Genomic DNA, 72,089 nt, shown 5'->3' with positions numbered 1-72,089 from the left:
TCTACGAGGCCGGGTCCAACACGCGTCCCCCCCAGCTGAAAGCCGGAGAGAACTGCCCATCAGCTTGGGGGGTTCTCTTCGCTGAGGCGGAAGAACCGGGAGAGGCCGTCAGCATTGGCGTGGTCCGTACCAGGGCGGTGTTCCACGGTGAAATCCATCCCCTGGAGGGAGATTGACCACCGCAGTAGCTTGGGGTTTTCTCCTCGCATCTGCATGAGCCATCGCAAGGGCCGATGGTCAGTTTGGACTCTGAAATGGGTGCCGAACAGGTAGGGTCGTAGCTTTTTGAGTGCCCAGACCACGGCAAAGGCTTCGCGCTCTATGGTGCTCCATCTCTGTTCTCGGGGCAACAGCCGCCGACTGAGGAAGGCGACGGGCTGGTCTAGGCCTTGGTCATTTACTTGGGACAGGACGGCCCCAATGCCATGCTCGGAGGCATCGGCCTGGACTATGAACTCCTTGGCGTAGTCGGGAGCCTGGAGGACGGGGGCAGTACACATGGCCTTTTTTAGGGCATCGAAAGCTTCCTGGCAGGCAGCCGTCCACTGCACTTTCTTTGGCTGTCTTTTAGACGTGAGTTCTGTGAGAGGGCCGACAAGGCTGCCATACCCCCGAATGAATCTTCGGTAGTAGCCCGTGAGTCCCAGAAAGGCTCGGACCTCCGTTTGGGTGATGGGTGGTTCCCAGGCCAGGATGGCGTCGATCTTTGGCTGTAGAGGGGCGACCTGGCCGCTCCCGACCTGGTGCCCCAGGTAGACCACGGATCCTTGCCCGATCTGGCACTTGCTGGCTTTTACTGTGAGGCCTGCCTGGCGCAGGGCGGTTAGCACCCTCCGGAGGTGCTGGAGGTGCTCACTCCACTCTGAACTGAAGACAGCGATGTCGTCCAGATATGCCACGCTGAACTGTTCTAGCCCGGCCAGGACCCTATTCACCAGTCGCTGGAAAGTGGCCGGGGCATTTTTCATCCCGAAGGGCATTACGCGGAAGCGGTAGTGCCCATCGGGGGTGGAGAAAGCGGACCGCTCCTTGGCCCCTTCGGTGAGCGCAATCTGCCAGTATCCGCAGGTGAGGTCGAATGTGCTGAGGAACCGGGCTGCCCCTAGTCGGTCAATGAGTTCGTCGGCTCGTGGAATGGGGTGGGCATCGGCTCGGGTAACGTCATTGAGCCCCCGGTAGTCCACGCAGAATCGGAGCTCGGGGGCGACACCGGGGGCCGCTGCCTTCGGGACCAGGACCACGGGGCTGGCCCAGGGACTGTCAGAGGGCTCGATCACCCCCAGGGTCAACATCTTCGAGACTTCCGCTTGAATGCAGGACCGGACCCGGTCAGGAACCCGGTAGGCTCGGTGTCTCACCGGCGGGCTGTCCCCGGTGTCCACGTCATGAACACACCAGTTGGTGACCCGGGGGGTCAGGGAGAAGAGGTCGGAAAATTGTCTTAGGAGCTGGCGGCAGTCCGCTTGTTGCTGGGCAGTGAGGGCTGGGGAGAGGTTCACTCCTTCCACGGAGCCATCCTGCTCCTTGACACACAGGAGGTCCGGGAGGGGATCCGACTCATCTTCGGCCCCGTCATCGGTGGCCAGCAGGAGGCTCAGTTCTGTCCGCTGGAAGTGAGGCTTGAGGCGGTTCACGTGCAGGACCCGGAGGGGATCCCGAGGCGACTGGACGTCCACCAAGTATGTGACTTCACTCTTCCGCTCAACCACTTTGTAGGGCCCAGTCCATCGGTCCTGGAGGGCGCCAGGCTTCACGGGGGCCATGACCCACACCTGCTGGCCCGGCTGGAACTCGACCAGAGTGGCATTCTGGTCGTACCAGCGCTTCATCTCCTCTTGACTTGCCTCCAGGTTGGCCTCGGCCAGTTCTCGGAACTTCCTGGTCTGGTTCCGGAGGGCCAGGACGTATTGGAACACATCTCGGGGGGTGGTCTGGGGTGCTGCCTCCCACCCTTCCTTAACCAAACTGAGGGGACCTCGGACGGGGTGTCCATAGAGTAATTCAAACGGGCTGAACCCTAAGGACTTCTGGGGGACCTCCCGGTAAGCGAACAAGAGGCAGGGGAGCAGGACGTCCCACTTACGCCGGAGGGGCTCTTCTAGGCCAGCGATCATCCCTTTCAAAGTCCTATTAAACCTTTCTACTAGGCCGTTCCCTTGGGGATGGTACGGGGTGGTGAACTTATAGGACACCCCACATTGTTGCCACAGGGACGTCATATACTTCGAGATAAAATTAGTGCCGCGATCGCTCACGACCTCGCGGGGAAAACCCACCCTGGAAAAGATCCCCATCAGGGCCCGGCCCACCACGGGGGCCGTAATGGTGCGTAGGGGAATAGCCTCAGGATAGCGGGTGGCGTGGTCCACTAGGACCAAGATGAAACGGTGGCCTTGGGAGGTGGGGGGGTCCAGTGGTCCCACGATGTCGATTCCGACTCGTTCAAAAGGGGTACTGACGACCGGGAAGGGTTGGAGGGGAGCCTTGCACTTCCCCCCACTCTTCCCACTAGCCTGGCACGTGGGGCAGGACTTGCAGTGGGCTTCTACCGCTGCTCTCATTCTAGGCCAGTAAAAATGGGTCACGAGACGGCTGTAGGTCTTGTCCTGACCCAGGTGGCCGGCGAGGGGGACGTCGTGGGCTAAGCCCAGGAGGAAATCTCGGAAGCGGAGGGGTACCACCAGTACCCGTCCGGATCCCAGCTCCACCGACTTCTGCTCACTGTACAAAATGTTATTTTCCCAATAGATTCGGTGTGTCCCGGTCTGGTCACCTGCGGCTTGGCCCTCGGCCTGGCGCCGCAGCCCGACCAGGGAAGGACAAGTGGCTTGCTCCCGGCAAAATTCTTCCCGAGTGGGCCCGCCCTCGTGGCGCCAATGGGCCAACTTGGGTAGATCTCCCAACTCGGGGACCGGGGCGGGGTCGGATGGTGCGGGTTCGCCGCGGGCGACGGACCCTTCTGATGGGAGGACGGGAGGACCCTCGGCGGGGACTGTACTGGTCTCTTCGATCGGGGTGCTTTCGACTTCTCTCCGGGGAGTGAGTCGGGCTGACATAGATCGGGTGGTGGCGCACACCCACTCGGGGAGTCCCATCATTCCTAGGTGGGCCTTGCGCTCGACGTGCTTCCAGGGAGAACTCTCCAGGTCGTTCCCTAAGAGGCAGTCGACTGGCTGGGAGGTTCTTACGGCCACCTTGAGTTTACCTATCACCCCTCCCCACTCAAACGGCACCAGGGCTACCTGACACATACTTTCTCTATTGTCTGCGGATATTACGGGGCAAAAGACGTTGGGGAGGATCTGCTCCTCGGGGACTAGGTGCCTGAGGACACCGGTGATACTGGCCCCGGTGTCCCGCAGGGCCTCTACCTGGTGGCCATTGATCTTGACGAGCTGCCGGTATTTCTGTGTGTTGGAGGGTAGGAGGCTACCAGGGATCATCTCCCTATCTCCCAGGGATACTAGGGCCATCGCTGCGGGTTCCCACTCCTCGGCTTCCTCAACCTCCTCCCCCAGGGCTACGTTGGCTATCTGTCTCGCAGGGGTGGTAGGGGAGACTTGGGTGGCCATGGGGCACTCTGGGTCATTGGCGTAGTGCCCGGGTTTCTGGCAACGGAAACATGTGACGGTCACCCGGTGTCCCCGTCTCCCAGGGGGCCCTGTCACCAGTGGGGGGGGGCGCCGGGAAAGGTGGAGGTTGTGTCTTTGGGTGGCTCGGCTGGGACTCTCTCGGCCCTCCCTGGTTCCCTCCCCCCTCTGGCGGGGTGGTCCCTGACTGGCTCGGGGGTACTCTCCTACCATGCCCCGGGAGACCCGGGTGTTGGTCCAGCGGTCGGCCTCCACAGCCAGCTTCCGGGGATCTGTGAGCTTGCTGTCAAGCAGATGCTGACGTAGTTCTATGAAGCAGTTCGCAGCCAGATGTTCCCACAACATGAGGTCAGTGAGTTCGGCAAGGGTGGTGACTTTGCTGCCCTTGATCCACCCATCGAAGGCCCGACTGAAAAAGTTTACATACTCCACCCAGGTGGTGCCCGGGATCTTCCTGCAGTCCCGGAATCGCTGACGGTACATTTCTGGGGTGAGGCCGTATCTTGTGAGTAGAGCCTCTTTCATGTGGCTGTAGGAGGTCTGCAGGGAGAGGGGTAGGTCGAGCAGGGTGTCCCTTCCTTCGCTCAGAAACCGCCCCCACAACCCCGCCCCCCAGTCCTTCTGCGGGATCCGATGGGAGGTCATGGCGACCTCGTAGGCCCTGAACCATTGCTGAATGTCATCGTTTTTATAATATTCCTTGACCACATCCTTGGGGATGTGGACCTTCTGTTCCGCTGGGGAGGCCGTCTCTCGGTTTCCCGGGGGCCTTCCTTCCTCGCTTCTGGCCTTGAGCTCGATTTCTTTCAAGCTGCGTTCGTGCTCTAGTTGGAGCTTCCTTCCTTCGTGCTCCCGTTGGAGCTTCTTTTCTTCTAGTTCGCCTTGTACACGCATTTGCTCTACTGCTAGCTTTTTTTCCGCTAACTTCAATTCGCCCTCGATTTTGAGTTTGGCTAACTCGAGTTCATGATTGCGGCTTCTCTCTCTGTCCGCGAGCTCTTCCGGGGATAGGCCCCCGTCTGGTACGATGCCTCGCACCTGATTGCTACTGCTTTCACTTTGGGGGGGTTCTGCTTCGTCGGGGCGCTCCCCCGTGCCTTCCGGGCGGGAGGCCCCGGTCTCCACCCAAGTTTTCAGTGCTTTCTGCAAATCCTCTTTAGTGTTGAGACCAGTGGTAGCGATTTTAAGTTCTTTGCAAAATTGCTTTAGCTCTTTGTGTGTGTATTCTTCTAGCTGCTCCACCTGGAACACCCTGTTGGCGTTGGTTTCTGCGGGGCTCACGGCGCTTCCTTCTGCCATCTTTGTCGGTAGTGCTTCCGTTGTTCACGGTACGATCTCTAGGTGATGGGCCCGAATCCCGTCGCTTGCCACCAATGTTAGACGGCGACCTCAGAGGAGCCTGGAAGGGGTCCTGACTACCCTGAGACCCACCCTCAAAGTATCGTAGCCGGGCACTGGCGGGAGACTCCCCAGGGGGAGGAATCTCGTATCTAGGATCGCACTTCTGGCACCACACGAGTGACCACACCGGGTATTCTGAGAAAACAATCTTTATCAGGTAGGTTATCACTGCAAATATGTACAAGGTGAGCACGGGCTCAAGAGTCTCGGAAGGGGTAGGGGGTAGCGGGACAGTCTCTGGTAAAGGTTCAAAGCAGGGACGTATCCGGCGCACAGCTCACAATCCTCGAGCTGGGGGATACGATGTTGTAGTCGGGGTCCGGCGGGACCGTGAGAGTCTGTTGGAGCCGCGAGTCACTCAGCGGGCTCAGGTACAGGTTCGGAGGTCTTACGAGTTTCAAGGAGCCGCGAGTCACTCAGCAGGCTCAGGTACAAGTTCGGAGGTCTTACGAGTTTCAAGGAGCCGCGAGTCACTCAGCAGGGCTCAGGTACAAGTTCGGAGGTCTTACGATCTTCAGGGAGCCGCGAGTCACTCAGCAGGGCTCAGGTACAAGTTCGGAGGTCTTACGATCTTCAGGGAGCCGCGAGTCACTCAGCAGGGCTCAGGAGGGTCCAAGTTCCAGGAGCCGCGACCACGTCGGCAGGCTCTCGTTGTTCCAGCGTCGAATCTGCCGGACAGACCCAGAGCACCTCTTGTTATAGGTCGACCCCTCTTTGATGTCCGGAGTCTGTGCAGGCAGGGGTCTTGTCACCTGGGGGTCGCTTGTCGGGATTTCCTGCTATTGTCTTTTGATCCTTTCAGGGCCGGGTCGGGAGGAGTCCCAGACACCCAGCAGGCACGGAGCCAGCCCTCAGGGAGGCCGGAGGGCCGATCGAAACCCATCGTCCCGGGGGAGTTCAGAGGTGCGATAGAAACTGCTCCTCCCTCTCTCATCCCCTGGAAGCGTGATGTCCTCCAGCCGGAGTGGCGCCTCTAGGCCCGGGTCGCGCTGGGGCCGGGCGGCCATCTTGGTGCATGAAGTGGGCACGCGGGCCCGGGGTGGCCGAAAGGAGAGAGGCCAGGGACGGGGATGTCCGGGTCGGTGCGTGTGTCCTGGTGGGGAGGTTCGGCTGGGCCGTGTGCTTGGGTTGCAGGTACCAGGTTTCGGTGGTGCGGGGGCACGGAGGGCCATTCTACGAGGCCGGGTCCAACAGCTATCGAATGCTTTTTCGATGTCAACCGATAGGATGCACGCCTCTAAGTTGTCTTGGATGGGGGTGTCCAGCAGGCGAAGTAGTCGTCTGATATTCATGGCCGTATTCAGGGATGGAATGAACCCCACCTGGTCAGTGTGTACAAGCTCCGTCATGTGCGTCATCAAGCGGATAGCTAAAATTCGACTCCAGATCTTGTAGTCAAGATTGAGCATGGCGAGGGGGCGGTACGCAGTGCGATCCCAGGCTGGTTCACCTAGTTTTAAGAGCGGAATAATCACTGCTTCTCTCGTCGACACGGGCAAGCACCCATCTCGCCTCGACCTATTATACAGGTCCACCAAACGAGGAGTCAAGGCATCCACATATGTGGCGTAAAACTCGACCGGGAGCCCGTCCGTGCCAGGGGTTTTATTCCTGGCTATGCGTTTAATGGCCCCCCTGATCTCACCCAACTCTATGTCACGTCCGAGAGCCTCCGCTGCATCCGCCTCGATTTGAGGAAGTGCAATATCTTCCAAAAATCCCTCCCCAACACCATAGGGTCCAATTGGCTCTGATATAAAGTAGTATAATATTCCAAGAACTGTGCGTTGATATCCTGTTGTCCGTAATGAGTCACGCCATCCCACCCCCCTTAATTCTAGGATCGGCGTCCCCCTCTGCGCTGGATTGGCCAGCCAAGCCAGCAATGCCCCAGATTTATCCCTCTCAGCATGGGCCCGGACTGCATAGGCCCTGTGGTCAAAGCATCTCAGCCGTGCCACCTGAAATGCTAGTGTTTCCCTGGTCTCTAGTAGATCTGCTTGTTTGTCTACCCTTTCCGGTCTATGTTTTTCAGCTTCTCGGAGTCGTTTTTCGGCTTTCTGAACATCGCCTAAAAGAACCCTCCGTACTCCCACCGCTTCACCAATGCAGGGACCACGTATGACAACTTTAAAGGCATCCCACTCAATTTGGGGATTGGCAGATGTTCCAACGTTAGTCTGAAAATACTCCTCTATGGCAGTGTCTATCGTGGTTCGGAATACCTGGTATTCTAGCACCTCTGGTCTGAGACGCCAGTTCGGAATTGTAGGCCTAGTTCGCACCCAGTTTAAGGATACCAGGAGGGGGTTATGGTCAGATATCATCCTATATAAATACTCGCTCGAGGTGATCCCTGCATGTACGTCTGGGGAGCAGAGTATGGATTCCAACCGAACATGCAGCTCATATAGAGCCGAGAAATAAGAGTAGACTCTCTCCATCGGATGATGGGCCCTCCAAGTATCCATCAGTCCCCAATGTCGTTGCCAGTTCGGCCGAGCCCCAATAGTGCAAGTGTGTCCATCTTCAGTTCTCAAGCGATTCCCTTTCCGGAACCCCTACGATGCGCAGGTTGTTTCTTCGTGAGCGCCCCTCACTGTCCTCGGCCCACACCTCCAGCACTTTGATCCCGGTTTCCACCGCTTTCAGGGCCTGCTTCAGTGTGTCCACCGTGCCCGGGATATCCCTCATGGTGGTCTCATTGGCAGCCACTCTCTCCTTAAGCTTGCGGTGATCGTCTTTCAACAGAGTGAGATCCGTCCCTATGGCGTCCATCTTCATCTCCAGTGCTTCCCTCAAGGAGGTGATGGCCTGCATAATGTCGACCAGGGTAGGGCCTCCAGGTGCTCTCTCCACTCGCTTAGCCGGTGCCTCCTCATCCTCCTCTGTGTGATGTTCCTGCTCGTCCGTCCGCAGGACCTCAAATCCTCTTCTCCTGGACGATCTGCCCATCTCGTGCTCTGTCGGAAGAGGTATCAGGGTGGGGGACTAATCCTGTAGATCCCACTCCCTCGAGGTAGGATAAGGTGGGGTGTTCGTTGTCAGCGACAATGACGTGGATGCGCTGGGTCCCGTATTCTCCTTATAATGAACGCGGTCGCTCTCGCATTCAGTAGGCGGTGGGGGAGCCCTCCATATACGGGCCAAACGGGTGCCTCCGTTCAGTAAGGGTGTCAGACGGTCACCCCGAACTACCGAAGGACAAGCAGCAGTCACTCAGCGAGTCCGCAGTGCCACCCTAGGTAGCAGCACAGTTCCAGCTCCCTCTCAGGGCTCAGCAGCTAGGCAGCAGCGCAGCCCACGCTCCTCGCCGCACCTTATATCAGCGCCCAGCTCTGGGGACACCCATCTGCCTCAGGGATCCAGAACAGTAGCCTCCAGCCCTCGAGGCGCCACACAGTTTGCGCTCCCGGTAGTACGTCTTGCTTCCCAGCCCCCTTGAACGGCAGTGGCGAACGCTGGGCTCCACGTGGTGGTATTGCCCCCGGGATTCACCGCGGGTCTGCGTCCTCCCCGGACTGCTACTCCCGCCACCTTGAAGAGTCCTCACCTGCTCAATCTCCGCCTCCAAACAGTTATCCCCAAGTCCAGGAGCAGGGTGCCATTGACTGTTCAGGAAGGGCTAGGCTGCCACAATCTCTGCTCGCAATCGGCGGCCGCAATCACCACCGCGAGCCGGCTGGAGCATCCCGCGCCGCCATTTTAAGGTCAGGCGTCTTCTGCTGAGCTCGTCACAAGCCTCACCGTGTCTCTGTGTCCAGTCCGGTTGTCCTCTCACAGATGGGCGCTCGCTGTCCACACGAACCCGCACTCCACTCCGCCGCCCAGCAGAGTCATTCAGCGCGTGGAGCCCCTCTATCAGCAGAGAGCTCCGTGATGTGGTGCGGTCGCCATTTTGTCCGCGACCCAGCCGGAGCAGGAATGGGGAGAGAAATTGCCATCTTCTTCACACCACAACTCTTCAGCACTTCGAAACTGCGCCCAGATAGGCACCAGGGCTTCCGCCGCCAATTGTGATGCCAGGGGCCACCACAGCGTCTCAGGAGAATTTGCTGTGGAGGGAAGCCACGGAGGAGCTCTGAGGTCTGCTGCTCCCTACATCGGCGTCAAGCCACGCCCCCCTTAGGACGGTTTTAGACCATAAGCATGGGCTCATGGAGCTGGAGTTAACGAGTAAATCCAGCACAGATGGTGGTAGTAATTCCACTCAGACAGGATTGTGCATATTCCCAAGAATGTAGGCAAGGAATTCAAGAAGGGGGATGACATACAAAGCTGGTTTCAGGGTTATGAGGCATCGATTGTGGCCTCTTTTCCCAGAAGAGGGGAGGGAGACTCTAGTGGCTTTTGGTCACGTACGCTGACATGAAGGCGGCCCTTCTCACCAGGTATGGTCTCACTCCTGACAAGTACAGTGATCAGTTTAGGTCCAATAGGAAAACTGATGCACACAGTTGGTTGGAATGTGTTGATTCTTTTTGCAGGTCACTAGATGGTTGGGTGAAGGGCAGTAATGTGACTGATTTTCAGGGGCTTTACAATTTGATTGCATGGGAGCACTTGTCTAGTCTATGTTTTGCAGAGCTGTGCCAGCACCTGACTGATAGTAAGATAGTGTCTCTGTCCGCTTTCCCACTGCTGTCCAGTGTTAAAGTGCAAGTGCTCCTATTGTAAATTGTATTATGGATTGGTGTTTCCATGATTAGCAAATTTGATTTACTGGTAAGTCCCTAGTAAAGTGCACTGAGAGTGCCAGGGCCTGTAAATCAAATGCTGCTAGTGGGCCTGCAGCACTGTTTGAGCCACCCACATGAGCATCCTTTCAAAGGGGTTCTCAGACCTGCCACTGCAGTGTCTGTGTGCAGTTTTGACTGCCATGTCGACTTGACAAGTGCACCCACTTGCCAGGCCTTAACCTTCCCTTTAATGGCATGTAAGTCACCCCTAAGGTTGGCCCAAAGTACCCCTATTGGCAGGGTGCAGTGTATGTGAAAGGTAGGACATGTACTGGTGTGTTACGTGTCCTGACAGTGAAATACACTGTAATTCGTTTTTCACTATTGAAAGGCTATCTGTCCCATAGGATAGAATGGGAGTTTACTTATATCATCTTCAAAGTATATCTTACCATTGGGACAAGATAGAGAAAAAGAGTTTAGTATGCGTGAACTCCGAATGTAAAGATGCATCTTTTAGTAAAGATGATTTTTACATTCTGTGTTTGAAAATGCACTTTTAGATAGTAGTTATTTTCTTGCTTAGCCATCCTGTGTGCCTCTGCTGGGTTGCGTATTGACTGCCTGGCTCTGGAGTGACAAGGGCTGGTGATGTTCATTCTCTTCAGACAGCCACTGGGGGGGTTGAGTTGTGTCCTGCCTTTCCTGGATGAGTCAGGGCTGGGCTAAATAGACCTGGGCTGCATTTAGAGTAGTGGGAGGAGATTTCCTTTCACCTGAATGGGCCTAGTCTGCCATGGACAATGCTGTCTCCATCTCCTGCTGAAAAGCTGGGCCAGAGCACAGACATTCCCTGCCCAAGAGAAAAAAGAGAAACTGAGTATAAATATTGGGGCCCAGACCCCAGAACTTCAGTACTCACTGGAATCAAAGAACCTGCCAAGAAGAAGAGTTGGAAGAACTTCCGGGAGGTGTACTGCCCCTTTGCTGAGTTGTTGCTTTGTTGCGGTGGCCTGCAGTTGCTGCTTCTGCCTTGGGCAGTGAAAAGACTGGACCAAACTTTCTCAACTTGTTGCTTAGTATAACCAAGGGCTTGAAGTAGAGCTCGCCTCCTGTTCACGAAGTCTCAGGGACCGCAAAGACTTCACTGACCTCTGGGTACCACCTCTGGAACTGTGGTTTCAGTTGCCACAGAGGGGGAAGTAGCTGACTCATTCATCAACTCCATTGCTAGCTTCGTGTCCTGAAGGCACCTCAGAGGGCAGTGTGTTAGTTTTTTGGGGGTGGGAGGGGTTTGTGGGGGTGGGGTGGGTTTGTGTTAGTTTTTAGGGGGTGGGAGGGGTTTGTGTTAGTTTTTAGGGAGTGGGTGGGTTCAGGTTCGTTTTTTGGAGGTGGGAGGGTTCGTTTAAGTTTTTAGGGGGCGGGGGATACAGGGTAGTTTTTAGGGAGTGGGAGGGGTTTGGTTTAGTTGTTGGGGTGTGGGTTTACCATGCATTCCTTTACCACAAAAAGCTGTGGTAAAGGAATGCGTGGTAAAAGAAATTGTGGTTGGGACACGGTTGTACTAGAGACTGCGTTGTTTATGGAGTCGTTGTTGAGGAACTCGTTGTTCCAACATACAACCCTGTTGGTTATGTGCAAATGCTTTAAACACTGCCTCTGAGATAAGCCTGACTACTCGTGCTAAGCTACCAAGAGGGTGAGCAGGTTATTTCAGTAGTGTGTCCCCCTTATCCTGACAAGAAGGAAGAGTCCCTACTTGGACAAAGGTGCAAACCATTGTCAACTAGAGTCCCCCATTTCTAACAGTCTACATCAGAGCAGCTTCTCACTCAGTTCAAAAAGTAAGCTCCATTGCATTGGGTAGCTTTTATGGGTGAAAACTAACATTCCTAGGAAGAAAAGCAATAAGTGACCAAGGTCACACCAGTGTATGGACCATCACTAAAGATCAAAAGGTAAGGAAAGATTGAGGAACGTTCTCCCAGAGAAAGGGCACCCCCAGGATATTTTTCCCAGTACTTACAAATCTAGAAAATAAACAAAAAGACGTCAGAAATAAATTCCTCTGCTCTGAATTGTTAGACGCGTTCCTAATGGCTATGTATACGGTTTTGGACTCTAACTGGAGTGATTGTTCACCCTAGTCACCAGGTTCTTTTTCTACGCATCTCCCCTGTTGATGACTTCAAAGATTTTCCTAACCGGAGTAGGGGTGGAAGGAGTAGAAAATTGAATATGAAAACCAAAACTCTGGCTATTCTGTCGTGGGAGCAGATTTACAATAAACTAACGCAGCACGGTGCAGCAAGTCATTTTGCTGCGCCGTGCTGCATTAGTTTGGAAAGCACAGTGATGCAACATATTTACAACAATATGTTGCATCTCTGTGCTTCCCCCTGCGCTGGCGCACAAACTGCTGCCATATGCCGACGCAGGCATCCTTGCACCATGGTGCAAGGAGGCCTGCGTCGTGGGGAGATTGTTTTTGTTCAGGAAGGGTTCCCTTCCTGCACAAAAACAATCTGAAATGCCGTTTTTCAACTTATATGTGTGCTGCATTAGCACACATAGAAGTTGAAAAACAGCATTGTTTCAATGATTATTTATGTGCAGGAAGGGAATCCTCCTGAACAAAAACAATCATTAGAGGTGATTACCTCTTTCTATGTGTGCTGCAGAATGCAGCACCCGTAGAAACAGGAAACAAAAATGAGGAGAAATGAATACATTTCTCCTCGTTGCGCCTCCATATGCCTCCCCTGGGGAGGCGTAGCATTCACACTCATTTCCAGATTTACGTTTCCTCGTAAATCTGGAAATGTGTCAAGTTCCATGGGTGTTGCGTGGGAACACCCACATCAACACCCATGGAACGCCCCTTTCACACAAAGTGCTGCGTGTAAAGGGGCCATATTTACAAGGACAGGAAACGCCATGCAGGGTGGCTTTTCCTGTCCTTGTAAATATGGGGCTGAGAAATGCGCTGCCAGTGCGACACAAAAAGTGACGTACTGGCAGCGCAAAGGGCTTGTAAATCTGCCTCATGGTATTTTGTGACTCCAGTCAAAATAATATCCATGGTCAATTGTGCTTTTCTTTCAGGGCATCCTGCACTCCTGATGGCAGCCCTGCCAAGTTTCTCAGGTCCATGTGTGATGTGCTGCTCCAAGCCAGGTTTTTTTCTTTGAATTCTGGGACTTGTAGTCTTGTTTATTGCATTTTAAAACAGGACTACAAGTCTGAGAATTAATAGGAAAACCCTGGCTTGGAGAAGCACATCACACATGGACCTGGGAAACTTGGAAACTATGTGATACCTTCGTAACAGCCTTTTAGGTTAATGAGACGTCACAAAAAGATGTTTCGGCTTTTGGATTCTGATCCAAAATTCTTAAGGGAAAATCCTACAGTAGATTCTTAAAGAGTGCCAGCTGCGAGTAAAATGTCATACGGTATGACATTTTATTCGCAGCTGGCACTAGAGAGCAAATAAAGAAAAGTCACATTACAAATGAATACATACTTTTTTATTTACAACCCTATTTAGTGTCAAGACCAGGCCTTTGTAGGCTCTTTAAACAACACATGGCTGGCGTTTTTCTTTCGTCAACCCTACTTTATATTCCTTTTCATGAAATGCATTCTCACACTATGGCCATCAATGTAAAATATAAATGTAAAGGAATAGGCAGAGTGGGGCCTCAGGGGGTACTGGAACCAGAGGGAAAAAACAAAGCCTCGATAACCTACAAAGGTATGTAAATATGCACGTGGTCTTTAAAGACCTGTGAAAAACTCGGTCGTGCTGGAGATAAGACTCCAGACACTGCCCAGCCGAGCCCACAGCAATTCGAGCTACAGCAGAAGCCCTTTTAGCCCCATGGGCGTTGCGCGCCTGGTCATACCTGGCCACTTCTAGACCTCTGCCTGAGAAGGAGAGAATAGACGAGTGGTTGCCAGCGAAGCTGTGGTTGTAACCATCTACAGAATGGGCCTTCCCGAAGCAGCAAGCGGGTGAGTTTTAATTATTTGTTTTATCCGTCCATTTCCATGTTCTTGTCTATTTATTCAACTCCAGAGTTCAGTGCATTATAAAATCCAGAATAGTACATGGTAAAGTGTGTCCTGACGGTAGTAAGGAAAATATTTCTCTTTCATTTAAAACAAAATCTAGTATTCAGAGGTAATTACAAATCTTGTAGTCTTTTTGTTTTTCAAGTGATGTGAAAGTACATGTTTAAAATACCTTCTGTTCGCCGTCCGACGTTGTCTTTCTTAAAAACATCGCACCACAGTGAGCAGTAGTATAGTTTCGGGCTTTGCGTTGAACATAAGACAGTCTTTCTTTCAGAGCACACTTTCAACAGTACACATCAATAAATAAATTGGGAACTCGGTCTAAACTACACCGTTTTCTCCATTAGAAGTCCATCATAGACTGTTCTTAAAGACCACTGTTGAGCTTCTCTTTTTCCAGCTTGTGTGACAGGCTAGCTGTGCTAAAGCTCTTGGTGAATCCCATCTAGTAATCTACTGAGCAAAGTTTGGAATGTATTGGTTATTTCGGTGATCTAAAACAGCAGAGGCTGTTCTGGATTGAGTTTTGAGGTGTGTGTAGGTTGTCCATACGTCATCAATGGACGGCACCAGCAGGAGAAGTCTACTTTAGGCCATCGAAGGAAGGCACCAGCAGGTGAAGACTACTTCAGGCCATCGATGGAAGCACCAGGATGTGAATCCTACTATTGTGTCGCTTCTTTAAGAACAAGCAGCAAGCAGATTGTAGGTATGCATTGGTTCTTTATTTGGAAATGAACCATGCAACCTCAGTATCCTTTCATCATCTTTCCTGGACTGCCCTCTTTCTCCTCTGTGGCCCTTTTTTCACCCGTTATCCCCACTTGTTGCTCACAAGATTAGTATCTTTCTGCACTCTGCATCACACCTACCTGAGTTTTAATGTGGAACAAGCCCAGCGACGTATCTCCTGCTTTCCTGTCACATGGACTTGTCGCAGAAGACTTCTCACATGGACTGCCAGTTTGGATTTTGTGTGGTTAACATTCACTTTACTTAATACGTTTCGGAAATGTTTACTCTTTATTATAATCCTCCACGAAATGTACCCGATGCTTAGTCTGATAGTCATAGCTTCAAAAATGGGAGACATGGGTTCATAGCTTCTCTGACATTTTCTCTCATTGTATATATATGGGACAGCATGGTTGGCTGGAAAAATACTTTTTTGATGATAGTACACATGCATTGCTTTGAATCTGCTATATTGATGCTCTCCTGTTGAAATTGTAATGAGATACCGTTGTAATTCTTTGTGAAAGTAAAAAAACAAAAACAAATAAATGCAAATTAAAACTGAAAATGAAATGTAACAAACAGAGACCCTAAAATATGCATATTAATATAAAGTGGCAAAAATAATCTGATTAAAGGTAACGACAGACTATCAAGTATATGTACTTGAATTGTACAGACTAAGAGTCCATGCCTAAAAAAGAATTTGCACAGAATGCCATTTTGTGGGTCTGGCATAAGGCAAGACTTTTGTAAATAAACATTTAGGGGTGCATGGTAAACTCTGCTCCTCCAGTGGACTTTTGCCTGCTCTGCCAGGAGCGTGGAGTTCCAGAAAAACTTGTGTACAGTATGCTAATGTTAAATTGGCGAGCGCGAAAATCGAGCATTAGACTGCCTCCGGGTGAGATTTTTCAACACAGGCAGTAACGACAGGTCGCTACAGCTCAAGTTGAGAAAGCTGCCACTCACATAAAAAATCTATTAGAGTGGCAGAAAGAAGCAGCACTCTCTGGCGTGCCAGGTGGTGCCATTCATGCTGATTGTACAGCGTGGAACATGCTCTTGGCACTAAAAATCAGCGCGAGCAGTGCAACGTACAAAATTCCGCCGCTCGCAGAACTCCATGGAATCATGTAGAGTTTTTAGGTAGGTCCACGGAGTGAAAATCCGCGAGTACCGCCCACCCCTACTTGTTTCCATAAATGTTAATATACACATATAATGTGCTTTAGGTCCGTCTCCTTCAGCCATTGGCTCGTTTGGCACAGGATCCTACAGCCGTTGGTTTGAGACATTGTCAGTCACATTTTGGATCAACCCACAAGAGTTTTTAATTAGCACCTTATTTATTTATGCTTCTACCTCCATTGGAATGCACAGGGACTTTTTTACATCTTAAAACACACATTTAATATTTTTCTTAAATTTATAGTCTTGTTACCTTTTCAATACTTTAGCGCTCCTCTCCCTTGCTGTCCGGCCACTGTTTCATTAATGCACTAATTATTACACCTTGCAGACCCCCTTTGACATGATACATTTAGTACACATTTTTAATGAAGTGTGCCTTTCATAACTTTGTTGTGCCAATGTCTAAATTGTATATTTAATGTACAGTTGGAGCTTTCAAGGTAAGGGTGCTGGAACACATTGAAGAAATTAAAGATAAGCACAATTTGTATGTCTTTTTGTGCCCTTCTAGGAGAAATATTACTATGATTATACTTTGTTGTCATATTTCGAAAATAACAGAAGAGATAGATGTTTGTGTGGATTAAAATCGAATAGTTAGTGTAGAGACTGAAAGCACTTAAATGGATAGTGAGTCTTTCAACAGGACATCCCTGGAAAGGGGAGCTAAGTTGACGGGGGAAATAGTTGTATTTGGGGGTGTTAGTTTCAAAATATTTTAATATTGTTTGTTGCAGCTTTTAGTTTAAGATGAAATACTTGGAGAAAGTGAAACCTATATTTTGCCCTGAATATTTCTAAAAAAAATGGATACACCAACTCCAATATGTTGTTAATCAGATTAAATCAAAATCTGTTAATTTGTGTGCTGTCTTAGCTTAAGTGCAGTCCATCTAAATTGTAAGGTCACAACAATTTAATGCAGGTCTCCATAACTTTTCACTGTGTTAGAGATATATATTTAACTTCTTTCAGTGGCCTTCAGTGTGCTGGCGCTGAAAATGTTTGCAGGAGTTCCAGTTACAGGCTCAGGTCAGCTGTGGCATTGTGAACTGGGCTGTTCTTCCAGTCATTGATGGTGTTTGGTTGTCTTCCTTTTAACAATAAAATTCCGATGTTATCGCAACAGTCAAGGATAACCCCGACTCCAACAATGTATTGCAATTTTGTACTACAGTACCTTTTTTATATAGTTATCATCTACACATTTTACGTACAGTAAATCCACTGTTCAGCAGGGCCTGCTGTTGCAGTATAGGCACACATGCATATCTCTAGAGATGCACCTTCGCCCATCTTTGATTCCAGATAACCTGTCCAAATATTGTCCAGCAAACCTGATTCCCCTTTAGAGAAACCTGTTGAAATATATTCGGCAGACCAGGTTGCTTACGCCCTGTCCTAACATAAACTTATGAATGATGTCATCTAGACTTCTCTCTGTGATTTGTGCATAATAACTTTCTTTGCATACTGGATGATGGGGGTGATTGTCAATTAGTGTGCTTTAAAATCTCAGCGAGTTTTGCTACAATTACGATTTTTATATAATCGGTTGTTTTTTGTGGTTTGGTGTGATTAGTTTTTAGTTGTGCCTTGCAGCAAGCGAGGATTGAGCCAACCCAGGCAGAATTCCCTCCCCTCATGACACCGAGTTTCTGTGTATTCTGTTTGTGTGTGGAGCACTTCCTAAAATAAATCCATCAAAGAAAGAATTTGTGGTGTTTTTTGGGGACGACGAAATAGTTTTCCCATTCAGGAAATAATGTGGGATGTAACTGCAGGCACAGGTCCAGAACCAACTAAGACTGTTTCATTCGCTTTTGAACTCTGATGGTCCAAAAATATATATACCTTCGCTTCTTGCCAACTCCATCTTTTTCACTGGAACAAACCCCTTTTAGCTCAAACTGATTGTTGAATTACTTTATGCCCTGGTGCTTTTGAAAGTTCACTCAAGAAATGCTATAAAAGTGGCTCCTAAAAATTCATATTCTATATCCCCTTGGTATGACCTGGTCAGATCCGATCACCTATGTTCGGCTAGAGATTCATTGACTTCCTCTGGAGAGCTGAATTCAATTTGCTGCCTTGCAGCCCATCTATTCACTATACCATATTTCAATTGATAGTAATTGAAGAGATAAATGTTGATACATTTTAATCTTTTAGGAATGTTTCCATAGATAGATCCTCAGGGGGAAGGAGCCAGTACCAGTAGGTGGCTGACAAAGAGCGATCCTTGGTGTACGTGTGACTACAGGGTTTCCTGAGCCCTTCCTCATGGGGCCTAGATGACCATTTATGAACCTTAATTAGGGTTTCTAGGGACCTAGGAACGTAGGGTGGCAACAAGGATTAGACCACTGACATTGTGGCAGACACATTGTATATATGCTACCAGAGGTTCCGATGTCTGTTCTGACGAATGCCATGGACTCTCTTGAGCCACTAGGCAGAAAGACATATTGACGGTTTAGTGGGGCTGGCGTACTAGTTCCCCCTATTCCACATACTAAGGGGCATATTATCAAGGTCGGCGTTAAAATTATCGCCGCATTAGCGGCAGAAAACTGCCGCTAAAGCGGCGATAATGGGGTTGATAATATGCCGTAGAGAATTCCCATAGAAGCCCATGTTCTGGTGTGAACATGGGCTCCTATTGGAATTCTCCAGGGCATATTATCAAGCCCATTATCACTGCTTTAGCGGCAGTTTTCTGCCGATAAAGCGGCAATCATTTTAACACCGGACCTTGATAATATGCCCCTTAGTTTTTAATACCAAGTGGCATCGGATCTAGTGTAAATGTCAGGCTGGATTACCACATTGAGTTTTAAGTATATATTTCTCCTGGATCCTTATTTAGTAGTAAGTGCTTCCCTGATTTCAGGGTGTAAGCCCGCTATTTATCTAACTAGGTTTTTGAAGAGCGTCGGGAGTCCTATGATGAAGCATGACACCTGGTGGTGTGTGGAACATTCTGTCACATTTTTGTGTATGGCTAGGAGCAGGCTGGTATAACATAAATATATTACATAATGTGACAGATTAGGAAACGGTTTAAGAAAATTACTTTTTTTTTGTGTATAACAGGTTTTGGCTGCAGGCCCGCTCACCTTTGAGGTCCTATAGCCTCTGGTTCCCTACCGTGGATATTTTCCATTGCTGTCATTTCCTTCATTTTTCTTTTTAGATTTTGCTTGAACAGTTCCGCATGAAATTGTGACAGCTGATTAGAAGTTTAGGGGTAGAAGCCATTTTTTTGCTTGCAACCTTCGCAGGGTGACTTCAAAGCGCCCTCTTGTTAAAATTCTGCATAGTCCTTCATGCCAGTCACCCCTTATTCCCTCCAAATGTACTATGAATGTGAGGTTACATGTATGTTTTGCGAATGAGAAGACCTGTACATGTTTCTGGTTTAGATTCTATCCTTGCCCTCCGCATGTCACTACTGCTATCCATTGCCATTCACCCATATTAGCTCCAGCGTAGGATAGCATTGTGAGTATCTAGGCTGCATCTACAATTGAGCAGACATGAATGTTGCAAAATACAGTTTTGAGCAAGCTCTAGCCGGACAGCTGTGTCCTCCAGTGCGATTACATTTTACAAAGGAGGGGTATGGCCACTGTCTCACACTTGAGACAAAGAACATGTACCCTTCTACCCTGTCAGATCTCCCATATCCCGTGTCCAGTTCAGGTAGAAAAACTGCTGCCCCATCACCAGCCTCTCATTTGTGGTCCATCTGTAGGACATTCTCAAACACAATGCATATTATTGCATGCCTTTTATCATCATAGTTTCTGAAACTCTGCCACTACTATGGGATATGTGGTGTGTGTCTATAACCCTCTGATCAGCACACCATTGACCTCTTGGAATCACCATGTCCCAGGACAGAGGACAAATTGGCCAAGGGTCAGGACTCAACATAGCTGCCCTCTTTTGGAGTAGAGTCTCTAGGGCAAAGGAATTACCTGATGTTGCTGTGCATTGAAGCAAACGAGGTAGGCAGCCATTCATGCAGAGTACTGGCACAAGCTTAACCCTAAGGAACAGCTACTTTTAACCTTCTGTGGTTGCCTGCTATCTGTGAGTAGACCCTGTATCAAAATTGGATTGCTGCAGTCTAGGTCAACAAAGAGACCCTTCAACTTATGATTTTTTTGCTGTACTTTTCTTTGTACCCCTTGGAACAGAACCCTGGTACCTTTACCCCTGCGGAGGCTTTGCCTGCAAATTGAAGACTTCAAAAAATGACTTGGACCGGATCCTCCTGTGTGCATCTCCCATCACTGGTCCTCCTCTGCACTCTTCACTTGTGAAGTTTACAACATGAACATCAACTCTTGTAATTTGGATTGCCAGCCACCTCTGAAGGGCAAGCTTGTACCTCCTGTATATAAACCCCTTAGACAAGGTGCTCTGGACTTAGGCCCATTTTTGCTAGGGTGGTATGTTGTTTTTTGTGTGGCACGCTCATTTTATGTGTCAATCAGCATCTTCGAGACTGGGACCTTTCTCACCAGCATCAGAAAGAGTTGATGCTACTACACCCAATCGCATCAGTCCCCAAATTGCATCTAAAATGACCACCTTCTAGTGTGCTCTGTCAGTTAAATCCCAAACCTCTTTTCGTACTGGGATACACATTCACCAACAGACGTATATGTAGCACTGAGCTACGAACGCTTCCATATGCACTCTAGTTGCCCACCAACTTGATACATTAAGATGAATAAGAAAGGTGAAGACAGATGTTCTTCCCTGCTCTAGAGCATAAGCACAGACATCACTGATCTGTTCTAAATAATCTGAATAGTCATATACATTGATCATCATGTTAGCAAAATAATACGTTTTACTGAAGCATAGAACATTTTACAAATAAAAGTCCTACCACTGCCAGAGCAATCTAATGCTCCTAGATTATAGAAAATGTTAGCTGTCTCTGGGTTTCGAAACCTGCGTCTTTCTTCAAAAGCAAGTCTTGGCTCCTAAGAAGCAAGGGCCAAGAAAAAGTTATTGACATTGTAGTGAGCTTTCATAGTGCTCCCAGCATCTTGGCCCACCGATTAAAAAGCTTTACTTGTTTGAAAGGGTCCCCAGTACCTCTGTGTGCGTCACAGTCTGAAGAACTGGAGGAACACTGTGTAATATAATTGTTATAGTGGATGGTCACCATGGCCCTGAAACTAATAGGCTGTGAGTGACTCTATATGTGAGCTGCGAGTTATCTGAATGGAAACAATCAGGTCTTCGCCTTTGAATACTGTGTCATTTCAGTTACTTGTTCACTGAGCTATTGCTAATTCCAAATGTTTGCTGCCAACAAGAGAGTGTATACTTTTGATGTGCTAGCCTCCCAATCAAAGTTAACAGTTACATGGATATTCAACCAGCTTCAGTCTCTGTCTCTTCCGTGTCACAGGAGGATGTGCAAGTAATGCACAATTTACATGAGACATCCTTGGTTCTAGTATCTCTTATGCCACAATTCTTTATAGTGCATCCTTCTACACCAAGGTTACTTCAGTAGTTTGAGTTTTCTCACATACTTTATTGAAGCATCAAACTTCTCTGGTCCCAACTGTGAACTGGAGAAGTCTCCAGGTACACCTGTTAGCCTTCTTTTTGGTTATAAAAAAGTGAAGTCAAACACAGATCTCTCACTAGACATGCCCTCTAGTTTGATCTTGCAGGACTTGAAAGCTGTTCAATTGTACCCAAGAGTCCCTGTCAAATGAGTACTTCTGGACTCATTTGCAGTAGTACGCAATTGAAAAAATACTTCTGTTGCAATCATTATACAAGAACTAATGATCTCAAACCTGAAAAATAACTTTGCATGATATTAGCACGCTATTAGCTCGCCGGGCAAAACTGTATTCCACAGAAACTGAGTCCAGTACAGTAGACAAAAGTTCCTGGGGCCTCATTCAAACTACATATTACAAATTCAGGTGGCTTTAGAAAATGTGTTGCCCACTTCATATTTATCCACAAATCAAGGTAGCAGTCAGATTTGTATGGACAGTAATCTTGTATTTAATTTATAATGATTGAATTTTTACATAGAAGGTGCTCTAGTAGAAAAAAGTGAAAATGGTGCAGTGCATCTGCGGAGTGATGCATAACAAGTCGCTTATATATAAATAAATGCATCAAAGAAACTTGGTTGCCAATGGCTACAACGTTTTATGGGAAAATCTTTGCATTCCGTATAACAACCCACTCAGAACGACATCTAGTGTCAGATGGCAATTCAAGATGTGGTAGATCATCGATGTTATTATCGGTGATATATAGGAAATGTTCTCATTACTGGCCAGCAGCTCTCCATGAGGTTAGGACACTTAGGATTTCAGCTCCTGCCTTCAATTCCCAGTTATTTCAATGTTGGCATATAAACTAAACTAAGGTGCCCTGGCGCCAGGTAATGCAGAAGGACAAACTGAAAAACCAGACCAATTGTGTATAGAGCCGGGTTTGTCAGTCTTTTCTAAAAGAGAGCAGATCTTGTCTTTTACGTAAAGAGAGCAAAAGAGAATTCAAAAGGCGTGCAGCTTGCACAAAAGATGATCTGCCTCCAGCATGGGAAGAGCCCAGCCTATGAACAGGAGGGTACTGTAGGAACTTCTGCTGAAGAAAGTATGGTCTTTTACCATAAAGGGACCTATGTGCGTAAACACAGTGATTTAAAGCTAATCCTCATCTGTACTGGTAACCAGTGAAGTGAGTAAAGATCCACTGAAGCAGAAATATGATGAGGCCAGCATAATGCATTGCATTGTTGTGAATCCCCTGAAGCCTTTTTGGAAGGCCTGCAGATGTGCCCAGAAAGAGAGGATTGCAGTAGTCCAGACGACTTAAAATAATCAACTCGAACACCAGTGAGAAAGCCGAAGCTGGAAGCTATTGTAACATTTTTCCTACCAAGAGCATCAAACAGGAAGACGATGAGCATTTAACCTGCCTGGTAAGGGAGAGCTTATTATTCAGATGGAATACTAAATTGAGAACCTGCTCAGCAGGTCCCAATGCAGCAGGCCAGAATGTATTGTAGATAGAAAGAGGGAAGTAGTTGTTAAAACAGAACGTCTGTTTTGTCCTCTCAAAATTTCAAGTAATTATGAGACAGCCAAGATACCACTGGTACCAAACACTCATGAAAAACAGCAACCGCATTATGCACTGTATTGTCAACAGAAGTAAGTAGTTGGATGTCATCTGCACAGTTCATGAATTTATCCCAATAGGATCCTAAAAGCTGAGCTAACAGGCGGATGTATAAGTTAGAGGGGAACTTGTTGCAAAAGTCTGGGGCACTCCCAAGAGCCAATGCTTTGAATTCAGAGCGGAAAGGCAGGAGTCAAATAACTTGACTCCTGCCCTACAAATATGACTTGTAACATGGAAGAGGTAGGCCCTGAAGATCTGACTCAGCCAACCTTGACAACAGAAAGTCATGAGATATCATGTTGAGTGCTGAAGACAAATTGAGTAAAACCAGGGCACCCAACTGTCTGTTCATAAGGGATGGAGATTAGGGTGGTTGATGTCCCATGGGCAGGACAGAAGCCTGATTGAGCTGAGTCTAGAATCTTGTGCTGTTCCACGATGTGTGTCTGTTGACATGCTTCTTTAAACTTGTTACTGGGCAAGGCAGCAAAGATATGTCGGGGAATTGATTAAGATAGATGGGATGGCATTGGCCTTTTTCAATAAAAGCAGGCTTGGACTTTTTTCCAGTCAACTGGTACAGATGCTTTGCAAGGGATTTATTGCAGATTTTCAAGAGAGTGTTGACTAAACAAGAGGCTCTGAAATCCCAAAATGAAGGTGGCTATGGTTCGAACAGAGATCTCGATGCAGCTAGCCAGCTCATTAAACACATCTGTAGTTGTAGGATCAAACTACAAAAGTGTGAAACTCATTTGTGGAAAGTGGGCCATACTGGATCCCTGAATCAAGCGAACTGCCTATATCAGCATATGTATTCATAAGAGGCAGTAATTTATCAAAGATTTTAGAACTTTTTGCCTCAAAGAAATTGGAGAGTTTATCAAATTCAAGAAGGACTACCTTGGACATGGAGGAGAGGCTAGAGAAAGAACCACTGAGATCTCTATGGATGGGTTGCAAGCACCTAAAAATGCTATATGTGAAGAAAATACCTACTTGCTATAAGGTTTTAGAGTTGTCTTGTGTTCCAGTTTAGCTTTTGGTGCATTATTTGTTCTCCACAGCTTATAAAGTTTTTTTGCACACAATTTTAGCTTCTTTCAGAGAAAGTTTGTGCCATGGGCATGATGGGAAACCATGCCTCTGAGCTCTCTTAAATGGGAGCACAGTATCTAAAGCAGGATTAAAGCACTTGAGATGGCTCTTGTTGTGTGACACTCACTAAGTTATCTTCCCAATCCACCTTCCTGTTCTATCGCAGAGGCTGTTAAAGTGGCTGTTAAAGTGTCCATGAGGTTAATGGCTGATAATTTTGCCCAAGCTCGGGTCGCCAGGGGCATTCTGTTACCACCGTTCAGGTTACTCACATTTCTCAACCACTCCATTCTGTAATGAATCAAGAAATGATTATCCATCTATCCACCCTTCCTTCTTTTTCTTCATCTGTTCTTTTTTATCCATTCGTATGCCATCCATCCCTGTTTTCTCCCTCCTACTTTCCTTTCCTGTGTACATCTATGCTTTTTCATCCATCCACTTCTTCCATTTGTCCACCCTTCTTTCCATCCCTCCATCCACCCTCTCCATATATCTTATCTCCATCTATTCACTCTTCTCTCCATCCCCCTCTCTTAAGCCTTCTTTCCACGCTTCTACCCACCCCTCAAACTTCCTTTCTTTCCCTTCATCCTGCTGTGTTTCATTTGTTCCACCAACCATTACCTCTCTCTGTCTTATTGTCTTGCATTGGTATTTATGGAAGGTTGGGGAGGGGTGCTGCGTAGCAGGGGCTTACGTTATGTCGCTGAACACCAAAGGGTAAGCTCTCCTCTTTTGTTAGTGTCATTAACAGAAATGTGGGATCAAATAAGAAGTTTTCGCTGGGCTCGCCACTGTTTCTGCTTGGCTCTGAGATGCAGTGAGACTGAAGGCGGGGAGTAGACGTCTACTGTATGGACGACAGAGCTGTCACTCATGCTCGCAGCCCGCGGAAGATCCTGAAAAGGCCAGAACGAGAAACGGGTTTTAGAGGAAAGTTTACCATAAAGCATAAAGAACCTTCATTCCTAACTTGGGTGTGTGCCGGAGTCCTGTGAGAGGGCCGGACAGCGCCATGGCTATCTAGGGTAAAGGTTAGTAGCAGTCAGAAGCCAAGTTTTCTTTGCAGAGCCCAGCAGCAGAAATGCACAGGATTTAAAGCGCTCCAGCACCGTGTCATAAAATATGCTGCTTTTAACGCATGGGGACCGAGATTTGGCAACACCGGTTGTGCGTCTCAGAAGCTACGCAAACCTGTCGTGTGCTGAGGAACTTCGAATTCTGATCGCGATCGAATCGACCCGCCATTTTGTGCTCCGCCGCCATTTTGTGTTGCCATCACTCAGGCAGCACGGCGAACAAAGTCTAATCAGCTTTTTCTGCAGCCTGGTGTCGAAATACGCTTTCTGCCTCTATTTGCAAAGCTGGTGTTAGAACTAGCCGAGGACACTGCTACTGATCAAAGAGCCAGGTCTTGAGAAGTCTTCTGAAGGCCAGCAGGTCCTGGGTCTGTCGTAGGTTGGCAGGGAGATCGTTCCAGGTCTTGGCGGCGAGGTAGGAGAAGGATCTGCCTCCAGCGGTGGTTTTCCGGATGCGAGGAACTGTGGCGAGGGCGAGGGTGGCAGAGCGGAGGTTGCGGGTGGGGGTGTGGAAGCTGAGTCGGTTGTTGAGGTATGTTGGTCTGGTGTTGTGTAGCGCCTTGTGTGCGGGAACGAGGAGCTTGAAGGTGATCCTCTTGTTGACTGGGAGCCAGTGCAGGCCTCTCAGGCGGGGTGCGATGTGGCTCCGTCGGGGGACGTCGAGGATCAGTCGTGCCGAGGCGTTCTGGATTCGTTGTAGTCGTCTCTGGAGCTTTCCTGTTGTTCCCGAGTAGAGGGCGTTTCCGTAGTCGAGTCTGTTGGTGATGAGGGCCTGGGTGACAGTTTTTCTCGTGTCGGGAGGGATCCACTTGAAAATCCTGCGGAGCATTCGGAGGGTGTTGAAGCAGGACGCGGAGACGGCATTGACTTGCTTCGTCATGGAGAGGGAGGAGTCAAGGATGATACTCAGGTTGCGTGCATAGTCGGTGGGTTCCGGGGGTGTGCCTAACGCTGTGGACAACCAGGAGTCGTCCCAGGCTGATGGGGTGGGTTCGAGGATGAGAACCTCCGTCTTGTCTGAATTCAGCTTCAGTCTGCTGTCCTTCATCCAGTCGGCGACGGCCTTCATTCCTCTGTGGAGGTTGGCTTTGGCGGTGTTGGGGTCTTCGGTGACGGATATGATCAGCTGGGTGTCGTCGGCGTAGGAGATGATGTTGAGGCTGTTTTGTCGTGCGACGTGGGCGAGTGGAGCCATGTAGATATTGAACAGCGTCGGGCTGAGGGAGGAGCCCTGTGGGACGCCGCAGATGATCTCGGTGGTTCTTGAGCGGAATGGAGGGAGGCGGACGCTCTGGGTTCTGCCGGAGAGGAAGGATGTGGTCCAGGCCAGGGCCTTTTCTTGAATTCCGGCGTCATGGAGGCGCGCTGCTAGGGTGCGGTGGCAGACCGTGTCGAAGGCAGCTGATAGGTCCAGGAGGATGAGGGCGGCTGTTTCTCCTTTGTCCATCAGGATCCTGATGTCGTCAGTGGTAGCGATGAGGGCGGTCTCGGTGCTGTGGTTGCTACGGAATCCAGATTGGGATGGGTCAAGGATATTGTTGTCTTCGAGGTAGCGGGTTAGCTGTTTGTTGACAATTTTCTCTGTCACTTTTGCCGGGAACGGGAGCAGGGAGATGGGCCGGAAGATCTTGAGGTCCTTGGGGTCCGCCTTGGGTTTCTTCAGAAGGGAGTTGATCTCGGCGTGTTTCCAGCTTGTCGGGAAGGTTGCTGTCTCGAAGGAGCTGTTGATAGTTTTCCGGAGGTGGGGTGCGATGGTTGTGCTGGCTTTGTTGAAGACGTGGTGAGGGCAGGGGTCGGATGGGGATCCGGAGTGGATGGAGTTCATGGTTTTGATGGTGTCTTCGTTGCTGACGTGAGTCCAGGCGGTCAGGCGGCGTGTGCGGGTGGTGATCGCAGGGGTGGTGGGCTCGGTGGTGGGTGTGGGGGTGTCGGAGTTGAGGCTGTTGTGGATGTCGGCGATGTTGCGATGGAAGTAAGTAGCCAGGGAGTCGCACAGGTCTTGTGATGGTGGGATGTCGTTGGTGTTGGACCTGGGGTTGGAGAGTTCTTTCACGATGCTGAAGAGTTCTTTGGTGTTGTGTGCGTTGTGGTCTAACCGGTCCTTGAAGGCGGTCCTCTTGGCAGTTCTGATGAGTTGGTGGTGTCTGCGGGTGGCGCTTTTGTGGGCCTCGTGGCTGTCTGGTGTTCGGTCGTGGAGCCATTTCTTCTCCAGCTTCCGACAGGTGCGCTTGGAGGTCCGGAGGTCTTCGGTGAACCAGGCGGCTTTCATGTTGGTGTGGTTAGTAGTGGAGGTTTTGAGAGGGGCGAGGGTGTTGGCACAGTCGTTGATCCATTGTTTGAGGTTGGTCGCGGCGGTGTCTGGGTCGGTGGGGTCGGCGGGTGGTCTCAGGGCGAGGGTGGTAGTCAGTTGGTCCTTGGTGACCTTTCCCCAGCGGCGGCGTGGTAGCTGTTGGGTGCGGTGGTGTGTGGTGGGTTTCCTGAAGGTGAAGTGGACGCATCTGTGGTCGGTCCAGTGGGGTTCGGTGGTGTGGTTGAAGGAGACGTGGGGGCTTGTGGAGAAGATGGGATCCAGTGTGCGTCCAGCGGCGTGGGTGGGTGTTGTGACGAGTTGTTTGAGTCCGAGGTTGGCGAGGTTGTCGATCAGGGTGGTGGAGTTGGTGTCGTTGTTTTCGAGGTGGAAGTTCAGGTCCCCGAGGAGGATGTAGTCTGTGGAGGCGAGGGCGTGGGTGCTGACGAGGTCGGCGATGGTGTCGCAGAACTGTGGTCGTGGTCCTGGTGGTCTGTAGACGAGAGTTCCTCTGAGGGTGGTGTTGGGGTCGGTGTGGATCTGGAAGTGCATGTGCTCGGTGGTGGTGAGGGTGTCGTCGGTGTTGGTTGAGACTCTGAGGGTGTCCTTGTGGATGATGGCGATTCCCCCTCCCACTCCGTTGGTGCGGTCTCTACGGGAGATCTTGTAGCCCTCAGGGATGGCTATGGCGATGTCTGGTGCTGAGGTGGCGTACAGCCAGGTCTCTGTCAGGAAGGCGACGTCGGGAGTGGTGGAGTCTAGGAGGTCCCAGAGTTCGATGGCGTGCTTGCGAGCAGAGCGGGTGTTGAGGAGGATGCAGCGGAGGTGGTTGGGTCCGCTGGCTGGTGGTTTGTAGGGCTGGATGCTGGTATATCTGCAGTTCCGGCAGGTGAAAGGTCCTTGGGTGTGCTTCGGGGTGGCCCAGTAGCAGGGGTGGTATCGTCCGGTGTTGAGTGCGTGGAGGGTGCTGGAGTCGTAGTACAGTCTGGTGTATGCGGGGGGGGGCGGGGGCCAGGGGTTCTGGCTCTAGGTGCGGTCCAGGCGCGGACGGGCGCAGACGAGCTTCCTTTGGCGCGCCAGTGGCGCGCCTGCTGCGCGCGTCCGCTGCGCTTCCGCGTGGCGCCGTCCATAAGAGGCGAAGTGGGAGGGAGGAGCAGCTGGGAGGCGGGAGCGGGGCAGCCAATGGGCGAGGGCACAGAAGGAAAAAGGGGGCTGGGCCGCGGGGTGCAGCGGCGGGAAGCGGGGAGCGGGTGGGGGGCACAGAGGGCGAGGGTACAGGACCGGCAATTAGAAGAGCAGGAAAACAAAATAACAGCCAGAAAGGGGGAGAAAAAACAGAGCAACAATACAGTACCACGAAAACAGGTACCAGGGGCACACCAGCGGCGAACCCTTGGCAGCAGCAGTAGGGGCAGTCACGGGCAACCAGGAGGAGCTGTGCGGCGTGGGGAGTGACCTGAGGTCAGGTCACACTCACTGCTGCGCGGCGCCCTCCTTAAGAGGCCAAGTGGGAGGGAGGAGCAGCTGGGAGGCGGGAGCGGGGCGGCCAATGGGCGAGGGCACAGGGCACAGAAGGAAAAAGGGTGCGGGGCCGCGGGGAGCAGCGTCGGGAAGCGGGGAGCGGGTGGGGGGCACAGAGGGCGAGGGTACAGGAACGGCAATTAGAAGAGCAGGAAAACAAAATAACAACCAGAAAGGGGGAGAAAAAACAGAGCAACAATACAGTACCACGAAAACAGGTACCAGAGGCACACCAGCGGCGAACCCTTGGCAGCAGCAGCAGCAGTAGGGGCAGTCACGGGCAACCAGGAGGAGCCGTGCGGCGTGGGGAGTGACCAGAGGTCAGTATCTGGAACTTCCTTCCATGTCACTCAGAACCCAGCCTGATCTGCTCCCTTCAAAAGGCTACAGAAGCTAACCTCTCCAGGCCCTGTCTGAAGCGACTGTGGCCTACTGCTCGATATTTCCCACTCCGCCGGTTGAGCCCTTTGTGCTGCTTTCGCCCCTATCAAGAAATGTCTCCTTCCGTTGTACTTTACTGGGTGTTTGTGAAGCATATTTATTCCTCTATACTATGGTAGCGCTATACGATATCACAGATCCATAGAAAGAATGGTAAAACGGTATAGGAGAAAATCAAGAATTATCACTCACCCGCAAATGGCAATTTCCAGTCCCTTGCCATCCCTCTTTCACAGTGCGTGCTCCTCGGTTGCTCTTAGGAGGGAGGCATTGCACGCCTCTCAAAAGACCCACAATAAGAAAGAGAAGATCAGACTCCCTGTTTATTTTTGAGCACCTATTTGCTCTAAGTTGGACCTCGTTAATATTTTTTCAAGGTCATTTGAGTTGTGTAGAAATTTGGAGGGAATCAGAAGGGAAGGACAGGGCTCACACAGAAACTTTCAAAGTCCTCACGCTACACAACAGGATAGCTGCAATCGAAGAGCATGTCTAAAAAGCTGCTTGGAGAAAAAATCGAGTTGTAACGTTGATTAAGTAACTGGTTTTAAAATAATTCTCGGGGCTAATGCACTTTTATAAAATGTACTCCGGAAAAATTAGAAGAAAGTGACGGGGACCTGTTAGTGAACGTTGCCTGCTCTGTAAAGAGCTCATATGTCTAAATTTAGCTTTTCTTACAATTTTTAGTTTTTTTCCAGCAAACACTCCTAAGCCATGTACATGCCGCTTTGCCAGATCTGGTGCCTTGTTGGCCATTTGAACTTAGCATGCTGGGTCTTTTAAAACCCAACTTGTAATGTTCGAAGTAACACTAAAAGTCCCAGAATACCAAGTACTGCTGACAGAAAAGGCAAAGGCTGAATTGTAGCGACCTACATGCCAGGAGGCGTCAATGTAGATGTTCCTTTGTCTTCCACATGTAAAAGATCCTATGCTACTTGTAGACGGCCCGTTGATTTACCTCGCCCCGCTGACTGCCTTAAGTAACTCCACCAGCAGCTTCTTGGCATTCGTGACTGGAGCCATGCCTCATACCCAATTCTTAGACCCCAATTGACATCCAATTAAGTTCGGTTGCAGGTCCTACCCTTATTCACTTTGGACATTGCCTCATACCTCAATTCTGGATTCCACCACTGCAATATAAGTAAACTGTAACCTGTCCTGATGATGGCCTAATACCTCTACAGGCCGAAACGCCATCGACTTCCACAGCGGAGCTCCTGGTGCCCCTTTCAAGGATACCCTGTTCGATTATTTTGTATTCTGTACAATTAACTGTTTGGGTATCCTGAATATGCACAAATTTTAAACTCCACTTGTTTCATGTTGCGCCCGTCACTATCGCGGTACATAGCACCCCACCTGTCACTTGCGCCGTCACAATCCTTCACAAACACTTGTGCACAGTATGTCATAGGTTTCATGCCATTCAATGTAACGCAGTGCTATCATTCCATGTGCTTGTACATATGAAGTATAATATGCCAAACGTGTCTACCTACTGAAATACAATTTATTTCATTAAAAAAATGTCTCCCTGGTTTTCTTCCCTTTTGATTTAATCCTCAGCAATTAATTGAGCTACATATATTTGACCTTTAAATAACACCCTTTTTGAGACACTGTTGTTTGTTACAGATTATTGCCCTAGTCTCCTTGGGGTATATGGGCTACCTCCTGTAGTCTGATACTACTTGTAGTTGCACAGCAAAGAATATAATCTTGAGTTTTAAACACGCATTTGCTATGTCAATAGGTGTGGTGTTGGCTGCTTACCTTTTTGATTTTTGTGGGTGCTTATTTCATTATGTCTTGATTTCTGTAAAACTTTATTGTTGAGGGAGCTGATGGGCCTCAGGCAATACCAAAAAAGTAGTCTAAAAGCATAACATGTTCTTTTGTTTTCAAAAGCACACGCTGCCATAGATAGTAGTACCAGGAACTGAAGTTAACTTGTTTTTCTGTATATGTACTCCTTGTGAAAGAGCAGAATGTCTTCGCTCCCGATGATGTTAATCAATGGCTATAGTGGGCTGACCCTTTGCCACATTCTGTATGCTGTAGTAGGTGGAAGAGAAATGAGAATCACTCAACAGACCTTTGTCTATCATGCAGCTCGGGACAACATTCAGCGCCTCATGCGCGCTTTCACTATCCAAGCAGCCTGGCACAATGGCGGCCGCTTCTTTGAAATGAAATAGGTCTCACATTTACAAGAGTTTGAACTATTGGCATTGTAAATGGCAATGCCTTTTATTTATGTGTTAATTATCAAATCATAAAAATAAAAGACATTGTCATTTACAGTGCCAATAGCTGAAACTCTCGTAAATGCGAGACCTATTGCATTGCAAATGCTTGTTAGGTCTGTCGTTAGAAAATAATGCTTACAGACTAAATAAAGCATACTGTGTAACAACAGAAGTAAAAGGGCCAGTACTCATGTGAGGTTACAACTGAAGACAAGGCGGTAGGCGGTACTAACGAGGGACTAAAAAGCCAATTCATGAATCAGAAGCCAGCATTTACAAAGGACAATCACACAAGCCAATGACAATTAGGGCGGAGAGTGGGCGGGGCTTCAAGTCCATACTCGAATACGAGATGCCTCGCAGATCAGCGCATGTGCTACCCAAGCTTGACCTAAAAAGGAGAAAGAACCTTGGGAGGTTTTGGATCCAGTCTTTGGAGAGACCCACACTCAAGCCTGAGATCCTATCTAATGCCACAGAAAAGTTCTGGAAAGTCATGAAACCTGCACAGTGAGAACGAAATAAGAGGGTCTGAATGAGTCCCAGTGCACATCTGTCATGCTAATACCTTTGAATGTCTGGCATCCCACATGCTTGGGTGAAATGTCCTCCATCAACTGGGAGTACTACCAAACAAGTGGTCCATTCACATCCAAGTGCTGTCAGGACCTCCCCTTGTTGCCATCATGATATTTCAGTGCGTAAACCACTCTCTGTTGAAATACGTGGTGAGCTGCTAATCACAAGTTTGAATCCCAAGGCTGAACCTATTTCTTCCAGCTCAGCAATTGAGCAACAACAAACCTAGCAATTGAAGCTTGTTATTTACAGTGCTTAAAAACGGCAGAAGTATGCTGTGAAGCTAAAAAAAATAAGGCATTATTAATATTAATATGATTATTTTTGTTTTTAAGGAAACAATAGCATTATCCATACTAAATGCTGGTACCAAGTTGTCTGGAACCTGCGTGGGAATATACCAGGCCTGTCATGATGACAAGTATGATGTTCAGTCCACAGAATGAGGAAGAACTTCGAAGACACGGAATTACTAGGTGAAAAACTGGCAGTTTTCTACTGGAGACTAATCTACTCACCTTTGGTAGTAAATCTGAGCTGGTGGCCCAAGTTGGTTGCTGTGCTGAAGGGGGTGGTAGGTCAGGAAGGCTTGGGAACGTATCATGCTCCTCGTGCTGCAGTAGGGGATGGGACAAGATCATGGCTGATCCTCTGTTACAGAAGCCAGTGACTGTCCTGAGTGAGTATCAGTGGCGGCTTCTTGGCTAAGGTGGAGGAGTGTCGCCCCACTGCCAGGAGCAGCAAAGAAAGGAAAAAATAAAATGATAATAATGGAATGTTATTATCATTTTATTTTTTTCTCCTGTTGCGGCAGTGTGTGAGGGGGTGGCACAGAGCTGCAGAGGAGGAGTGGTAGAACACTCCTGTGCGCAATGACTGTTTTGTCATGCGCACTTCCCTGTTCTCCATGCATTACAGCCTGCATCGAGAACATGCCCACCCCTCAGCCCATGGCTGAGCACCGTGTCACGGCGCTCAGACCAATCACAATGCTGAATTCAGCGTTGTGATTAGCTTAGGGGTGGGAGCATGGCTGCCTGCTTCCTGTTCCAACCTGGAGTCGGACACAGGCGAGCAGGAGAGAAGACGCGAGACCCGGCGGCGACGGCAAAGTACCTTTTTTTATTTATTTTTTTAAAAAGCAGCCTGCGCCCCAAACCCCTCTCCCCAGCACCTGAACCCCCACCCGCGAGCCATGCCGACCACCCCTGTTGAATTTGGTAAAATAGGCCATGTTATTCACGCCATCTGGTTGCTTCAAGTGTGGGAACACTGGCCCACATGGACTCAATTGGGGTGGTATGTTCCCTGGGGTACTGCTACAACCTACTGGTTCTTGGCACCAAACGCATGTACTCTAACGTAGCCTACCCATAAGCATGTTAAATTAATTCACTTCCAATCAAAAGCCTTTCTTCACTGGGGCAGTGCAGTGATACCTCTGTAGAGGAGAAGGCATGACACGAATACAGAAGGGCCAACTGCGTGTTCATGATACATGTATGCTTTCATGTACCGTTGCTGCCCTCGTGGACTGGAGCCACAACAAGCAAGGAGCACACCTGAAATATTCAAAGTATACATTTACTGTCCAAGAGTACTTAAATAAGCAGTCACCATAATCCCGGACTGAAATGGAAGGCGGTGCACACCTCAGAGATGTTCTTCAAGCCAGATCTGATGAGGCTTGACTGCTGCCCGCAGACCCTGGCCCATCACGTGCCCACGTGCGCCTGAGGACTTGTAGTAAGGAGTCCCTTAATACGTACATACATTGTTAAGTTAGCATAACCACGTTAGCTGTTAGCCATCTTGCTGCTTTTGCGCACGACACTGCATCTACATGTTATTGTTTAAACAAACTGCTGACTCGAGCTTTGCCTCACACGAAAGCAATCTGTTGTTACCATCCCGAGCTCTGCGCAGCGACCTTGGTCTGTACATGATGTGACAAACAGTCTGGGTTGTTAGACAATGCATGTTTTCACTCTAGGTTGATCGACCCACTATTTAGCCATAACACACGGGCAGCTGCGAATACCTGAAAGTTGGTGCTTTTAATATTGCAGACATCATGTTTAATATTCAGACCGAAGACGAGCCTTCCTGCGAGAAGACTCCTGATGCTCCTGTGATGTGATTTCACTAAGCTGATCTTTGAGGTATGGGGTCCCCTATTCAAGCCTAAGAGACCTTCTATTAGCATAATAATAATATTAGCTTCTTAGTAAAGGGAAGGTGGTAGTATCCACTGTCATTATAACATGATCACTCCTTTTATATTCTATGGTACTGTAACGATGCTGATGGTTTTGATTATAATCATTTGTCTGCTTGTATTAGCCAAAGTACTGCATCTTAGGACACGTGGTCTATAAAAATAAACTCTTTTTATTTTCACCGTGTCTCATTTGATTCTTGTTGTGGACTGATGTGAGAATAATATACGAACAGGTATTTCCGATTCCCACCATTCCTTAGAGTACACTGAGTAGCTTGTTCTGGGTTGTCTTTTCATTGGGATCGCCGAGCCAAATCTCGGATAACGAATGGGACACTTATGCTAGCCGGATACTGGGTTCTGGGTTCTGAGGTGAGTTTCTGGTACACCACAATTCACTGAGGTCCTGGGGTTCTACGCATAGTTCTGTGTATAAGCAGAATCCCTGCAACATGGCGCACCTAACGTTTGGTCTATGAGTTGAAACGCCTTAGTAGTGCTTATATTAGTCCACAACACCCTCATTCTTGTTTCCGGATAACAAGTCTGACGGATTTTAACCTACCTATTTCTGTTGATATAGGTTTCTTCAAGCTTGATCATTAAAAAGGTTATTGAACCCTTGTGCTACTGATTAATTCGAGTGTAGCTTGTCCTTATGTCGGTAGATATTGCGGCGCATAGCCGTGCAGCTCTGAAACGTCATTTGACGCAGTATGGGGTGCCGGACACTGGCATGAACGTCATCTTTGTGGTAGGAGCCGATGCGGCTCATCCTTATAAGTTATTCTACTCTTGGGTGACGATTCCGGCAGTAAGTGAGGACGATAATACCTTTCATTCTTACACTGCCACTGCCGTGCCAGCGAACTATACACCGTATAGGACACAGGAAATACCAATATCTGCTTGGCAGCATCTTATTTGGTTTAATGGCGCCCTTCCCCATGTGGTTATACCGCCGAGAATGGGCCCTTTATCGATTGCAGGGGCCACTTGGCCGGTACTAGCCGGATTTACGCCTCATCCCCGTTACCTCACGGTGACGGTGGCTGAATTGCGTGTACTACACACTGCCCTTATTACGGTATATAGGGCTTTGGTGCAGTACGTGTCTCGCAATATGCAGGCGGGGGCACCTGCTGTTGCGGGACAGCCTACTGACCACCACGCGGTAGTCATTAGTCCTGTTATGGTTAATTCTGTTATGGGCAAGCGCCCCCAAACTAGGGATGATTTCCCCTTTTGGCTTGCTGAAAAATTTGACCAAATAGAAGCGGTATACCCGAATACATCTCCTGTGGAGAAACACAGGATCCTTACCATTAGTTTGCCTAAAGACTTGGTCCCCGACATTGATGATTGTGTAAACTGGGGCAAGGTCTTTGCGGCGACGTACTCGCAGTGCTTTGGCACTCCGTCTATGTCGGTACTACCCTCCGTTATTAAGCGTGTTCAAGATAACCACGGTGCGGAGTCTGCGGTAGAATTAGGAATGCGGCTCCTCGGACAGTTTGACCTGGTGGCTTCCATGATGATGTGTAACCTTAAGGGTGATGCTATGCAGTTCCAAGTTCGTAATGAACTGAAGAAAGTTGCTGATGAGGATAAGCCGCGGGAATTTGCGAAAATAATCTCGTCTGCGTACAGAGATTTGGGTCGTAGCTCTTTAGGAGTTAAACCTGTGGTCAAAACTCCCGAGATTAAGCAGCAGGGTAAGGCGGAAGCCTCGGGTAAGGATGACCGTCCAAACTTTCCGAAACAGAATTGGCGCTCGAAACAACAGGGAAAGCAGCAGCAGAAACAGGGCTCTCGGCCTGCCTCTCCCGTTCAGTCAGGTAGTGAACGCACTTATGATCTGCGGAATCGTGCTACTATTAAGTCTCCTGATAGATTTCAGGTTTCTGAACAACGATCTCCTCGTTCTTCACAGGATACATCGGCTTCACAGTCCGGTGGCGGAGGCGGTGGCAAAGGTCGGGGTGCTCCACAACCGCGTGACCAGCCCCGGCAGAGTGAGGGTAAAGGCAAGCAGGACGAATTTACACGACAAAGACCCCCGTTTCAGAAGAAGAAAGTGGCTGCTCTGACGGCAAGGTATGCCTCAGATAGTGCGGACACAGCTTCGGAACCGGACATGGGCACTGACGCTACTGGACAGCGCAGCGGAAATTACCATAGTCCGTCAAGCTCTGCGTCCATTTCTGGCGGCGACAGCAACTGATATATTGGTTACTGTTGAAACAGCTGACACCAGAGTGGCTCCCCCTGACGGACTTTATGAAATAGTCTTGCTAATTGAGGGTGACATACAACGTACAATAAAGGGGATTTTTTGGGATAATCTGACTACCACCTATGATATCCTCCTAGCGGAGGCAGATTGGCCCCCAGCTTTCATTTTGGAAGCTCCTAGAGGGGAGGAGGTAATCCTCCCGTCCTTTGCGCACACGGTGCCTAAGGACCAGGCTGAAGTGTACGCTGAGGAGTGGGCGCTGGCGCTTGCGCCGGCGGTGTATCGTACTCAGGTGGGATGGGACCGGTTGTCCCCCTGCCATGAGATTCCATTGCGGTCTATGCCCCAGCCTCAAACCCAATATCCCATGCGTCGTGAAGCTAGACCGCACGTCGCGGCGATCCTTGAACAATTGGAATATCAGGGTGTTATTGAAACTTGTGTGTCCCCTATGAATAACCCTTTATTCACTGTAACGAAGCCTGACGGCTCGTACCGTTTAGTTTTGGATTACCGGCACCTAAATTCCCATTGCCGGACCTGCGCGGTACAAAATACGAACAATTGTTACTTACCTGTAAACAGGTGGTTCTCCAGTATTGGTGTCTTTCATAGATTCACATGCTTGAATATTCCCCGTCGTCGGAGTGGGAGTCCCACGGTAAATAATATAGCAATATATACAGCCATAATATATATATATACACATATACATAAGTAATCATATAAAACAGAGATATAAGTAAGTAATAACATCAAGAATGTCCCTATATGAAATTTCCATAGAGATACATGGAAAGAGAAAAAAGACATTCGTAGTCTATCTCTGTCATTATGTTAGTCCGAACTCCGGCCAATCAGGTGCCAGCTCCTCTCTAGAACCTTCTCCTCAGAGCTCCTCACCTCAGATTTTCGTAGCACCATAGTGACTCAGAGTGTATGAGGAGAAGAGAGCCTCTGAAGGGAGGAGGGAGGGTCGCATGTGAATCTATGAAAGACACCAATACTGGAGAACCACCTGTTTACAGGTAAGTAACAATTGTTCTTCTCCAGTATTGGGGTGTCTTTCATAGATTCACATGCTTGAATATAGAATAGCTAGCAGTAACAATATCATTGTTTCCATGATCACACAGCTTCGAAATTGTAATGACAATCAATCTTCTTATGCATATGACAGTACTGAATAACTGTAACAGTATAAATGCATCATTATGTCAATTATAAATGGAAACAATATGGAGGAGGGAAGGAAGAGGCTCATCTTATTTAAAAAGATTGCGAAGCACTGCCTGCCCAACTGCAGCATCCTCCTCGTTTAAAGTTGTCAAGCAATAGTGTCTTGTAAACGTGTGTCTGCTCGACCACGTAGCTGCTCTGCAGCTCTGATGCAAAGGCACTCCAGCAAATAAAGCAGTTGAGGAAGACATTGCTCTGGTGGAGTGAGCCCTCACTGGTGACTGCAATGGCTTGTTTGCCTTTTGATGGCAGAAGACGATGGCAGCTGAAACTTAACGTGCAATAGTTGGTTTCGTCACTGGACGACCTTTGTGAAAGCGTCCATAAACTATGAATAGTTGATCAATCCTTCGTAAAGCAGCCGTTCTGCTGATGTAGAATGTTAAACCTAGTTTCACATCCAGGGAATGTAATCTCTGCTCCGTAGGAGTTTGCGGATAGCAAAGAAAGTTCTTAAAATCACTGGTTCGTTAATATGACAGTCTGAAGGCACCTTCAGCAAGAAATTTGGATCTGTACGCAATACTACAGAATCTGGTTTGAACTGTAGGAAAAAGGTGGATTTATTGTAAATGCATGAATGTCACGGACGCGACGTGAAGACGTTAGCGCCCGAAGAAAAGCCACCTTCCATGTTAGATACTACAACTCGACCTTGTGAATCGGTTCGTACGGTGGTCTCATTAGTTGAGCCAATACGATGTTCAGATGCCACAATGGAGGAGATTTGCAAAATAACCCCTAGACGAATTGATGGATAATCCTTGAAGAAACAAAAGGGAAGTTGAACCATCCTGACGGAAACGGAAAATTGCCGCCAGAAAAAACCCCTAAAGGTTGCATGAGAGAAACCCGGAGTTAGCTAAATGCAAGAAGAACGGTAACAATTGTTCTGGTGTGGAGTGAAAACGGGTGCACCCCATTAGATGCACACCAGTGGGGAACACTTTTCCACTTTAATTTGTACGTTTTCACCGTAGAAGGCGCCCTCGCCTGAGCTAAAATGTCTCTACAGTCCTGTGGAGTATCCAAATGGGCAAATTCACAGTGCTCAGGTTCCAAGCTGATAAGCTCAGTGAGGAGGGATTCGGATGACCAATTTTCCCCTTGTCCATCGTGAGTAGATCTGCACGAGGCTGTAGAATGATTGGTTCGGATTGAGACAGTAGGAGTAGTTCTGAGAACCATGCCTGCCGAGGCCAACGGGGGGCTATAGAAGTAGATGGCAAGGTTGCCTCCGCATCTACCACAGAAACTCGAGGTACGAGTGGGATTGGGGGAAGAAAAAACGTAGTCAAACAGATCGTACCAGTCCATCAAAAGGCATTGCCCAGAGATCTTTTGTGGGGAAGCCAGCTTGCGTAATCTCGGCATTTCCGGTTCTCTAGTGTGGCAAAGAGATCCAGCTGTGGGCGACCCCATCGTTGAAATATCCTCTATAGAGTTGGTTGATGCAACTCCCATTCATGGGTCGAAGAGGAGGACCCGCTCAGGGAATCCGCCAGGATATTGGATACCCCCGGTCGATTAACTGCTGCATATCGTGATGCGATGGTTGATAGACCAATCCCAAATCGACTGAGCTAGTCGAGACAGTTTCGGAGATTTTATCCTGCCCTGCTTGTTTATATAGTGCATGCAGGTTGTATAGTCTGTCTATATCAGGACTGATTCTCCTTGGATTAAAGGATGAAAAGCTTTGAGAGCCAGGAATATATAGCCATGAGATCCAACCTGTAGAAGTGCCAGGTTTTTTTTTTTTTTGTTTTTTTTTTTTTTTTTTTGACATATTGACCATTTTCCTTTTATTGATAAAACCTCCAAATGAGCACCCCATCCTTCCAGAGAGGCGTCTGTTATTGTCATGTCTGGTACCATTGTCAGAAGAGAAATGCCTTCCGTTAGATTTAACGGTTGCGTCCACCACCTTTGCGCCAACTTCATCCGATCTGTGACGTTTACAACATCGTTCAAAGAACCTGTAACCTGGCGTTCTTGGACATCCAGTACTCCTTGGATGGGGCGTGTCTGTAATCTGTAATGAGGGATCAATGCAATGCATGATGACGCCATTTTCAGAAAGGACTTCAATATTCTTACAGAAACGGGTCTTTTTGATCTGATAAGGGTTACCAGTCGGAGAATTTTTTGAAGACGGTCTTGGGAGAGAAGTGCCCTTGCTGACACTGTGTCTAAAGTTGCTCCCAGAAAATCCGTGCGATGAGAAGGCAGTAGATGGGACTTTGTGGTATTTATGGAGAGCCCTAAGGCGCGAAAACACCTCCTGTCAAAGATGTGTGTGTTGTAGAAGTTGAACTTTCGATTGTGATTTTAGGAGATAGTCGTCCAGAAATGGAAAGATCTGAACACCCTGGAACGTAGGATGCTACCACAGGGGCTAGCACCCTTGTAAACCCTCGAGGGGCCGAGCGCAGTCCGAATGGTAAACTTTGAACTGGAAAATCCCCTCGACCCACTCGAAAACGAAGAAATTTCCGATGTTGTCGTAGTATGGAGATATGTAAATATGCATCTTGGAGGTCGATTGTTTCCATGAAATCTCCTTGTGAAAATAATCGCAAGATCTCTACATGCGTTCGCCTACGAAAAGAATGTTTCTTTAGATACCTGCTGAGAGCCCTCAGATCTAGAATGGGCTTCCATTCCCCCTTCCTTTTGGTGATAAGGAAGAATCGGGAATAAATCATTTCCCTCTTTTGAAATCTTGGTACTACTCCTATGGCTCCCTTGTGTTATAGAAATTGAACTTGTTGTAACAGTTCTTTGATATGAGCCGGTGGCAGTCCGGTAGGTGGTGTGGGTGGAGGGAATTCGATGAACTCCAAAGTGTGACCTCTTGCTATAATTTCCAAAACCCAACGGTTCCTTGTATGGAGGACCATTGAAAATAGTACCGATAGATTCGATCTCCAATTTTCTGGGACTGATGGAAGTCATGTCTCTTAGGAGTGTAACCCTTGTAAGAGGATTTTCCTCTGTAAGTCTTGGAAGACTGCTGTCGAGAAGTTTGCTGTTGGTTAGAGGAATATCGGTTTGAACCCTGGTTATAAGGTCGATATTGATTGATTCCTCTTCGAAAATAGAGGAGGTGCCGCGTCCGCGTGCACCCCGAAAGGGTTGATATCAAAATTGCAATGTGCCCAGAGAGCGAGCAGTATCTGTATCTTTCTTTATCGATTGGAGAGCTTCATCCACCTGATCTCCGAATAAAACCTCTTCTTCGTCATATGCCATGGTCTTTGACGGTTCCGGCAGTTGCTCAACTAGTGTTGACATATCCGCCCATACTTGACGGTCCTAACGACCCAGGATGGCCAAAGCATTAGCCGCTCTCACCATGGTGGAAGCCATCGAAGAGAATTTTCACCCTATGGCATCCAAACGACATCCACCACGATCAGGTGGTGCAGTGATCGTAGATGCAGGGTTTCTAGCCCGGCGTTGCTCTGCCTGTGTGACTACAGAATCTGGCTTCGCATGACCAGTGAGGCACGCTGGTGCTCCTAATGGTGATTTGTACCTTTTTCTCCAATCTAGCTCCCGTGCTGGAAGACTATGAGGCCTCCATAATCTTTTTGCCTTCCTCCCCAATAAATTCGATTATAGGGATTGTATGTGTTTGTTTAACAGGCTGATCTTTGAAATCGTACAGGAAATAATCCTTCGTTAATTTGAACGTTAGTGCTGTCCTATCCCTTAACTGGTGGAACTTGCATATCAACAGGTGGTGAGTCACCAGGTAGCACCGGAGAGGGAGATGGTGTTTGGGCATGATAGTTATCCCACTCCGCCATACCATCATCATCATCATCATCAGCATCGCCACCATCATCGAGAATCTCACCATCCTCCCTGTCCTGAGGAATTTCTTCTTCTTCTTCAGTATCATGAGGAGGTACTGTCCGAGTTGAAGAATGTCTCAGCGGTACTGTAGGTATTACCACAGAAAGTATTGGAGCCGGTACCGGTTCCGATATAGTTGTTGGCACCACTGGAGTAAGCGGAACCACAGACACTTGTGGTGATAAAGGAAAAACCGCCGATTATAGTTGTCACAACCGATTCAGCTAAACCTTCTTCTGAATCTTGATCTGAGTCAGTGGTAAAACAATGGTTAAGGAAGGCGGGAATCCTCCACCGATATAACTTCACCCGACCTTTCTTGTCAAGTACTCGGTGGTAATGGTAATAAAGGAACAGCAGCAAAGGACGAAGTAGTCGCTGTATATGTCGAAGAGATTTGGATTTTTAATGACCTCTGTGCAGAAGTCGTCTTTTTTAAACCCTTATTTTTACCGATGAGACTGCAGTCGACGGGCTCTGAGGCATAGAAGGCTATTGAAGAGATCTTTGTAGACGGAATCGTCTACGGAACCATCGTCGACGGAAACCACCATCGAAAGATTCATTGCCGATGGAACCATCGTCGACGGAACCACCGTAGACGGAACCAACAAGACGGAACCACCGTAGACGGAACCACCGTAGACGGAACCACCGTAGACGGAATCACCGTAGACGGAATCACCGTAGACGGAATCACCGTAGACGGAATCACCGTCGACTGAGCCACCGTCGACGGAGCCATCGTCGACGGAGCCATCGTCGACGGAGCCATCGTCGACGGAGCCATCGTCGACGGAATCATCGTCGACGGAGCCATCGTCGACGGAGCCATCGTCGACGGAGCCATCGTCGACGGAGCCATCGTCGACGGAGCCATCGTCGACGGAGCCATCGTCGACGGAGCCACCGTCGACGGAGCCACCGTAGACGGAGCCACCGTAGACGGAGCCCTCGTAGACGGAGCCCTCGTAGACGGAGCCCTCGTAGACGGAGCCCTCGTAGACGGAGCCCTCGTAGACGGAGCCATCGTAGACGGAGCCATCGTAGACGGAGCCCTCGTAGACGGAGCCATCGTAGACGGAGCCATCGTAGACGATGAAGCCATCTTTGAAAAAACTGGAAAGTTGAAAACCTCACTAGCCTGAGAACTATGTCTCGTGGGCGACACAGCAGTATTCAAAGAAGAAGAAGTGGCAGATGTCAGAGACATTTTCTTCTTTTAAGGAAGGAGTAGGTAACTCCTGTACACTACTGCGTTTTGAGGCTGTGTGGGAACGGCCAGAAGTAAAGTTTTCTACCTCAGAAAATTACTTCATATTTATCCTTAAGTCTCTGGAGCCACAACAAGAGACGGCCTTCCCTGTCTTTCAGAGTTTTTGTAGAAAAAATTCTACAGAATTTATATTCACCCACTTCATGGTAGGGTAAAGACAGTAAATACACTTACTGTGTGGATCTTCTGAGAATAACGTAGCTTTCCACAAAAGAACAAGGTCTAAACAAAGACTTCTTACTTGAAGTCATCCTGAAGAGAAAAAACTGAGCAGAGCTCAGGGAGACTCCCTTTCACACGACGTGCGGTAGAAAATCTGAGGTGAGGAGCTCTGAGGAGAAGGTTCTAGAGAGGAGCTGGCACCTGATTGGCCGGAGTTCGGACTAACATAATGACAGAGATAGACTACGAATGTCTTTTTTCTCTTTCCATGTATCTCTATGGAAATTTCATATAGGGACATTCTTGATGTTATTACTTACTTATATCTCTGTTTTATATGATTACTTATGTATATGTGTATATATATATATTATGGCTGTATATATTGCTATATTATTTACCGTGGGACTCCCACTCCGACGACGGGGAATATTCAAGCATGTGAATCTATGAAAGACACCCCAATACTGGAGAATCACAGCTCGGCTCTTGTCGACAGTCTCGTGCGTAAAAGATTTAAAACGACACTTGACATTTCCAACGGCTTTTTTAGCCACAACCTGTCCACACTGAGTAGCCAGTGGACGGCGTTTACTTCGGGCGGCAAACAAAAACAATTTACGAGATTAGCCATGGGCTACAAAAACAGCCCTGGCGTCTTTTCCGCTCGCGTGGTCTCTCTCTTAAAGAGAATTGACCCCGACGCATACTCCTATGTTGACGATATCTACCTCACAGATGATGAGCTGATGCCACATCTGTCTCGAGTCGACAATATTATAGTGAGTTTTGCTGACTATGGCTACAAATTTAATTTTGCGAAGTCTCATATCGCGGAATATACAGTGTTGTTTTTGGGCTACGAGCTCAACAATGAAGGTAAGGGGTTAGCTCCCCACTTTCTGGAGAAGTGCGCATGCTTGCGTGCTCCTACAACGCTGAAAAAACTACAGTCTCTGCTGGGCTTTCTGAATTTCGGACGTACGTATATTCCTGATTATGCCCAGCGTATCAAGCCGCTTTACGCCTTGGTACAACCTTCTTTTTCGAAGTCTAGCTGGCAGCTAGAACACTCTGCTATTTTACAGTCTTTACAGGCTGATCTTCTTGCTTCACAATACTTGCTGACGCATGATAACTGCACTAACCTGGTGATAAGAATAGTACCAGGCGCCGTGGGTTTCACGTATTTGACGTTCAATGAGGGCGATACAGTCCCCATTGCGTATAAATCACACTTGTACACCTCTGCTGAATTAAGTTTTTCACGGTCGAGAAAGTTCTGACTGCAGTGCAGATGGCGATCCTTAAGGTACGCGCTCTGTCGCATGGAAAACAGATTCTGGTTGTGACACCGTATCCTGCCCTAGAGGCAGTGACTAAAGCAAGTGTACCAAATTCTAAAGCTTTGCATCCACGGTGGATACAATGGGCCACAACTCTGACATCACCAGATGTCACTTATATCTTTGACGCCTCATTCCAGACTCAGGAGTACTTGCAGTATGAATTCGTTCATCCGGCTCCTCTGTCTTTGCGCCCGCTCGAAGAATACCATTGTGTCATATACACTGACGGCTCGGCGCAGCCCGCGATTGGATCAAAGCACGCCTATTCTGCGGCTTGCGCAATTGTCGTGGGTACATTCGTGAATGGTGAATTCCAATCTGATGCAGTGCATACGCAGTCATTGGGTGATTGTACCGCGCAATTGGCGGAGCTCCGGGCTCTGGTGCTTGCACTGGAGTTTGCTGATCCCCGAGTCACTACTCTTATAGTAAGTGACTCCTTTTACTGTGTCCAGTCTTACAATGACAATTTACACTTCTGGTCTCAAAACGATTATCGTGATACCAAAGGTAGCACAATTAAGCATAAACTGCTTTGGGTTCGAGTGGCAGACTTTAAAGAACGTCTCCCTCTTGTGAATGTTATTCACACTCTTGGTCACCAACGACTTGGTGTCCATGCTGTCGGTAACAGCAAAAACCGCAGTAGCTACATACTTAGTGGCAGCAGTTACAAGATCCAAAAGTAAGATTGATGATGACATCTTGGCAGCTATTGCTGCTACAGAGAAGGGAAGTGATTACCCGAAGGGTTTTCCTTCTCGTTATTTTTATCACTTAAGTCCTGATAACGTCCCGTTAGTGAGGATTAACGACGTTGGTGACAGAATTATTCCCAACGCGGACTGCAGACCGGCACTGATACTAGCAGCGCACGAGGGGTTGGCGTCAGCCCACGCCGGCGTGTCCGCTACTATATCTCTGTTACAACAACGTTACTGGTGGTTTGGTTTATATAAACAAGCGCGCGCTTATGTTCTTGATTGTGACATTTGCCAACAGATTAAACCTTCTACTGTTGCGCGCCCACCACAAACACAGTTGTACATATCTAATAAGCCATTTGGTTGTGTTTATTTAGATCACTGCGGTCCTTTTTCTTCTGATACTGCGTACAAGTATATCTTGGTTGCAGTGGATTCGTGCACATGTTTTCTCTGGGTATGGTCACAAAGGAGTGCTGACTCGCGGACTGTCATCAGGGATTTGCGTGTCTTTGTGGGAACTTTTGCGTGTGGTACCTTCCATTCTGATCAGGGCCCTGCGATCGCCTCTAAGGCTTACAAGGAGGCTATGAGAAATGTGGGGTCCAAGTCAAACTTTCGTCCCCCTACCGACCTGAGGGTAATAGTGTGGTGGAGCGAATGAACCGTGACTTAAAGCAATCTTTGACAGCACGTGTTTTAGGCACAGGCCGGAACTGGCTAGCCCATTTGTATAACGTCGAACGTGCACTTAATAATCTCCCTAGAAGGTCTCTGGGTGGGCGGACCCCGTACATGATGCTCTTCGGAATCAGAATGTTTGTTCCAGACCTTGATGGTCTAGACATGGCGGCGTCGACCGCACCCTTTGACGTAGATGATCACTGTGCTGTTTTGCAGACCCTACAAGAAGCCAGAGACACTCTTTCGAAGGAACACTTGCCCTCCACGTCTGAAGCTGAGGTTCAGATTCCGGTAGTCGGCTGGCTACCCCGAGTTGGAGACCTGGTCCGTGAGAAGGTGGAGAACAAGAAGGAGTTCGGCCCCTCTTATCGTGCACCAGTTCCAGTGCTTGGAGTGCAGGGTACAAGAACAGTCATTTTACCTCCACTTCCTGGTCGAAAAGAAAACAGGTACATCTCTATTGACAATGTCAAACTTCAGCGAGTGGCCGATACTTCTTAGTCTGACTCCAGCAGTTTCATGCCAGACGATGCAAAGAAATTCAATGTTGGTTCCTGCTTCTAACACCTTGTCTGATGTTGCCATCGAGATGCAGTCAGTTACTGATCCCTTGTTAATGCCGCCGACTGGTGGTCTGCCCGAAGAGACTGAGTATGCTTATCCTACGAATGGTCACTCGCCTGTTTTACAATCTACGGCGGTTGGCCAGTCACGTTTCTCCTTTGACACTAACTCATTGCCTCATACTTCCCCTTCAAACATTGCTGTTGTTGCGAGCTGGTTTAAAAGACATTTTTTGGTTACCCCTTGGACATACATTTGGCTGTTGCTTTTCAGTATTTTTTTGTTTATGTCCATTGGATTTGTAATAGTGTTTTTCCGTCTGGTGGATGGTCACTATCTCAAAGAGAGATCAACAATTAGACTTATCAATGGAACTTTGGCCCCTCACTCCTCGTCCCACATCATGAAAAGGGACCAGACTTTTGTGAATATTACTGCCTGGCCCGTTTTGGATGGAATCACGTGGGATGCTGTTAAATTCCAAATTCATGGGCCTACAGAGGTCATCAATGTACCTAATGTATTTCGTGTTTCTATGGGTGATGTGGTTAAGCAGAACATTCGTTCTGATGATTGGGATGTTCATGCCATTGAAGCACTGTTTTCTGATTTGAAATATTATGCCGCTTTTGATGCGGAAGATTTATATGAGAATGCGGCTAACTATGCAGAACAGTATTGTTTTCAGCATTATGGCAATCACTTCCTGCATAAAGCAAACACTTTTCGTAATTTTGTAAATTTTACCCAATGGGAACACTGTCCCACCCCCTCTCTCGGCAGTTCACCTACGTTAGTTGATAAGTATTCTTATTTTACTGATTTCAGTGTCTCCGACCCGGCATCCTTTTATTTTAAAGTTATGCCTGAGTCTGCCTCGAAGTTAGACTGACACACACCAAATTACTCTATTCTAAGTCCTTTATGGATGAGTTGTCAATAAAAGGTTATGATCTGTGGAAGGCTACTATTGATCTTAAATCGGTTTGGGGTTCCAAACCATGGCAGGTTCAGGGAACTGAGGCTTTACATCGTGCCTGTCTTGTACCGAATCATATGTTGTTTTTAAATTCTACCATCTTCCAGACCACCTGTTTCGGATTGGCCACTTCTAAAAAACGAAATTGCCCTTCTGTTCCAGATCTGGGCGCTTACCCAAATTGGGATAACCACACAGATCTGTCCCTCCCTGCTTTGCAGTCATTGGTTTCTAATACATCTTTCAATATTTCGAAATTTAGTGGTGAAGGATGGTTAATTTGGCCTAGCAGTTCTGATACCTGTCAACGTCGTTTTCTAGGTCTGAAACCGGGGTATACTCAACAACGCGTAGACCCTCGGTTTGAGTCATCTCATACAGTAACTACCTACTCTGTAGGGAAATTATGTCAGTCCTGGCTGCGACATTCCACCTTGGCATCTGTCAAAGTTCATTTATCAAGATTACATGACAAAATAGATTTGAATGATTTTGTTAAAGGTCCTGTGGGTGGCAGAACAAAAAGGTGGGCGTATGCTATTTACAACGAAGTATGGAAATTGTCGCAAATTGAGGCGGCTTCCAGATTGAGAGCTATTGATCAAGCCAATATGGAAAAGGTATTGGCAGTTATTGATAACAGCATTAACACTCTTTCTTCTAGAATTTATACATTAGACAATATTGTTTCTTCAATTGTTGATATTGTACATGATGATATGTCTGTATTGTACCATGGTCAAAACCAGTTGCGTTCTGTTATGCAGTTTGCATGGACGTTACAAACGTTAAAGGCAGGAAAGGTCCCCTGGGACTATCTGAATACGACATCATTATTCCTTCCCTTTAACCTTACTGTAAAGCAGCAGTTCATGTCCATGAAAGATGCTACATATTCATTGTTACACATTGAAAAGTTAGAGCCGTTACCTTTCTCTGTGGCGGAATTGAATTCAGCCGTGTGGTTAGTACATGGGTTGATCACTCTCCCGTTTGCACTTTTTAAGTTTACGTCCTGTATGAAACACTATGCTCTGGGTAGATATGAACAGCTGGGTACCGCTTTCATACATGAGGTTTGGTCCCTCCCTTTTATGTATAGATGTACAAGAGACGGTACTGAGGTTTATCTGAAAGGTGAGGAATGTACCACGACACCTGATCATTCTGTAGTATGTAGGCACATTCAGTTGCACGGTGCTTGCAATGTACACGCCCCGAATTTGGCCTGCGTCCTAAAAGGTATCCCGGTGCCAGTGATTACACCATCTTTCACGCTGCTTGCAAACGGTAGTTATTTGATTTTTAATAATGAAGCTTGCTGCGGGATGTAAGTGGGAATCCCATATATAGTAACTGTATCGCAGAGAGTAGTCTGCTGCAATAATGTTCTCTTTCCACCCCCGCATGGGCGGATGGATGTTTCCATCTGGCCTTCGATTCCGACCTTGAAAGCAGAGTTCAACAAGATGAGCAGAATAAGAGCCCTATTGTCCCAAAAGGAGGTGCCATTGACTTCCTCCCGAGAAACATTTGTCCTTCACGTAGCAAATACGCGCACTGAGGTACAGGCGCTTTTGAATACTGACCTCCCCCTGCATTTTGGAGCTTTGATCCAAACAATTTTCAATGCCTCGTCCACAACCGGCCTGGCTCATTTTTTTAAACTTGTGGGCTCAGGCCTCGTGACCTCCTTCCAAACTATTTTTGGTGTGATTCCGGCATTTTTTCACTCTATTTTCTCGAGCGTCTTTGGAGGTGTCCCGCTGATTCTGGCGCTGGTGGCAGGTGTGCTCCTTTTACTTTTCATACTACGGAATGGCTGCTCTTTCTGTGCCTCACGACAACCTGCCCCGTCTGCATCTTCTTCGTGACAGGATGCTTGAATATTATGGTGTCCTGCCATTGGCGACTTTGAGCCTGGCATATGGATTATCCTTCCGGTATTCCTACTTCACCTGCGTGCAACCTGTCTTTCACTGCCTAGATTGTCCCTTTGAATGGCCTCTGGATTTGTGCTTATCCAACACGGTGTCTCCGGACCCGGATTATGATCGACTGATGAGGCCCTTAGTGTCTCACGAGTTCGCCTGTTCTGGTGTTCGGATTATGGCCTGTGGTGCGGCGCATGGAATCCTGGGTAATTGGGACATCGCAAGGGCGGCATATGACTTCTTGGATATGAGTTATTTGGAAGTACACGCTGGTTGCCCTCTGATGGTGCTAGAGGCTCCGCTGATTGAAGAACATGTATGTTCCTTTTCTTTGATTAACTGGATGGCTGAAACCTTTAGTGGCCGTGCCAACGATTTTCTGCTGGAAGCAGTTGCCACGTATGCTGCATATACGTTCATGGATTGAGTGAACTGTCGTTCACTATGTTTTTACTCGCATGTCTTGAACATTACCTGTGCCTCTGCACTGCTGCCCGGCGCAGCGTTTTTTCATTTTTTTTCCCGCTACACGTTTGAGTTTTTTTAAAAAAAAAATTTTTTCTCTCCCCTTTTCGTTTTTCATTTTCGGACTTTGCCTGAACTGAAACTTGTTTTTTAAATTGAATACGCCTTGTTCTGCTCTGTTGCAACTGAATTCTGCGTTCTCTCTTTTCTTGCCTACTAGTTAGTGCTTCGATCAAGGGGGCATGTAGTAAGGAGTCCCTTAATACGTACATACATTGTTAAGTTAGCATAACCACGTTAGCTGTTAGAAAGCCATCTTGCTGCTTTTGCGCACGACACTGCATCTACATGTTATTGTTTAAACAAACTGCTGACTCGAGCTTTGCCTCACACGAAAGCAATCTGTTGTTACCATCCCGAGCTCTGCGCAGCGACCTTGGTCTGTACATGATGTGACAAACAGTCTGGGTTGTTAGACAATGCATGTTTTCACTCTAGGTTGATCGACCCACTATTTAGCCATAACACACGGGCAGCTGCGAATACCTGAAAGTTGGTGCTTTTAATATTGCAGACATCATGTTTAATATTCAGACCGAAGACGAGCCTTCCTGTGAGAAGACTCCTGATGCTCCTGTGATGTGATTTCACTAAGCTGATCTTTGAGGTATGGGGTCCCCTATTCAAGCCTAAGAGACCTTCTATTAGCATAATAATAATATTAGCTTCTTAGTAAAGGGAAGGTGGTAGTATCCACTGTCATTATAACATGATCACTCCTTTTATATTCTATGGTATTGTAACGATGCTGATGGTTTTGATTATAATCATTTGTCTGCTTGTATTAGCCAAAGTACTGCATCTTAGGACACGTGGTCTATAAAAATAAACTCTTTTTATTTTCACCGTGTCTCATTTGATTCTTGTTGTGGACTGATGTGAGAATAATATACGAACAGGTATTTCCGATTCCCACCATTCCTGAGAGTACACTGAGTAGCTTGTTCTGGGTTGTCTTTTCATTGGGATCGCCGAGCCAAATCTCGGATAACGAATGGGACACTTATGCTAGCCGGATACTGGGTTCTGGGTTCTGAGTTTAGTTTCTGGTACACCACAATTCACTGAGGTCCTGGGGTTCTACGCATAGTTCTGTGTATAAGCAGAATCCCTGCAACAGACTAAACACAAGCCGCTGTGCGTGCTCTGCCAGGACTCTCTCCCTTCATTACCCTGGCACGCCGCTCACTCTCTCCAGGCAAAGAGGGGCCTGTGTGGTCTCTGAGGCTCATGTCCCATTCCATTCGTCACTCGGGTCAGAGGTAGCAGCATATCTCTCGCTTAAAATATCGGACAGCCAAGAATCCATGCACATGGCACGCACATAGTTGGAACAGAACAGAACATATATTAACATAATATACTGTCCTCTGCATACTATACCATGACACACAATAGTATTCAACAACATAGTGAACAATAAGGAACCCAACTCTACAATATCGTACAATATCAAACCATAACGTAACTTACTGTAACATACAATGCGTATCATAACATACTGCATAATAACACAAAATACCAGGCAGTACCATACTTCACCATAACCTGTCATGCTGTGCTGTACCATGATATACTGTCCATACTCACCACATCCCATGACAAACTGGTACCATATAGGGTATGGTCCAGCTCCATATCATAACGTAACAGAAAATACATACAGGACCAACATATACCATATAATATCGTAACACACCATACTTTACCCTAATATACCGTACCTTAAATGAGCCTAATGGAATGTACCAGCCCATTTCGTGACATACCGTAACACAAAATACCATACAACATAAGGTAACATGACCAGTGACTCCAGGGAGCCTTCGGCCTGGCCTCGGTTGGTCCTCTTACTGGGACACGATGGGGGAGGAGATAAGCTGTTGTGCCCCCACACAGCCGCAGTTTAGGCAGGGAAACTTTCTGTGCAGTGCCCTGGTGCCCTGGTTTCCTATCCAGAAGTACGGGTGTTCCTTACATGGGCATGGAGCTCGGGGCAATTGGCTGAGGGCTGCAGAGGAGGCTGAGTTGGGGTGACCCCATGCCACTGCCTGGATGTGTGGAGGGAGGAAGGGGAGGAATGCTGAGGCAGACGGCAGAGAGGAGGGGGCGGGGCCACGAGGGCAGCTTCACCAGAACTCAGGACAAGACAAAGAATAGCGCCAGCGACCAAATAAGGAAGTGAAGCAGCAGCACTTCAGAATACAAGTATTTAGGGATTTCTGGAGAGTCTCGGAAAGTATCGGCGCCCGAGCAACAGGATACTACTGGAACACAGATAACTACAGTAAAAGAATTGTAAAAAAAATAAGGTGAAAGAGTTGTTATGAGGTTCTTTTAACCCTCCCTGTAAGCGCCAGGAGTGTGTGTGTCAGATGTGCTTGCAGTTTTCATTTTGTTTGCTATGCCTGGCCTGGTGATGCATTTACGCAAGACCTATTGCATTGCAAACAGGAGTGTGGGTGGGTGAGCGGGCAGGGGCAGGGAGAGAGAAGGCACGAACAACGGGAGGGGGAGAGAAGGCACGGAGAGCCGGAGGGGGGAGAATGCACAGGAAGAAAAGAGTGCTCATGCAACACTCGAAGTAAAGGGGCCAGTAGCCATGGAAGGATACAAAGGACGACATGGCCTTCATCAGGAGGGACTAACAAGCCTATAAACCAATCGGAAGGCAGCATTTTGAAAGTACAAAGACACAAGCCAATGAAAAAGTGGGTGGGGGAGTGGGCGTGGCTTCTCCCCCGTACTCTACTACCACAGATCAGAGGAAGAAAAGAGTGCTCATGCAACACTCAAAGTAAAGGGGCCAGTAACCATGGAAGGATACAAATGATGACATGCCATCATAAGGAGTGACTACCAGCCTATGGACCAATCGGAAGGCAACATTTTGAAAGGACAAAGACACAAGCCAATGAAAAAGTGGGTGGGGAGTGGGCGTGGCTTCTCCCCCGTACTCTACTACCACAGATCAACCCCAGAGCAGCGCTTGTGCATTGGCTCAGGGCTCGAGCTAAACATACATCTAACCGGGCATGCACTTGTAGAACTGGAGAAGTAGGTGCACTCCATCACTAAAGCATGTATTCGCTTATTTTGTTAAGGTACTGATTGTTCAAATCTTCTTCTTTCCCCTCAGATCCAGGCACATCCAAGCTGTTCCTGTCAGTGCCTCTGTTGAAGTCAAGGATTTTAAAGCTAACATATTCTTCGAGGAATTAGAAAAGAAGCTGCAAAAGGTACCTATAGATTTTATTTTCAGCCCACCTAACCTCCAATTATCTTCAAGCTATTTATTCACATTAAGCATTGACAATTATTTGAAACGCAAACAGACGGCACCCTGTACACCAGCACTCTATTTAATGACATATTGACCGGCTTCCGTAATGTTTTAGTGTGAAATATTGTCTGGATCACTCAAACTCCTCATTCAGCCACCCGGAGACGCAGTGAGATGGTGGAGTCTTTGGGCTTGATTAAGAGTTGCTTGTAGTATTCCGACCCATGTGTTAACAACCCCTGTTTACTCATGGGTTGGAATTGCGACTTTGAAGGTATTTTTAACGCATCCGATATTTATTGAATGCATTAAATAGCTCCACTTTCATTTAATTTTGGCAGTTCGAACCTACCACTCTTTTAACAGGAGAAAACATGCGGTATTTACCATATCATGCGTATTTTCGGTGTGTTAAGCACCAAAATCCGCATATTATTCCCCGTGGTATAGTTATTTTTCCGGGGCGATAAATAACGCCTGAACTCCTAATCAGGCCCTTTGCATTGTCGAGCCCATGATGAGCTCAACCTTCAACACATTCAGGAACAGTGGTGTCAGAATGGTGGTTGCATGAGTGCATGAGACATGCGGGAGAGCTGAAGAGCACTTCTCTTGTTAGCCAGGCAAGCACATCCGCTGTTAATGACTATTTACATATCGATGTGTTTACAAACTTCTAACTAATCAGCATCAAAATAACATTTGTGGCCCTGGAGCGCCCTAGCTTTAGGAATTCCCAAGATTAAAGGGAGCATTGGCAAAGCCAATAGGTTTGGCTTCAATATGGGAACAACTGCAGACAGCATTTGTGCATGCCTGAGCTGCACACATTAGTACGTGAAAATCAGTCCTGTTGGCTTTGCCAAGGCTTTCACTTTGCACATCTGTATGTACTCTGCCGTCGCAGCTTCAAATCTCCATAGTGCTGGCAGGTACTTCGCTCTGAGAGCAATTACCTGTACTTGTACTATTTCGTTGTCTAATAGTATTGTGTGTTATTACAAGTCTTAAAGGCATGCTGCTTTCTTTCTGTGGCACTGATTCAAATAAGTAATATTTTTTAATGTGAAAAACATAGATAGTATCAATAATATTAAGCAATTCCAAAATAATACTTTCCTTTTCTAAGAGCTGTATTAACTGGTGATACTGTTTCATACAGAGTGCTACAAAGCTGTATCTTTAGTCTTGTTAATAGTCATCATGTTAATAGTAACAATCATTTTATTGGTAAAAATAATTTTAAATATTATGATGGCCATAAAATCATTTCTTTGCGCATACAAAAAAAACATGAAATCAGTGTTTTGCAGAGAAAATACGCACAGTTCGAGGTTTTGCTTCATAGAGCTAGTAATAAATAGTTAGGCAAAGAAAGAAACGTCCTATTGTTATTATGCCAGAGAGAGGATTTATACATTTGTATAATAAAAGATGCCAGGTCAGATCTTTTACAAGTCAACCAAGCCTTCTATTCTTGTTAGAGAAAAATGTAATTACCAGGTATAATAGGGACATCCACAGAGTGCTGTCAGATCTTTGAAAATAAAATGACATTATTAGTAGATCATACTATCATTCAGGATAAAAACACTTGCAAGAACACATACAAAGCCTGACGTGAAACCCTTGAAGATTTGACATCACTTTGGGCCATCAAGACGGGTATGTGCAGAGCAGAAATACAGCTGTAATGGTGATATATTGAACAGGTTCAATCAATCAATCAATCATAGCATTTGTAAAGCGCACTACTCACCCGTGAGGGTCTCAAGGCGCTGAGGGGAGGGGTGCTGCTACTACTCGAATAGCCAGGTCTTGAGTAGCCTCCTGAAGGTGAGTAGGTCCTGGGTATACCGTAGAAGGATGGGGAGGGTGTTCCAGGTTTTGGAGATGAGGTGGGAGAACAATCTGCCGCTGGTGTTCGCTCTTCGGATGTGGGGGACGGTGGCAAGGGCGAGGTCGGCAGAGCGGAGCTGGCGGTTCAGGGTGTAGAAGGTGAGTCGTCTGTTGAGGTATGTCAGCCCGGTGTTGTGGAGTGGCTTGTGTGCGTGGGTGAGGAGCTTGAAGGTGATCCTCTAGTTGACAGGAAGCCAGTGCAGGTCTTTTAAGCGGGGTGTGATATGACTGTGGGGAGGGATATCGAGGATCAAGCGTGCGGAGGTGTTCTGTATGCGCTGTAGTCGTTTCAGGAGTTTGGCCGAGGCTCCTGCATAGAGGGCGTTGCCGTAGTCTAGCCTGCTGCTGACGAGGGCCTGTGTAACCGTTCTTCTTGTTTCGGTGGAGATCCACCTGCAGATCTTGCGGAGCATGTGGAGGGTGTTGAAGCAGGAGGATGAGACGGCGTTGACTTGCTTGGTCATGGAGAGTGTTGAGTTGAGGATGAACCCTAAGTTGCGTGCATGGTTGGTGGGTGTAGGTGCTGCTCCCAGTGCAGTCAGCCACCAGGAGTCGTCCCACGCTGAGGGAGTGGAGCCGAGTATGAGGACTTCCGTCTTGTCTGAGTTCAGCTTCAGGCAGCTGATCTCTATCCACTCGGTGACGGCTTTCATTCCTTTGTGAAGGTTGGTTTTGGCGGTGAGGGGGTCATTGGTGAGGGAGAGGATCAGCTGGGTGTCATCAGCGTAGGAGATAATGTTGAGGTTGTGCAGTCTGGCGACGTGAGCGAGTGGTGCCATGTAGATGTTGAACAATGTCGGGCTGAGGGATGATCCTTGGGGTACGCAGCAGATGATCTCGGCGGCTTCGGATCGGAAGAGGGGGAGGTAGATGCTCTGGGTTCTGCCAGAGAGGAAGGAGGTGGTCCAGTCCAGTGCTTTGTCACTGATTCCAGCATTGTGGAGGCGTGTGCGTAGGGTGCGGTGGCAGACAGTGTCGAAGGCAGCTGACAGGTCCAGGTGGATGAGGGCAGCAGTTTCGCCGTTGTCCAGTAGGATCCTGATGTCATCATTGGCAACGTTGAGGGCAGTTTCGGTGCTGTGGGTGCTGCGGAACCCGTACTGGGACAGATCCAGGATGCTGTTCTCCTCGAGGTAGCGGGTCAGTTGTCTGTTGACGGTCTTCTCGATGACCTTCGCTGGGAACAGGAGCAGGGAGATGGGTCGGAAGTTCTTGAGGTCCTTGGGTTTTTTGAGTAAGGCGTTGATCTCGGCGTGCTTCCAGCTTTCCGGGAAGGTCGCGGTCTTGAAGGAGATGTTGATGGCCTTGCGCAGATGGGGTTTGATGGTGGAGCTGGCTTTGTTGAAGATGTTCTGTGGGCATGGGTCTGACAGAGAGCCAGAGTGGATGGTGTTCATGATTTTGATGGTGTCGTCCTTGTTTATGTCAGTCCAGGTGAGCAGGGGATCGGTGGGGGTGGTGGCTGTGAGGTCGGAGGTCTCGGTGATTGTTGTGGTGGTCAGGGTGTTGAAGCTGTCGTGGATGTCTGCGATCTTGCGATGGATTCACTGTAAGAATGTGTGTATTTTCCAATACTTTTCGAGTGGCTGACAGCAGGTCACAAATGTGTGACTTTGAACACCTTTTGTGAGTCCTTTTTATTGAAATGTGCGACTTTCCTTCTATTTGAAAAATGTCACTGTACATTTCCAAAGTGTGTCTTCTGTCAGAGCTCAGGTGCATTCTCTCTCTGTCATTAAAAAACTGTCAAACATTAATTTGCATTTGTGTCCTATGCTGTGCACCGCTGGTCTGACTGCTGTCAACAGTCAAAGAGCACTGTCCGCTCCTGGTTATACAGTCTGTTCTACCAGTGTCTCTGGGCATCTCCAAGAAGTTCTGTAGACGGCTTCAAGCTTATGTTTCTACTGTTTGTCCTGAGCAGGCGCCCCCCCATGCCTATGTGAGGGGCGCCCTTAGTAGCGCCACGGGGCTGAGCCTCCCCTGGAGCCCTGAGAAGGGGGGCTGGTAATGGAAGGGCTGGCTGAGTGATGTCAGCGGGATGCGGTGCAGTGAATCTAAATGTAGCAGGTATTTAAGGCTGTGACCGGGGGGTTTCGTTCTCTTTGTCCCCTCGGACCACAGCAGAGCTACAGGAGCGTTGTCGACCACCCACCCACCGGGCAGAAGAGCAAGGCTTCACAGAGGTGGAGCGCTGACAGTTAACAACAAAGGGGGATGCACAACAATGGAGGTGCAGCCATTCGATGGACCCAAGGAAGGGGTAGATTCCTCGTGTGCACTGGGTAGGCAGGGAGGAGGGACTGGCCTGCCGGCAGTCCTGGACTCTACTGACCTAACCCACAATGTATGGACTGAGTAGAATCTTGGGGAGGCTGCCTGTGTTCAGGTACCCCGGTGGGCCGGTGCGGTATGCGGTGCCCAGGATATCAAGTAATGCAACTGTTGGCTGTAGCGCGTTGGGGCCTGCCGGCGCAACGTGCATAGCAGAGTGAAAATTTGGTGGGCCGAGACAGCCAAGTTTAAATGTACGGCCAAGTTCTACGCAGGTTGTCAAGAAATGCAACTGTTGGCTGTAGTGCGTTGGGGCCTGCGGCGCATCGTGCACAGCAGAGTGATATTTGGTGGGCTGAGACGGCCAAGTTAAAATGTACGGCCAAGTTCTAGTGTACGGCCGAGTTACAAGTATAAAATGTATAAAAGTTAAACTGTAATGTCGTACCTAATTTATTACTGCCATTGGCAGGTTGATGCAGATAAAAGTGATGCTGGGAATAATTGAATATATCCAAGAAGGATACTTTTCTCTGGTAATGGTCTGTGGTGAATTACTTGGATTGATGTGAATAAAAAGGCTACGCCGTGGACAACATACTTGATTCAGAGAGTTCTTGAGCGTAGCGGGGTGGTAAGGTGATGGAATTTGGGGAGGAGGGAATGTCACATTGTGCGCTTACTATGATCGAAGCATTTATTTCAGCTGCCTGTAACGGGTACAACATTCATATAATCAGAGCCCACAATGGGTACAAACAATGGGATGTGGATATATATTACAGCACTAAATCAATCACATTCATGACCATGAGGACGTATATCCAATGCAATAAGAAATCTGTTATCTGCCCCTCCACTTGCACACTTGAAGCTTAGCGGCTTGTATCTAATCTAAAATAGCCTATCCATGTGCTTGCCTCTGTTGCCTCTCGAGTGCTGTAGAATGCAATTAGTTTGAGTTATGTATCCTGCACAGGACATGTTTTAGTGGCTTTTCCCTGTCACCAGAATTTTAAATGTGGAGCCTGCAGATTATTTCTCACAACCCGACTGATGTGAACGTGTGTGCTCTATCTCTCACTTTTTCCCACAAATGTGCTAGTCAGGGCTGCAACCCAAGACCGGATAAGAGCAGCATATCGGACATTCATGTACAACACCAAAACACTTCACAAGTAGGCCACATTGTAATACAATATCCCTCCAGCCACACACTTCCTCCTGTTGTAGCATGCAGTCTGTTAGATAGTGCTCTTTGGTGTCTCATAATGGGTATTAAGTGCTATAGACCTGCAAGTACCCTCCATATTACAATACAATAAGGCATGGGAGCCAACAGGCCCAAATGGGAAGCTCTCCACGTTGGGAAAGTTCTTAGGGAGGCTTAAGTAGTTGATCAGCAATCTGGAACAGTATTTATATGTGGGCTCACCCTGCAAAAGCTGAAACAGGGAGGCTTCTGGAAACTAGATGCAACTGGCCCTGTTTTTTAATTGTAAAACCATTGACTGGAGAATTGCTAGAATATAATCATGCTATTTGATTACAGGATAAAAGGCAGCATGGTTTTCACAAAAATTAGAGCATGTTCAGCAGATCTGAATGAATATTTGGTCTTTGTGCCTTATAAGTTAGACCATGCGATGACAATAAATGTAGTTTGCTTAATTGCCAGCAACACTTTTAAAGCAAGTTAAGCATATACAGTTTGATTCCAATAGAGCACTTAGGAACAGAGAGCCTAATTAAGACTTGGGTGATAATGAAAAAACCTTTGATTCTGCAGCAAGCGCAAAATATGGAGGTAATGTCGCTGGTGAAATTTCCTCCACCATACTCTCCACCAATTGATTCTCCTCCGAAGTTACCACATCCTTCAGAAATTTGCAGATTTCTATTTGTACCCAGCACTAAATCGCTTTTCAAGTATCTTGAAACAAATGCTTTTGATCGATCACGGGGTAGAAAGCAAGAGATGGTCAGTGAATTCCTTCTGCAGCCATCCTTTTCAAGTGAAATGAGTGAAAAACAGCAAGGATTTTCAAAAGCTGAGATTCAATGTAGAACATAGCAACCTTCACATTTGCAATAGAGAAATGAAAGGCAGCATCATAACTGGAAGACTACAATATTGAGGACAAAGGCCTGGGATCACTGGAGTTTACATTTGTCAGCCCTCTAGGTCTCTGGACATTTTGTCAATTTATGTATCCGATCGATGGAATAACTGAATGTGTTGGAAGAGATGCAACTTCTAGATACTGCATTAGGGCATTCTGATGAGGACTTACGGGCAGTATTGCGTGGGGCTCCATTTCTTTAGAAGTACATATAAAACAATGTCCAGTTGGCCAACCTACCTGCCTGTTACTTTCTGTTAGTGACACACAGCCTTGCAGGCGCTATATCAACACAATACATGCCTACTCTCCACTGTTATCAGCTTATTTGTATTTGTTAAATGCTTATTCTAAGATGTGATATTTAGCCAAGTTGAGGTACATACTTGGAAAGTTCTGAATCCTAAAGTTCAGCTTCATGTTAATACATGCATGGACGTCTGTCTAGACGCAACATGAAAGTGAGTGCTTTACCCAAAAATGGTGAATAGTTTTGGGCTAGATGACCGAGGAGTAGGACTCCAGGATTTAGGGAGCAAACATCTTACCTGGGTCAGATCATCTTACCGCTGCACCTTGTGCATTGCGAGAAGCAGCATCGCCCTTCCTCTGTTCTGCGATGCTGTGAGATTTGTCTTGCAGAGTTTATCGGATGGTGTACAACCCAAGCGCTATAGCAAGTTGGCTGTGGTAGCACTGTTCAAGGAGCACCACTGATTCTAGGAGGTTGCGTATAGTTCTGCACTACCCACCTAAGCTGCAGCATTAAACTCTTTGCTGGCAGTCCTTTCTTACATGTGACCTAATGTACACTGTTTAACTACACCTGCATAAGTCTGACCATATCCCAGGCCCATGGCATAATTCTGTCTTTCTGTATTTGGAAATGTGGTGATCTATGCGGTTTACGATTTCATTATATTATTCCAGTGATTGATTTGGGAAAGGCAATACTGTATGTTAAAATTGTATATTAAAATCATGGTGGTGAAGCAAAAATGGAGATCTGTTTGTAGATCTTGAGTCAGACTGTGCACACGACTACCGTATCTTCTAGTTAGTTTCATAAGTTGCCTGGTGAACTGTCTGAACTTTGTTCTCTTCACATTGTCACATGTTAACTTTATCTGGGTCATAGTTTAAAAACGAACTTTCGACATGCAAGTCACAACCAGTGGAGAAACACAAGGTCAATTATGTGGTCTGAACGGAGGGACAGGTTTATCTTGTTGAGTAATTTTGTGGAGAGTGACTGCAGGCATGAATGAAATTCCCATCTGTTGTGGCCGCTAAGTTTAAGCTTTTCACAATTTATGTAAAACAAGTAGATTTCAGTATAGAAACCGGGTCAGTTGTGAAACACCTGCTTACAAAGGAGTTATATTTGTGCTTGGCCCCCCTTCGTCGTGCTGGGCCTGGCTTCCCTTGCAGAAAGGAAGGAGACAGGAGTGGCCGCTCGATGCCGTGGTGAAGTGTTGCTTTACATTAGAACTGATGCCCTGATTCTTGCAAAATTGAAATGCTTCCTGCAGGAAACGTTATGTCTACCATTGCTAGCAGCCTCTCTAATTAACTTTCCAAAAGCCATGTCAAGAAAGCTGTTAATATTATTTTTTTTATCAATTATGCACTTAGTACAACAGGAAACTATTCTCTTGTTTCCAATAGTTCCCTGATCATGGTCACTTATTTTGTTCTTCGCTTCTGTTTACTACAGTAGTTTGTTTCTTATAGATCCCTTTTGAGCCGAGAGGGAATGGTTGTATGGGAGTTTGGGGAACCATTTTGGTATGCGAGACTTGCCTACATCTCAAATCACAGTACAAATAAGAATACACTAAAAGATTAATTCTCAAGGAGTGAAATTATTTAGCAAAGGTCTCATACAACTGTTGCGATTATATATCTATATTGCCATGGAGGAGAATATGATTGCCAATATCTAATCCTATATGAAGTTGCCTCAGCCTTCCTAGATAGCTCTACAGAGTGTTTCCATTAAAGTCTTGAGTGGGCCAGAGTTTGGGGTATAGCGTGCAAGGTCAGAGGGAGTCTGTTGATGCAATGTATTGTGCTAAATGTCTGGAGTTGTGCCCAAGGTTTACAATACAGTGCCCAGGGACTTTATAGTTTAGGGGCTGGTAATTAAATACATATCTGCTTAATGAGCTGAGCCAACTCCATTGCTGGGATCATGCTGGGTGTTAGGATTACCCGGGTTTCACAGAACGCTTCATAAAGGGGCAGCCTTCCAGATGTGCCATGCTCACCCCGATCAATAGAAAACAGTATTTACTCAGATTCTCAGCAGAGCCATCATCAGATATAATCACTGGGTAATTATTTCTGTTTCAGGAAGGAGAGCAATATGTTAAGAAGATTGGTGGTATCTTCGCCTTCAAAGTAAAAGATGGGCCTGGTGGGAAAGAGGCACTCTGGGTTGTGGATGTGAAAAATGGCAAAGGTTCGGTGGCTGTCAATTCAGGTGAGTGCTTGTTTCTTTACAGAGGTGTCATGCCATGGGCTATCTCTGTGTCCCTTTAAATTTCCTTCAGTGATTCTTATTTGTATATACAGTGATGTACTGTTTCATGTCGGTGATTGTTTTTGTCAGAAGGATAGAGTGTGTAAAGAGAAAAGGGATGGATGAGCTGTTTGACTCGGCACTAGGGATACTTAATTCTTCATGTTCAACTCAGGTTAGCTGCGAAAGGAGTCGATGAACTATGTGCTAGAGGTTGGTGGTTCTGTTTAAGTAGAACTCCAACTACAACTCTCCCAGTTTATTCATGACCACTCTTATCTCCTTCAGTAAAGGTACTGAATGGACATGAGTGTTGAACTCTATTCCCTCCCTATACAGATGGTCCATCCAAAGCTGAGGTTTCTTAATGGGACAGCATGAGTAAGTTGACACTACCACTGGTCACAGCTTTCTTAAAGGAGTTCTCTCGCTAAAGAAGTCCCCTAAGCACACTCATAGATGGAAAACAAGCCTTAAAACTAAGCCGGGATGGAGTTTTACTCTGTGAATTGCCAGAAAAGCTCTGCTGCGAACTGCAGAGTTCCACCGGGGGCGGAGTACGTTAAGTTGCGCTGCTCGCACTGATTCTTTGTGCCGGGAGTTTGTCCCACACTATAAAATCAGTGCAAATGGAACTACGCATCGTGCCAGAGGGCTGCAGCTTTCTGCCGCTCGAGTAGACATTCTACTTGAGCAGCAGCTTCCTCAACGCCAAACCCAAAGAAACTCAATTTAGCAATTTGGTTACTGAAGTCAGAGTTTGGCTATTTAAATCTGCTTCCAGACTGTATGCATATCTTGAAAGAAGCAAGAAAGCCAACCACCAGAGCTTGTTATGCAGCAAAATGGAAAAGATGTGTTATTTATTGTAATAACAACAGAATTATTCCTTCAGATGCTTCCATTCAAACCATTATTTGTTACCTTTGCATCTACAACGAACTGGGCTAGCTTATACATCCATTAGGATGCATCTTGCAGCAGTCACTGCATATTTGTAAAACAGACAACATTTGTCATTGTTCAAAGTTCCTGTGATTAAAGCCTTTATGGAAGGCTTAAAAAGAGTCATTCCACCCAAAATACCTCCGGCACCGGTGTGGAATCTTAACATTGTACTTACAAGACTCATGGGTCCAACCTTTGAGCCTTTTCACAAGTGTCCTTTGCAGTTCCTTTCGTGGAAGGTTGCCTTCCTCATTGCAATCACTTCATTAAGGAGAGTTGGTGAGCTACAGGCATTAAATTTAGAAAAACCCTTCTTTCAGCTTTGTAAAGATAGCATAGTTCTTCGCACCAATCCTAAATTTCTCCCTAAAGTCATTTCCCCTTTTCACATTAACCAATCAGTTGAGTTACCTGTATTCTTTCCTCCATCGGATTCTGTAGCAGGAAGAGCTCTTTACACTCTTGTTGTCAAAAGAGCGTTATTGTATTGTATTGAAAGGACAAAACATTTTCGTAAAACAAAGCAACTTTTTGGTGCATTTGCTCCACCTCACAAAGGCAAGCCTATTTGTAAATCAGGCATTTCCAGGTGGATTGTTAAATGCATTCAAATTTGCTATGCTAAAGCTAAAACAACTTTATCTATACCTCCAAGAGCTCATTACACTCGCAAAATAAGGGCATCCATGGCCTTTTTAGGTAGCATTCCTATTGTTGATATCTGTAAAGCAGCAACATGGTCCACACCACACACATTTACTAAACACTATTGTGTGGTTGTGTAAGCACGTCAACAAGGCAATGTAGGACAAGCAATGCTAAAGACACTTTTCCAGACAACTGCAACATCAACAGGTTAGCCACTGCTTTGGGAGAAGACTTCTATATAGTCTATGCAAAGCATGTGTATCTGCAGCACACATGCCTCAAATGGATTATGTTACTTACCCAGTAAGCATTTGTTCTTGGCATGTAGAGCTATAGATTCACATATACCCTCCCCAGGCACCTGTATTTGTTACATATGCATGGGCATCTCTACACTACACTCACTTACTCCATTCTCACCCTCTTGCAGGAAAACGATCTAACAATAAAGGGGATGCCCATGTGCACTATCACCAAAAGGAGGAGTCCCCTTACTTCGTGACTGGAAAGACTTGGAAGAAAAACAACTTGCAAACATCCGGACCCAACACTAGATGGCAGGAGTATGCAAAGCATGTGAATCTACAGCTCTACATGCCAAGAACAGATGCTTACTGGGTAAGTAACATAATCCTTCCCATCACTGACTCCATTGTTAAGTCAAGGAGAACGTGGGGTTTAATGTTTCTCTGAGGAGAGATCGGAGATTTGTGAAGTGCAAATTGATTTACCAGTAGCATAGAGGGTTAATATGCCTGCTGCAAAGAACGTACATCATGCATATCACAGAACCTAATGCTGTTAAAAGGGATTAGTTTGGGTAGAAATGTATTCTTATTAGAAAAACCAACCCCAACTACTGTGGTACGTTTTGAATCCTCATTGTGTGCTCCTCCAGATCAAACACTTAAACTATACTTCACAGTTACATACTTTGTTTTACTGTACAATCCTCTCACAAGGACACTAGGTTAGTGCCCTTCCATTTCGGGTTCTTTGCAGCCATTTCAAGATCTTACAGTTTCTCTCACAGTCGTTCAATGTCACTCATAATTACACTGAAATCATGAAAATGTCACACATAGGCAATCTGAAACCTTGGCAGCTATGACCAGGACATGTAAGACTCAAAAGTACATGTCCACCTTTGAAATGAACTGCACCTCGCACATAGGGCTGCCTATGGGTGACTTATATATAATAAAAGGGAAAGTTTGGGTCTGGCAAGTAGGTTATCCTGCCAGGTCGAAATGGCATTATACTGTACATAGGCTCTACAGCGGCAGACCTGAGCCATGTTTAAAGGCTACTGAAGTGGGTGGCACAGTCCGTGCTGCAAGCTCACTAGTATCCATCACGGCGAGGAGTGATCCTGTTCTGGGCCGAGGGGGCTGAGATCAATTAACTTTTTAACAGTATGAGACAAACCCCTATGCAATTGATCCTAGAATTCTTTGAAATAAGATACGTCCCTTGTTCGTATCTTGGATTGTAATTTTATGACTATTGTACATTATTTGACTTTAGCTTTTTGATCACTAAACTACCACATATCTGTTAATAGTATAAAGTTAAACATCCACAGAGAAAAGGCATGTCTGGTTATAACATATATTTTCACTTGATGTCATTATTATCTTTCAAATACCACCTATGATACATTTAATGGCGTGCCACAAAACAACTTATACAATTCATATAGCTCCTTCTATCTAGAACACAATAAAAACATATACATATACAATGTCAAAACATTACATTGACACATTTCATTTATCCTTGTGTGCCATCTCGGGTCAAAACAAGTGCATATTGTAAAAGGGGTGTCCTACAGTGTAGCCCTAAAAATGGTTACTTGTTATTGGATATTTGGGGACATATTTTGCCCCTCAGTGATTCAGTCCATATGGTGCTACAGGGCCCTTGTGTGGTTGGAGATCCTTTATGTGGTCATGGTGGAATCAATACTATCCTCACCTGTTTTATGAATTAATTCTTGCTTTCTTGGCTGTTGAAATGACTCCTTGCCTCTTGAGTTTATACGCCGATGCGCTTCGACCTTCTTATTGGGCCTGAGTAATTTCTGAAGGTCTTTTTTAGGGCTGGTGGAATACTTGTATAGGACACATTCAAGGAGGTGAAAAGTTCAATCGTTTTACTACACCCCCACTCGGGTGTGTGGTCTGTGCTCAACGCGAAACCTTCTGTGTTTGTTCACTTACAATATTCAATCAGTGTTGATATTCGAGACTGTGGTTATTTGTCTGATCTGAAATAAGGTTTCTTCATGTAGGAATTCTCGTGTATGCAGGTCCTGCCGAGGGGCCATTCGTGAGTCTGTCCATGGATTTTTGTGTTCTGTTTTGAGTACAGAGCATATGCACTTTAGAGCTGGTTAGCAGTGGTAAAGTGCCCAGAGTTCTAAAGCCATCAAAAACCGAGGACAGAAAAAAGAGAGGAAAAAGGCAATACGTTTGGGGGTGACTTTGCTGAATGTCTTAGAAATAGGTATTTCATATTTTTGTTTTTCCATTCAATCATATGGTGTGTTTTCTAAACTGTTCAGTGGCATGTCAGGTCGAGTCTGGAGAGGGTCACAAGCTACTTCATGGTACCAGGAAATGAGGTTGGGTGTATTTGCCACCATTAAAGTATTCAGGTTTTTTCTTTCAACAGGAAACATTTTTCTGTGGAATGTACTCAAAAACAGTGACAGTGTCCAAGCCTCCAAATATAGCTCTCAAAATTGGTTGAAAAATACCAAAATTGAAGAAATATTCTTTAAGGGATGAGATTGAAGCTCTTAACTCTTCACTCTTCTAACGTTGAAGAGAGATGTTTCCATGCTCCATTGAGCAGCCCCTTTCTGTATTATGCGGAAAGAAATACTTTAGTTCATAGCTTTTGGAAACCTCTTCGAAGGAGGAGAGCTACTTCCAAGAAATTAAGTATTTTGTCTTGCATATTTAATCATAGACTATTGTTTACAGTGTTATTGCTTGCTTGAAATACACCCCTTTTTTACTTTAGTCACGCCCACATTTAAGACCTGGGATAAGTGGGATTAGTTTTAGTTTACTTTTTGTCCATCTTTACAATCAGTCCTGCATCATCCATCTCAATAATGTATTGCCTCTTACCTTCTTATCTAGGTGCTCAACACCTCAAATTTCTCATCTTGATAAATTTGCTATATTAGTGTGTAAATATATATCTATGTTTATTATCCCCCCAAAAAACGCAGTTGTAAAAAGCAAAAATATTGCACGCTCATAGTTACCTGCATTAGCCCATCCTTTTAAAAAGGCTTAAGTATGTAGTTAATATTAATTAAAAAAATAGGGGCATATTCTCAAGGAGCTATCGCCGAGTTAATGGCACTTTATCGCAGCCAAAGTTGTGATAAATTTATCACCTCATTTACAAGCTGTGTCAACAGCCCATAACACCAGTTCATCCGTGATAGCAGCCACAAAAACATCGCCACAGATGGCCCCTACAACTATCGCTAATGAGATGCAGAGTAGGCGTTCCCGTGCAAAAAGACGCGACAACACCACTCCGCAACATTCTCAACCACCAGCCACATCGGCGAAAAGACCACGAAACATGCGCGTTAGCAGCAGGAAATCAACACCTGCTCTGACCTGGTGTAAAGTCGGACGACAACCGGCAGCAGCCAAGGAAGCACAGCCCAAAGCCAAACATGAAGAACAACAGATGCTCCCCAGCAACTGAACATGCAGCCTGGAGCCCAAATAGGTCAACAACACCCACCGCTACCACACCCAGGACCACAACCGCCCCCCCCCCCGGAACCCACTCCACGGACCACCGCAGAGGCAGCACGGACAAAGACAGCAGACCCACAGGAAACGCACCAGCCTCACAGACTTAACACCAGAGGATTTCATTGCCCACTACAGGCTCAAAAGGACAACCCTCCTACGCATCCTGACAATCGTCGCACAACAGGCTGACGGCACCAACACAGCGGACAACCAACATCCCACCCCACACAAAACTGCATCCAAGTCTCTCACACCTGTCCTGGATGCCATCATCAGCCTGGTACCCCAGTATCTATACACATAGCTCGACAAATCCACTCGCCCGCTCGCATTTGCGAGGGAGAATTGATGAGGACGAGCTATTTTTAGGCCCTACTCGCCCTTTCTGGCGAGTAGGAAGACAAACTAACTTTTGTCCTCTGTCTTTAAAAACGGAGCAAAAGTGACAAGATAACACGATTTAAAGGCATTTTTATTGCTCACAAGGGAGTGAGCAATAAAGATGCCTTTAAATCTTGTTATCTTGTCACTTTTGCTCCGTTTTCAGAGACGGAGGTCAAGTAGGTTGCAGTGAGGTCAAGGGGATTTCCCAAGGGACTAGACCCGCAGGACTAGTACCATTTTTCGGATTTTTCGAGCCCTGATACATCCACCACAATGGGCAAGATCTGCTGGAGACCAAGCAAGTACCATACACCATAGCTGGATGCACATACGTACTGGGGGCAGTCCACGGCACACATGTCCTACTTGTGCCCCATGGTGACACAGCACCTACTCAACGCAACAGAAAGCACACGTCTCACATCAATGTGCAGGCAACATCCGAACACCGTGGAATCTCCACCAACGTTGTCGCCAAATACCCAGCCAGTGTGCATGATTCCTTCATCCTCTGACATTCCATCATCAACCAGCGCTTCCAGGATGGCACCAATGGGAATGCACTGCCCGTTGGCAAGTACCAAATGAACACCCCACACACCTCAACTCCACAACCATGCAACTCACAACTCTGGCAATGCACATGTCACAAAATCACATACAACATGCAAAACAACTTGCCCACCCACCAGACACGACAGAACAACTTACAGTGGTAATCTGGGCAAGCTGTGAACTTGAGCCATCAATGGCATGGCACCTCAGCCACACAATAGTGGAATGTGGGGAGAGGTGGGAACCAGGCATGTGTGAAGGAGGCAGGAGAACCATGATTGGGAAAGTACACAATGCCAAGAGAGGTGGTGATGTGCTGGACAGACCACAGTATGCATAACACACCCACATCCGCTGGTGTATGGAGAGTAGTGGACAGTGGACTAAACCATGTTACCCCAGCCAGTGGGGGAGTTCGCAGAAATGTTGCCTGTTACATCCCCCCCCCCGTAAGCGGGAGTGGAGTGGGATGGTCTAGTGTATGCCAGGCCAGCGTAGGGGTGTGAATAAAAAGAACGTAGCCCTGGGCGTGGTCCTCTTCCGGAATGCCCAACATCTCTGCCAGGGTGACGCCTCTCACCCCGCCACGAGGCTGACGCCATCCTCGTGAGTGGAGTTGCTTGCGATCCTGTGCGCCTGCGGCACCCCGGGCCGCTGGTCCCCGTACCAGTCCTGCCAGGCCCTGCGCAGCCAGGCCACACTGATCACCTGCCGACATTGGTGAATGTCAAGGAGAGGTGTAAGAGGATGACACGTTGCAGTCCGGAGGGAATAGGATCATCGTGATTGAACACTACCGACAACTGCCCTGGTGTCACTAACTCTGTGCATCGCGAGTTAACAACACATGGCTGTGGGCCACTACTGACTGCTGCCTCCGGCCTACACTGCGGTCCAGTAGGTCACAGAGTCTTGATTTAGTGATCGCAGAGTTCATATCAGTGTACCGGCATCATCGCAGACTGCACCCCCTCCCAGCCCCAGTGCCACTAAGTCTGTTCCCCAACATTCATGGACACTCTCTGGTCGTACATTGGTGCAGTCTGAGTCTATGGACTAGGGGGTAGTTTTCATCCCCATGTGGCTGTCACCGAATTTGTGGTGGCAACGAGGCTGTCACTTTCCACTCCTCCATTTGCTGCTTTCGGATAACATCAATCCTCTGCGTCATGCCCTGGAGGACAGCTTCCACTGTCCCCCGCAACCCCCCGCCACATTCACCTCGGACATCGATGAGGACCCGCCCAGTCTGCGTGGCCCTACCTCAGTGCACCGCAAGTCACCGTCCCATAGCGATGTGCCTGTGCCGACCGCTGTGCATCCGGGGCCACTAACTGTGCAGCTCACGTCAAGGACCCTGTCTGAATTAATATTGGATGACCTCTGTGAAGGTGGTCTTGGGGTCATCAACGCCATGTGCAAGTGGCCCTGGGCTGTCCGTTGCCTCCGGCCTCAATTGCGGACCACCAGGGCTCACACATCAAATCGAGTCCTGACCGGGTCGGACGCTTCATCACTGCAGGAGGCACACAGCACCATCGCAAAGGCCAACTCCATCCACCATCTGCCAGAGTTGAAACAGTGGTACTGGCAGACTACCGGAGTTGCTCAGACCTGTTGTGGATGCCATCATCTGCCTGATCCCCTGCTCAGCACTCCAGGTGCCACTGACTCAGTGCACTGCAACCCATGAACCGTTACTGATTGAGTTTTGTGCTGTGGAGTGGTTGCGCAGCAATGTCTCCTCAGGCAGTGTGGGAGACCTGGGACGTTGATGAGGAAGTTGATGAAGGTGTGAGACACCCCACTGCATCTGTATCAGGACTATCCCAAAGGGACACCATCCTAGCAATTTCTTCACATGTGCGCGCTCATCTCTAGTGCCCCAACCTCAGTGCACTGCAACTCACGGACACTTCTGTTTGAATGTTGGGTGACCACTGTCCTTGCTCCGGCTCCCTCCATGTTGCTCAGCAGTTGACTCTGTTATGCAGGTGTTTTTTGTTTCCATTGCACTGGTGTCCACTGTTCAAGTTGTTGCCAGCACCAAGCACTCCGTGCGTGCTGGCTTATACTCACCCCACACACATCCAGCACAGGCGTCACTGTACATGTGGCCCTGCCAATAAAGGGGCCGGGCGCACGTGCCCGTAGCCAGTTCAACTTGATATATGCGTGTGTCCCTGTGGTCTTGTTGCATGCATGAGGGCCCTACAACGTTACATTGTGCTGGGCCTTGGACATGTAGCTTTGTTCTCAGTCACTCAATGCGTATGAGGAGTGGACTGGGCCGTCATACGGGGGACCAGCGTCGGGGTGTGACTTATGATTCCGTGGCTCTGGGCGTATTTCATTGCAGGACATATGCACATGCATGTGTATTTGTTGCGGTGTGGGTCTCCTTTGTGGGGTGTAGGTGGTCCCTGATGAGACTTGAACATGCACGTATGTGATGTAGGTTCGCTTCCATGAGCACTGAGCTCACCCGCACCTACCTCCTTTTGGCATTTTGACACCTGGCATTGGAATGAGATGTGTGCCTCAGTGAAGTTTGTGGAGCCAGCCGTGGTGGCGGGTGCTTCCTGCTGTGTGGTCTGTGCAGCGGCTGGGGTCTTCTCTATGTAGCTAGGTTGCCCTGATCCTGGGGATGGGTTGCCTGAGAAGTCCATGAGCTGTTGTAGGGCGTCAGTGTCAGAGGTGTGGTGGTCGTCTCCTGCATCACTGATGGGTTGTCTGGTCTGACCTGCTGGAGGTGTTGTTTGTCCCTCTGCAATGTGAAGGGGAGATGCATGTTGACATTGTGTTGACATTTATGTTTGCGCATTGTTCTAATTTACATGCAGACTGTGTGACAATGTACATTGGGATTGTTTGGGCGGTGCTGGCAATTTGGGGGGGAGTGTGGACATTGGGACTACATGACGGATGTGAGGTTGTACCTGTGCATATGAATCTCACCGTTCCCTGCTCTGTCCAATGTGATTGGCCTGTTTCTTTGCATGAGGGGACCCAGTTGTGTCCCTTGTTCTGCAGTGTCGGTGTTGCACTTTGTGCCACATTGTCATGGGATGTGCTGTGATTGCTATGTGTGTGTGCCACGGGGATGAGGGACATGATCCTGGGTCATTGTGGTTGTGCAGTGTGCTATAATTTATTGTGCATGTGTGCCATTGTGCCCATCTCCCCCTGTACCCTAGTCCCTGGTCGTTACTCACCCTGTTGTTGTTGTGTCAGGTCCTCTTGAGCTGTGTCTGTAATCCCACCTCCTTGCATCGTCTCCACACTGATGACTGTAGCCTCCATTTCCTCCAGCTCCTCCTGTGGCGCAGGACTCCCACCTCCTGTCTCCGTTGCTGCCTTCCTGTTTGCAGCAGGTTTGTGCCTGGTTTAGGTTTTCAGGTCATGCCAGCGCCTCTTGGCCTCATCCATTGTCCTCCTCGACACTCCAGCTGCATTCCAGTTCGTCTGATTGTGGGACAGTTGCTGGTAGTGTTCTGTCACCTCCGTGACGCTGGTCTTGTGTTGCTACGGACTGCACCCAGTCTCCCTCTCCCTCTTCTCCCTGGCCTTCCCTGAAGCCCGTTGTACCTTGCTGGTGGTCTGTGGGGCTTGTGGGCTTCGCATTGGCCTCTGCGCTCGGTCAGGGTGCCTCCATGGTGCTGTGTACTTTGGATTGTTTCTGGTCTGTTTTTCTTGTTCGGCTTTTATAGTGCATTTTCCTGCCAGAAGCGTGGGATTTGCAGGCCTGTGGCTGGTTTGTGCAGCTTTATGTATCGCGCTTGGCCTCATC

This window comes from Triturus cristatus, chromosome 4_2 (assembly GCF_964204655.1).
Source record: "Triturus cristatus chromosome 4_2, aTriCri1.1, whole genome shotgun sequence".
Classification (NCBI taxonomy): Eukaryota; Metazoa; Chordata; class Amphibia; order Caudata; family Salamandridae; genus Triturus; species Triturus cristatus.
Note: the sequence above shows the minus strand (reverse complement) of the source record.